Source organism: Diceros bicornis, chromosome 17 (genome assembly GCF_020826845.1).
Source record: "Diceros bicornis minor isolate mBicDic1 chromosome 17, mDicBic1.mat.cur, whole genome shotgun sequence".
NCBI classification, from domain to species: domain Eukaryota; kingdom Metazoa; phylum Chordata; class Mammalia; order Perissodactyla; family Rhinocerotidae; genus Diceros; species Diceros bicornis.
The window spans coordinates 17296572-17365495 of NC_080756.1; the positions used below are offsets into that span (position 1 = coordinate 17296572).

The 68924-nt window shown below is 52.4% G+C and overlaps 4 protein-coding genes across 4 annotated transcripts in view; all 4 read left to right on the plus strand.

Annotated features, from left to right (window-relative positions):
• Window positions 1-16604: 16604 nt before the first annotated feature.
• KRT78 (keratin 78) lies at window positions 16605-24326 on the plus strand. Its single transcript, XM_058558170.1, has 9 exons — window positions 16605-17134; window positions 17556-17770; window positions 18821-18881; window positions 19356-19451; window positions 20270-20434; window positions 20772-20897; window positions 23291-23511; window positions 23785-23819; window positions 23901-24326. Exons 1-9 carry the CDS (start codon window positions 16769-16771, stop codon window positions 24155-24157), a joined length of 1542 nt encoding a protein of 513 aa, XP_058414153.1. The 5' UTR covers window positions 16605-16768; the 3' UTR covers window positions 24158-24326.
• A 4767-nt stretch (window positions 24327-29093) lies between these two features.
• Window positions 29094-40657, plus strand: KRT79 (keratin 79). The gene is made up of 9 exons (XM_058557527.1): window positions 29094-29570; window positions 31520-31737; window positions 32786-32846; window positions 32968-33063; window positions 38089-38253; window positions 38472-38597; window positions 39252-39472; window positions 40163-40197; window positions 40452-40657. Exons 1-9 carry the CDS (start codon window positions 29094-29096, stop codon window positions 40655-40657), a joined length of 1605 nt encoding a protein of 534 aa, XP_058413510.1.
• A 10717-nt stretch (window positions 40658-51374) lies between these two features.
• On the plus strand, window positions 51375-57786 carry KRT4 (keratin 4). Its single transcript, XM_058557526.1, has 9 exons — window positions 51375-52063; window positions 53721-53935; window positions 54908-54968; window positions 55333-55428; window positions 55986-56150; window positions 56415-56540; window positions 56975-57195; window positions 57456-57490; window positions 57599-57786. The coding sequence occupies exons 1-9, from the start codon at window positions 51602-51604 to the stop codon at window positions 57784-57786; spliced, it is 1569 nt and encodes a 522-aa protein (XP_058413509.1). The 5' UTR covers window positions 51375-51601.
• An 11106-nt stretch (window positions 57787-68892) lies between these two features.
• The window catches only part of KRT3 (keratin 3), a 5702-nt gene continuing 5670 nt past the window's right edge, over window positions 68893-68924 (plus strand). The window contains exon 1 of the mRNA XM_058557528.1: window positions 68893-68924. This exon is cut by the window's right edge and continues 595 nt beyond it. Within this exon, the coding sequence (XP_058413511.1) occupies window positions 68893-68924 (32 nt within the window).

A 68924-nucleotide genomic window follows, 5' to 3' on the forward strand; every position in this document is an offset into this window, starting at 1 on the left:
GCTATAGGGGCCAGAGCTCGGGGCTCTCAGGGAAGGGGGCTCCCAACTAAGGAATCACTCCTCTCCCCACCTCCCTGCTCTCCCATTAGGGGCAGTGGTGGCCTTGCTGGTGACAGGGGAGATTGCCTCCCTCTTGCTGCACTCTGCAGGGCTCTCAGCCCCTCCTTGAAGGGGACAGACAGGCCTTGTTTTCCAGGCTAAGGGATGTGCTGGCTTCACACTGGGATTTCCTGCAAGAGTCTCTGTGGCAGAAGTTCTCCATCCGGTCAGCCACACCACACGCTCTCCTTTCTGCTTCAGAAAATATAGTCACTATTCTTGGGAGGGTCATTGTTCCTAAGGCTCTCGTGACCCAGCTACTGAGCCTGGCCTGGCCAGGGCCTGGGTCTTGACACAGACACACACGCAGATGTGCACAGACTCACCTGAGCAGGTACAGGCCATGCAGACACACAGACACACACAGACAGGCGTGCAGAAGTTATGCCTAGAATCTCCTATATATGGGAGCACACACACAGACATTTTCAGCATGAGAGACCAGTGTCCCAGCTCTGTCCTTTACTAGTTATCTGACTTTGGGTCATTTATTGAATCCCTTCGACCGTTTCCCTATCTGTAAAATGGGTATAGCCAGAATACCTTCCTTACAGGGGGGGTTGTGAGGATTAAAGGAAATAACAGCTGGAAAGTGCCTGGTCCATTGTAACGACTCAATAAATAGTAGCTAGGAGGATATGCCAGGCCCACATGGATATGTCCACACGAACACACTCATGGACACACACTGACACACACAGACACACACACCAAACTGCAGACATGAATACATAGGCAGGAACAGGTGTGTGTGCACATAGATACACAGACACAAACAGCACCCCCAAGGAAAACAGCAGCCCCCGCAGCAACTGTAAATGCGGGTTTTACTGCCCAGGGTGTGATGGGAACAGCCAGCCCAGCTGGCGGGGGGCGGAGGCCTCGGCGTCGGGCGGTGCCGCTCCCACTCAGCCCCAGGGAGAGGACGCTTTCATTCCTCCAACACACCCCTCTCTGTCCCCCGAGAGCAGTCACCCCATCCTTTCTCCACTGTCACCTGAGACCAGGCCCTACCTATCCCAACAGCCTGAGCCCCAGAGTGGGCGCCCCCCAAGGATCTGGGCCTTGTGTGGCTGGTGGGGGGCACGATGGCCTGGCTTTCTGGGGAGGGCTTGGGGGTCAGCACGGGCGGGCCGTGTCCCCACCTCTTCTCTGGGCTGGTGGATTCTAGTCTAGAGGGTAGCGGTTGTGGGGATTTTGTTGGGGCCCCGGAAGCAGCCAGAAGGGGACCACCTGCAGCTGGGGAGACCCCTCTGGGCTCAGATCCCCCTGGCTCCAGACAGTTTTCAGGCAGCTCCCCTCTACTTTCTGTCTTATTTTTATTGTGGTAAGAACACCTAATCTGAGCTCTATCCTCTTAACAACTTTTTGCGTGTGCAGTGCGTACTGTGAACTGCAGGCAGTGTCGTGCAGCAGCTTTCTAGAACTTACTCATCGGGCATGACTGAGCTGCCCTCCCCTTTGCCTTGTGCCCCTATCCCCAGCTCTTGTGTGACCCCCACATATCCCCAGAGCTGGGGACATTCGAAAATGGTTCTGCTGTCTCAGGGGAGCTAGGAGGAATCCCCGCCCCAGCTCTGGAGTGAGGCTCCTTTCCTGTGAAGCCACGGCCACAGCACCTGCCTTCCACTTGGCGCTTTCCCATTGCTCCGGAGCCCCCTCCCTGCCAGTGTATTAGGATACTGGACAGTCCTAGTACCACAGGCTGTTGGGGCTGGAAGGGACCCCCGAGGTTCCTGAGTCAAGATCAGAGATGGGGGGCCCTGTGGCTGAGGTCACACAGTGATTCTGTAGAAGCAGCTGTGGGATCAAGCCTGGGGCTCCTGCCTCCTCCTCGGAGTCCCAGAACCCCCATGCCCCACGCCCGCCGTGTCCATTTTCACAGTGAGCAGGTCTGCGCCCTCCCGTGGCCCTCTGTTCTAGGAGCTGGGGTTGGAGACTGGAGCAAGGAGGGCAGTCAGGCCCTGTCCTCTGGAACTCCAGCCTGAGGGGGCGGAGGCTGTCAGATCCAGGGAACAGAGGGCACATGCCATAGATGGGACCTGAGCACACCAGACGGGAAGGGACGCACAGACTCTGGGAGATTTATCAGGCAGCTGCCTGGGGAGGGTTTTGAGGGAGAGGAGAGGAGGCACACGGACAAGTCCAGGGGGTGGGGATCTTGGGGGAAGATGGATGAGGCTTGCTCTATCTCCTTCACAGAGTAAACTTGCTGATTGCCACCCTGGGGACTAGAGTCCAGGGGTTGGCCATGGGGGACCAAGTGACTCTTTGCTTCAAATGTTAGGTTCAACTGAAATGGCCAGAGGGAGTCCTGAATGCCTGGCCCAGGCCCGGACCTGGGTGTAATGTCCTGTAGTGTAACCTCCAGGGCTGGGATACGGTCACTTTCAGGAGCTGGTCCCTCTAGGGGAGCTGGGGGAAAGAGGATGATTCCACCAGTGCCTGGCCAACCTCCACTCTCCTGCTCCAAAACAACCCAATCCAAGCTTTCCAGAGGCCAGCCGGCCCTCGAGTGTGGCCATGTCCTGCCAATGGGTCCTCAGAGGACTGGGAAGGCTCCTCAACTGCTCAGGCCTTCAACAGACTCCTTCCTTTCCTGCTCTCAGATTTCCTGGCCCCTGCTGCCCCCAGAGCCTGGATGAGCCAGAAGGGCGGGGCTCCCAGTTGGCAAGACCCAATTTTGCTGGCTAGGAGTTTTTCAGGGTGCTAATTAAAAGGAGCCACCCAGAGAGAATGACTTCACTTGTTCACACACACACCCTCCTGCCCTGCCCTCTCCTCTGCCCCCATTCACACGCCCAGCCAAGGCAGGGGCGGCGGTGGAGGGGCCCTACGGGAAAGCAGGGGCTGTGAGCAGACCGAGTGCCAACAAGCAAACTGCAGGCTCAGAGCGTTTTCGACATTTTTTTTTCCCAAGTCAAATGTTGCAGTCGCTGCATTTCCCCTGCTGTCCCCTCCCAGCTGAACGGGATGGGCAGAACCGATCTGGATGGGAAGGGACCGAGGTGGCCCCAGGTAGCCCCATGACTGTGGGAAATCCTCCCATGGCCTGCCCTCAATCCGGCTGGCTGCAGCCCTGGGGGTGAGGCCCCAGCTGGAGAGGCCCGGGTGGGTCCACTTTCAGGACAGGTGTGAGGTCCCCTCACTTCTTCACAATCCTCTCTCTTCCCTAAATTCTTCCAAAAGTAAAACCACCATCCCTCCTGTTGTGGGGCTGCAGGAGGGGAGTGTGGTGCCTGAGGTGGGTGCTGTGCAGATCCAGGGGTGTCTGGAGGGGTGTTGCTGACAGCCCGGAGCTCCCACATACTCCTGCTCTGGTGCTTGCTACAGCCCATGTCACCACTTGGTCTTCTCAGGACCTGGAAGGGGACGGCCCCCAGACTCCGTGGTGCCCAAAGCAGCAGGCATGTGGGAGGCCAAGGGGCTGGATGGCTGGGCTCGCAGGCCCTGGGGAGGAGTCTGTGCTTGCCTGTTCCTCCCCGTCCATCCTGGGAACGCCCTGCAGGGGGCGCCCTAAGCCAGGCTTCCTGCTGGCAGCTGCCGTGCAGGCCCTCCTCAGAGGCAGGGTCCCATCTCAGACCCCCTTCCCCCAACTCCGGCTCTCCTCTCCCTCTGGGTCCTCCAGCCCTCAGGGGTCTAGGAAAGGCCACGAGGAAGGGACAGAGACGGCGTGGGGCCCAGAGGCTCTGAAGTAACAGGAGTGACAAGTGCCAGTGGCCAGACAGAGCACATGTGAATGAGCCTGGCTAGCCGCAGGGCCAGAGCCAGAGGGTGTGAGGGCCCAGGCCCCTCTTGGTAGCTCTGGGGAGCTGTCTAAGGCTGTCAGGATCTCATCTCTGTGGCTTCCTTCCTCCAAGTAACTAACTGCCAGGCACGTGCTAACTGCTTCAGACACCTCACTTAATTGTCACCATAACCCACTGGCAGGGACACGATGCTCATTTACACACGGCTCCCAGGGGGTTGGGACAACATTTCCCAGTCTCTCCCTCTTCCCCTCACAAATCGCCAGGTGGGCCACAAATTTCCCCACTTCTTCACAAGCCTCTCTCTTCCCTAAATTCTTCCAAAAGTAAAACCAGATCCCTCCTGTGGTGGGGCTGCAGGAAGGGGTGTGGACTTGAGTGGAGCGTAACAGAACCCCCACCCCGGCCTCTGGAGAGCGGGGTCCTCCGAGAGCCCCTAAGAACAGCGGCTCTTGGCTTCCCTGTGGCCCAAAAACACTCCTGGGGGTCAGGCGTGGGAGAGGACTCTGAGGAAGTCATCCTGAGCACCCCTGCCTCTGTGGGGCCGCCTCCCTGCCTGGCCCGGGTCCCCTGGACCCAGCCCCACTGCCCGTTTGCTGTCCTTTCCTCAGTGGTGTGGGTCTGACTTCGGGCCCCTGCTGCCGCACTTGCCCGTTACCCTGGTGATGGGCCAGGCTTTCTGAGGAACTTTTAAAGAAGGTTTTGATGCAGTGTCTGTAGCTCCCTCTTGCAAAAGGCCTTCCTGAAGCCTGGGGGGCCATGGGTGACACTTGTTCCTTGCAAGTAGTAGGGAGTAGAGTCCCAGAGAGAGGGGGCCTGTGGAACTGAACCTCTGCTTGCCCTGGGTTTCTGACCCCTGTTCTCCCTGGCACCTGGCTGGGCCTGGGAAGCTGGGAGGGGGCCAGGGTGGGGCCGGGTGAGGTTTGCCCTGCCTGCTCCCTCAAGTGCTCTGCCCCAGCCCTGCCCTTCGCCTCCCCCCATGGCACCCTTAATCCCAATTTCTCCCCCCACGTTCTCCTCTTTTCACGCTGCCTGGCTCTCTCTCCCACCTTCCACTCCCTCCCTGGCCCCTGCCCATCTCCTCCCTCCTGAATCGTCTGCTAGGTGTCCCCCTCACTGGGCCTGCCCCTCATTGGGTTTCTCTCCCTGATAGGCCTGGGGGCTTGAGTGCCCCTCCCTGTTGCTGGGAATGAGGCATCCCTAGGAATGAAGCCCTGGCACATTCCAGAGTCTGGAGGTGCTCGGTGCTGGCACCGGTCTCCAGCAGGGGCTATGGGGCAGATGGCACATCTCCTTGGGGTAGTGATGGCACAGAGGGACAGATATTTTGGGGGCTTGGCCCCCAGGCCTCAACTCTACTATCTCAGCTCCCCACTTTCTGCACTGCTGCGTGTGTCCACCTGCCCTGCCCAGGTGTCACAGAGGCCTGGGTCCCCCCATCCGGTCTTTCCTCCACACAACAATCTCTCCCCCTTATGTCCTGAGGCCTCTCCACGCTCCCCTCCTCTGGAAGTCCTTGCCGACTGCCCCAGCCCTCTGGCCCCTCGTTGTTCCATCTGGTCTGGGCACGTCTCTTTCTTTGGAGCCCCTGTACCCTGGTGGAGGGGAAGAACAGAGGCGCCGACGCCTCCTGAGAACAGACAGGTAGATGCAGGCACAGACCTGAGAAAGGGCCCAGGCTTTACAGACAGACCTGGGTTCAAATCTTGGCTCTGCCACCACCAGTCGTGTGATCTAGGACAAGTTATTTCACCTGACTGAGCCTCAGTTTCCCCATCTGTAAAATGGGGTTAATTAGAGGTACAATATGTAAAGCACCTGGCATGTCGTAGTTGTGTAGTAAGTGACAATTATTCTGAATACATATAATAGTATTAACAACTGAGACAACTTCCTAGAGGAGACGTCTTCTCTGGGGCCCCTAAGAGGAAGGAAGGACCCCTCTTGATGGCCAGCCGGTGCCTCTGAGTGGCCCTTCTCTCTGAGACACCCTCCCTACCCAGTCTTCTATGGTGATTTTGCCTTCTTAGGAGAGGCAGGGTGTGCAGGGTGTGGAGGGGGGTGGGAGGATGTCTGCCTCCTGGGAGGGGGTTGGTCGTGGGCTCTGAAGCTGCGCCCCCGACCAGGCCCCGGTTCCCCACTGACAAGGAGCTACCAGCTGCCCCAGGTCGGGCCTGCCCGGGCAGGTAGACAGGTGCTCTCAGATCCTGCAGGGGGCTTAAGCTTTCCCATCAGGGGCTGGGAGCTGCCCCGGGTGCCCTCACCCTCGAGGGGCTGGGGAGAGCAGGGAGAGGGTGTCGGGGGCGAGGGGTGGGTCCTGCCGCCCTGAGCAGTCCAGGCGGGTGTTGGGGTGCAGGGCTGGACGGCTGCCACTGGTTTCCTCCCGAGTTTCAATCAGTGGGGCGGGTTTAAGGCTGGGCTCTGTTGAGCTAGCAGCTTTTCTCTGGGAACCTCAAAAGCTTTGAAGAGAGAAAAACATCCAGGCTGTTCCACGTCAAGTCAGGGCACTGCCCCCTCGGCATGGGGGATTTTTGTCTCTGATGAAGGCCCCTCTCCAAGAGATGAGTGCCCGGGATGGGCTGGGGAACTTGGACATTCACACACAGCCCCACAACACATTCGCACCCCTGCACCCTCTCTCTCGCACCCACACACCCTTGCACACTGATGTACACAAGTGTCTACAATGCACATTCACAGAAGCCATGTGTTCATCCTCCCACCCTTACACATACACAGCTAGCTTACACATTCACACAAACCATACTTCCCAGTCCCTACACTTTTACTTGTACACACGTATGGGGTCTTGCATGATCATTCACACCCTTTCCCCCATATTCGTCTCAAGCTCCCTACAGTACGCGCCCCACATGTATTCACACACGTGTCCCTACTGTCTCTTTTGCCCCAGGAGGTCAGAGGGACGGCTGTCTTCAGGTGACAGTGAGAGCACGAGGAGCCCAGGAAAGTCAGCCTGGAGTAGCCAGCCCTGTTGGTGAGGGGGGCTCGGAAGAGAAGAATACTAATCAAAGCTGAGAGCTTTGCTAAGCCCTGCGCTAAGCTGTTCTGAGCACTCGACGTGTATCATCTTGTTTGACATACGTAGCAACCAAATGAAACAGGAGGTAGTATCCCCTTACTATAGTCTTGAATGCAGAGGCACAGAGAGGCTAAGTCACCTGTCTGAGGCCACAGAGCTAGATAGTAGTGGAGACAGCATCCAAACTCAGGCAGTCCCGCTCTTGACCACCACCCACAGGCCCCCTCTCCTGATCCTCAGCCTCACTCTTGTGCTCTGCCCAAGGCACCTCCAGGATCCCAGGGCCGGCTGGGACTTCTCCAAGTCTAGAGGAACTCCCAGGAACCATCAGTGCTTTAGGTCCCCATTTGGGGGCTGTTTGGGGCCTCTGGCCTTATACTCCCATCAGGCACCAGGGAGGCGGTGGCAGAGAAGGGAGTTCAGGAGCCCATGATTAGCCCCTGCTTCTGTTCCACAGACACTGCAGGCTGGCACCTGCCGGCTCCCAGGCCCCGTTCCAGTTGCAAGAGCCCCGGCCGCCTGCAGGGGGAGTCAAGAGTGGGAGATGCCGGGCTCCTGCGCCCGCCTGGAAGGGAATGCCGGGAATGACTCTGTGCCCTGGAAAATCCTGGGGAGGGATCTGGGACCAGGACTGGGTCAAACTGCGCTGCCCAGGAAGCCGCTGGCTGGCTCCCACGGGCTACAGTGTGTGCATGCGTGCGTGCGTGTGTGTGCGCACGTAAGGCGGGGCTTCCAGAGCAAGCTTCATGTCTCTCCTGGGAAAGAAATCAGATGGTGAACTTGGTGAAAAGCCTTGAGCATCCGTGCAGGGGATGCTCTGAGCCATTGGCTGTGATCTAAGGGTGTGTTTATTGACACAGATGGGGGGAAACCGGCTACCAATTCATATGGGTAACGTGGGCCCATGTCCGGGAAATACATATTTATGTGAATACATGGTGCTTCCACTACGGTGGAATATAGTGCCATCCTAGACACAGGGATCTGCACATACACACGCACGTCTACGTAATCGTGCAAGGCAAACTCCACAAGGGCAGGGCTTTTCATCTGTTTCGTTTCCTGCTTTATCCCCAGCGCTAGAACAGTCCCTGGCACATAGAAAGTGTTACGGATTGAATGAATAATGAAAGACATTTACCTGTGGAAAAGTCTGGAAGGTATGTACCACGATGTTAAGAGTTAAGAATGACCAGTATTATGCACATGTGGGGCATTTTTGCTGTCGGGTCACCTCTAGTTGTGCTTCTAGGTGGAGTATTTTGGAAGTTTTTATTTTTTCTAATTGTATTTTGTTACCCGTTGTTTTACATTGTTCAACAATGAATTGGTATTATTTGTATCATGAAAGGAAGTGCCAGAGGCTTAGGCTCCTCTTTCTCCACGTTTTAAAAGAACAGGTCTAGACTTTAAGAAGCCAGGCCGTGGGGGGATCTGCCCCCTCCACCCCCAAGCATTGTCTTCCTGACCCGTCCTCTCCTCTCTCTGCCCCCTCCCCGCCCACGGCTCTGCTGGCTCAGCTCCCAGGCTCCCATGTCGTCTCAGCTGGCACAGTCGTCGGAACAATGGCCGGGCTGACTCAGGAGCCTGGAGAGGGCCCTGGGCAGCATGGGCGCCCGCCCCACCTGCCAGGCCAGGCCAGCCAGCAGGCGCCTCCGGGCCAAGAGGAGCTGGGCTGATGTTGCAGCAGGAAGGAGGGAAGTTAGACCTGAGGACTTCCTGACCGCAATACGTGTCTGAGCAGGTCAGGAGGTCACAGACCTCACAGGTCTCTTTTCCTGGAGGGTGGCAGGTGCCTCCTTCTTATCTGGAGGCGATCACTCCTTGTATCTGAAGCACCCAGGCCAGTGCTTGGCCCTGAGAAGAGCCCAGGAAATGTGATGGGGGGATGATGGCATTCATGAGCTTGTGGTGATGGTGGGGGTGGCTGGGCGGGGTTTGGGGTGCTCTTCTGTGGGTCTCTGTCCTAGTCTCAAGGCTCTCTGTGGTACAGGATGCAATGAGTCCCGGCTTAGTGGGTTCTAGTCCCATCCTTGCTGTGTGCCCTGGCCAGGTTGCTTTCTCTCTCTGGGCCTCAGTTTCTTGTGCTGTGAAACAAGGTCTCCTGCCCTCATGTCTACAACAACTGGCCGGTGTTATGCACATGTGGGGCATTTTTGCTGTCAGGTCACCTCTACTTGTGCTTTATTGTGGTCTTCTTAACTAGAGTCTACACTCTCCAAGGGCAGGCCCCTGGTCTGACCCGGTCTGTGTGGACGGCACCCACAGGCTGGCCCACAGCAGGCCCGCCGTCAGGACCTCCTGCCTTGTCTGCACTCAGCATGCTGCTCTGTTCTCCCCAGCCCAGCTGACCTTCCCCTCCCTGGACCCAACCAGGGGTCCCTGTCCTGCTGCTGTCCGGACTCAGTGGTTACGTGGAGGAGGGGGCCACGGCTCCTCCTTTTGGAGACTGGGTAGGCTGCAGGGCAGGGCGCACATCAGTGGGTCTAGGGGTTCGATTAGATATGGGGAGAATTTTCTGACTCTCAGGATAGATGGGGAGAGGTCCTCGCTCTTCACTTCCCTTCCTGACCCTGCTTTCATGACTTCTCTCTTCTGGAAGAGCTTCCCAGACTAACCCTATGTCCCACCCCTAGTCCTGACAGCCAACGCTGCTTCTGAGTCTGGTCTTATTTCTTGGGTTTGCGTGTGTTTGGGTGTGGGACCACCTCCTCCATCAGAGGGTTTCTCAAACCTTTTTTGGACAAGGGACAATGATCCCTAGTAAGAAATTCATTTTATAGCACAGTTCTGTACACACTTACACAGACATTCACATATGGGACACAATTTCATGGTGCGATATTCCTCTTACCTGTGATGCACTCTGATCGAGACCCATTGAATTGATTTCACAACCCACGACTGGGTTGTAACTTGCAGTTTTGAAAATTCTGTTCTCTCTGACTGAAGTTCCTTGGGGATGGGGGCAGAAGAGTCAACCCCCCCCCCCACCTTATGCCGCATCCCCAGGGCACAGCTCTTCAGATGGCAGTGGGAGGATGCTGGTGGAGGGGCTGAGGGGCAGGGAGCTGCTCTGGGAAATCCTCCTGCCCCATCTCCCGGTCCAGGAGCTCCTGCTGGGGCCTTGACCTCATTTTCCCAGGTGGTAGGAATTCTGGCAGCTTTCCCCTAGAGGTTGCCCCATGGGCCTTTCACCCTCTGGGGTATGGGGAGGCTGTGCTTAGTAACGTAGCTCCTAAATATTTGCCAGATCAGGAGCAGTTGCTAGCGGCAGGGCACCCAACTGGCTGAACCTGATTGGGTCAGAGTGGCAGTGGCTGAGTGCTGAGCCCTGGATGGGCAAGTCTGGACTCTCAACTCAGGTTTTCTGGTCTGAATACTTCTCACTTCCCTCTCAGCCCAGCCCTCTTCCCTCTCCCAGTTACTATCGGTTTGCTCCCAGATGTGTGTTCTTGGCTCCCACAGTCTGGGACAGTCTCCCTTCTGCAAGAAACCTCCACTTTCCTCACTCCCTGCCAATGGTGCGCTGAAGCCAGCTGGTGCAAACTTGAACAGCTGATTATGTTCATCTCTTCCCAGTTCTGCAGTCAGTGACCTCACGCTGGTAGCTTGAAATCAGACATGGCGGGAGTGTTTACCCCCCGGAAAACTCAAACACTACAAAACAAAGATGTGTTGTCCCAATCCCACAGAGAGCTAGTTCTTACACAACGGAACACCGCTGCCCAGCCCTGAAGCCCAGTGAGTCCACCCTTGGGCTCTTCCCCGACCCCACCGCATAGAGGAAGCTTCTGGTTCTTTGTTCAATAAGAAAACACATCCATGTACATATTGTCCAAGGAGCCTCAGAGGATGCTGTGGTGTTCTGGAAAAGACTACAGGATAACTTAGAAGATCTAGGTTCTCAGTGACTTAGCTTCTTTCCATCTTTGAGATCTTGGGCAATGCTTTTGTTTCTGTGTCTGTAGAGCGAACAGCAATAATACCCACTTCTCGGGTTGTCGTGAGGATTAAAGAAGATGAAGGATCTCGAAGGCTCGGCAGTGATGGCATTCAGAGGGTCCTCAATGGAATTTTAAAAAGTGCTCTGTAAAACACGATCATGTCATACCTGTGAAAGGCTTGTTATCCCAAAGTGAGAGTTTGGCACTGTCTCTCACTGCCACCCTCCACCCGGGACTTGGAGACAGACATTTAAATTCTGAACCCCCAGGCCAAACTTTGTAAATCCTTTCTCTCCAAGGCCTCTGTCTTGGGAATGCCCTTCCTGTGTGTATGGGGGCCTCATTACCTGAATAATGGAGGGGCTGTGGATGCAGCAGCTTGGCTCACCTGGGGGGCAAGTCTTTCTTGTTAATAAGCCCGTTCTCTGGACAGGTGCCACCATCCTTCGTTGCCAGCGCAGTGAGGAGGGCAGGGGCCACCTTCCCCCAGCCCAGCAGGCAGGAGGGTGCAGGGCAGAGAATCCTGGAGCGAGTGTGCTCTGCCTGGCCTGGGACAGAGTGAGGGGCAGTCTCTTTAACTTGTTCCCTCCTCTCTCCTGCCCCGACAGGCCAAGAGAGGTGTAATTACGGGAGAGAAATTGGCCGCCTCTGAAGGGTGCCCTCCGGCCCTGCCCTCACCGGCTTTGGGGCGACTTGGAGCCTTCCAGCTTTGGTGCGGCCAGTGGGGTCGGGGTCGACCTATGTCACCTAGAGGGTGCTGTGTAAGCCCTCGGCACACGATGGACGCTTTACATTTTAATAGTTATGTTTTATTTGAATACAAATTAGAAAAATTAGAACTAGCACACGAAAGCCATGATTTCAAGGATATTATTGCTGAGGGTCAGGGTAAGAAAAAAGTGAATTGATTTAGATTTGATTTAAAGAAAATAAGTACATGATAATACCTACGCAATGACGATATGGCACAGTGGCGGAGGTGAGATGCGAATGACTGGTGTTCGGGATATTCGGAATATTCTGGGATAGAATTTGGTGTGTATTTCTCAGCTGCAAGGGCCAAACGGAGGGAAGGTTGCCTGGTGCCTGGGTCAGGGGCCGTCATCGGCTGTCCGTGGTGGGGAGGGGAGGCTGACCAAAGGCAGGTGCGGGACATTGGAGCCCTTTCTGTCCGGTTCCCTTCAAATCATGTGACAGTACCAACCCCTTCACTACCCTGGGAAAGCCGGGAAGGCCCAAATGGATGTGGGGAGCCCAGCCTCACCTCGACGCCAGGAGACGACTGTCATTTCTCCTGAACATGCCAGGAGTAAGATGGCCTGCTGCTGCTGCTTCAGGAAGACCCCATGGCCCCCACGGTGCCTTGTACACATCTACAGTGGTGCCCCGACACTTCACTGCGCTTACGGTTTTCACATCGATTTTCCGCCCCTCCTTCCCACCCCCGCCAGATTGCAAATCCCTCGAAGGCAGGGACTTTTATTAATCTTTGCTAACCTGGGCTACATGGCGTCTGACACTTGGGGGTGCTTAATTAACGCTGATAACGGATGAGGGTTGAGGAATGAGTCTCACTTTTGGATCTGCTGTGTGAGCTTGGGCAAGTCGTTCCACCTCTCTGGGCTTCAGTCGGCTAGGGTATCCTTCAACCCTGACACTCCTGGGTCTCCAAGAGGAGCACAGTGTGGCAGTTGGGTGCCAAGACTCTGCAGCCCCACTACCTGTGCTCAAATGCTGGCTCTGCTGCTTACTAACTGTGTAGCCTTGGGCAAATTATTTGTTCTTTCTGTGCCTCAGTTTCCCCTTCTGTAAGACGGTAATAATAATAGTACCTACGTCATAGGGTTGTTAGGATTAAATGCTTAATGCATGTAATGTTCTTGGAATGGGGCCTGGCAGGCAGCTCATGTGTATTGTTTTATTGTTGGGTAAAGCAGCTCACTTACAATATTATCTGGATAGTTTTGTAAATCAGACAGAGGCTATCTGGGATTCAACGAGAGATTTGACATATTTTCTGATGTCCTTGCAGACAAGATGGGAAAAATGGGGTCCGAATGAAAGTACAGCCGGGCAGATTCCCAAACAGCTGAGCACAGAACCAAAGGACATAGCCCCGGAGGATGTGAAGTGCAGAGGGAGGGTTTCTCGTGGCGTGCCACAGGCTCTGTCCTTGTTTTCCTCCAAGACCGCGCCACTGGGTCCCGGTGAAAAGAGGAATCCCCGCTAGTACACCACCATGCTGACTTTCCCCAGGGCGGTCCCTCTCAGATTAGCCCCCAGTCTGAACTCACACGTGTATCCTCCACGGAACTGTATATGCTGTCAGAGTGGGGACGGTCCTTATCCATCTTGTGTCTCCTGTATCGTTTAGCTCAGTGCTCAGGCCACAGCAGGAACTCAATTACACACACACACACACACACACACACACACACACGCACACTAACAAGACCTTGTTTCTCAAATGTATGCCTGCTCCCAACCTTGGGTTGGGGGGTGGGGAGTGACTAACGCTTTGGAGAACAGAATTATGAGTTACAAGGATCTCCAGAGCTTGGAAGATGGAAGGAAATAAACACGGTGAAATGGAATGGGGATTCATTCATTTAAGAAATATTTATTGAGCACCTACCGTCTGCCAGGCTCCATTCTATGAGCAGAGGATACAGAAATGAGGAAAGAGAAAAAGCCCTGCCCTCATGGAGCTCATGTTCTAGTACAGGGAGACTGACAAACAAAAGGAGGAAGGAAAACACCTGGCATGTTAGGAAGTGGCAGTTGCAAAGTGGAAAGAAATAAAGCAGGGCAGGGGATGGGAAGGGTCTGAGGAGGGATGGCCTCAGTGTTGCAGTTTAGTTTAGGGTGCCAGGGGAGGTGAGCTATGTGGGGATCTGGGGAGCAGCTTTCCAGGGAAGGGGAACAGCAAGTGCAAAGGCCCTGGGGTGGGAGTGTTCCTGGCATAATTGAGAACAAATTAGAGGGTAAACCACATTAGGCCTCTTCCATGCTCTATACTTTTTTCTCCTTATGAGAATTGCAATTAAATACTTGTCTAATGACCTGTTTAGTGTCAGTTTCTCTACTAGACTCTAAGTTTTCTTGGTGCAGAGGCTGGGCCTTGGTCTTTGCTAAATTCCTAACTCTCTGCCCTGGCACATAGTAAGGGCTCCATCATATTTTGTTGAGTAAATGAATAAATGTGAATAAATGGCATTTGGATCAAAAAATCAACTGCACAAGCAGAACAGGCTTGCGAGCAATTCGGAAGAAAGAGGCTGAGGAACCATAGCTGTGCCAGGGGGGATCTTAGAGTGGGGCAGTGAGAGAGGGGCCACGGGGAGCTACAAGAAGCTTCGTGGCTAGGGGCATTCCCGAGGGAGGGACGCGGTGGGCAGGGGCTGCAGAGCATGAGTGTGGTTGAGGACTGTTAACCCGGAGCAGGGGGTCTAACCGGTTAGACGTAACCTATCAGAGCCTTCATTGCCGGGCTTGATGTGAAGTCCATGATTCCAGCCATTTGTACCTTTGCTGCTGCGTGAACTGGGATGCCTTTGTTCCCTTCCTGTGCAGGGGCAAATCACTCAGCCGGTGAGGGATCTATCAAATCTCCAAACCATTTCATCATTCTCTCCATCACTGCATGATTTTTTTTTTTACTAGGGGAAAACATATCTTACAGCAACGTTTGAGAGCCTGGGGCCTTAAGAACGTCCCTGGGTGTCACTGTCATGAATAAGAATTAATCTCTTAAAACAAGTACTTATTGATTAGTTATGCCAGACCTTGAGCTGGGTGGAGTGGTGGACAAGACAGATATTGTGAGTTGTTATGATGGAGGGTTTAGGGGGCTGCTCTATGGGGCTGTGGTCGTGGGGTGGGGTCCTGGATCCAGCCTGATCAGCTGCGTGGGTGGCCTTGAGCGAGTCCCTCAGACCACAGAGTGAGGGGTCAAGACGGGCTCAGAGGTCACCTGGTGCAATCTCTTAGGTTACTCACTGGTGCAGTCTCTACACCCCGCCCTACACCCTATGGGGCCTCGGAGTCCTGAAGTGTAAGATGAAGGCATTGGACCAGATGATCCTGAAGCTCACTCTGGCTCTAATATTCTGTCATATTACAAATATGGGGAAGTTTGGTGGCGAGGTGGGGGTGGATTTGGCCCGATCCCAAGTGTGAGCTCTGCCCTCCATCCTTGATTCTGGAGTGGGGGAGGGGTGGTAGAGCCCAGTGCGTGGAGGTCTTTCTCCAGCACATTTGTGGAGCGCACAAGGAAGGCACCTGGCCCTCCTTGCCTCTGCAAAGTGGCCCCCAGAGGGTAGGGTTTGGAGGTGGGTCCTCAGTAGGATTCAACCCATTTCCCAGATTCTCTTTCTAGACTCCAGGGCTGCTCCACGCTGCCTCCCCTCTCCTTGGTGCACCCGAACCTCTGCTTGGATCTGTTCTCTCCTCTTCTCTTCCTCTCCTGGTCCCGCAGTCCTTTGATCTCATTTTCTCCCCACCAAAGGCCTGGCCTCTTCTTCCCCTTGAGGTCATCTGTCGTTCAGTTTCATTCAGGGTGCTGCCGGATGGAGCTGAGGGAAGGAGGAAGGGGCTCCTAATCCTTTGGGGGAGGGGAGACTGGCTCGCCCCGTTGCCTGGCCTGGGGTGGAGTGTCGGGTGGTTTGCATTGCTTGGCCTGACTTCCTCATAGCATATCTCTTGAGTGTTTATTATGATGAGTCTCTGTTGATCCTTGTTTGAATTGCATTATCAAAGGCCCCAGTATCTTAATTTCACGATGCACCAGGCTTTAGGAAAGGGTGGGAGAGGGGAGGAGAAATAGCCCTCCCACCATGTAAAGAAACTTTAGAAATTTCTAATAATCAGAGCTGCTCAATCCTGCTCGCCAGCAGTGGAGGAGTTTCAGTGGAATCGCCTGGATGCCGCCTACCAAGGGGCTTGCACTGGGAGAGAGTCTTACTGAATACCAGACAGACCCTGGGTTGCTCCACTCAGCAGACTCCTAGGGCAGAGACAAACCCCAAACCTGTTTCTTGCTCCCAGTTTCCCAAGGGAGTGCGTTTCTAAATGCATGTTTTATTTCAGAGCCTGAGTGCCTCTGACGTGTAACCTGACGAATGCAGCGCTTGACCTGGGTGGATGGGCCTGGTGCTGTGTTTGTGAAATTAGCAGGGATGCAGGCTGGGCTCAGAAACCCTGTCTGCTGCGGTCCTGGATGGAGATGCCTGGTTTAAAAGGGGTGGCGCCTCCTGGTTGATTGCTGGGTTGGGCAAGAGGAGGGACTTGGACACCCTGTGTTTCTGTTTCATTTCGAAATCCTGGGGTGTCTTTTAGCCAATGGTGTCTTTTAGCCAACACCTCTATTAACCTCCTGGCTTCTCCTAGCACTGCAAAGTGTCTTCCTTCTCCAACTCTTGGCGGTAGACTCTCCCTTGAGAAGCTTCCTTCTCCGCTGTCCAGCGTCTCCAGGGCACTCAGATGCTCCATCTGAACCCCCTCCACCTTCTTCTTCCCTCGAGCATCCCTTCTTTCTTCCCCATCTCCTTCTCCAGGAAGGCTTCCTTGAATGACACTCAGTGACTTTGCTCAGGCCATCCCTCCCCATCCCCCAGCACTGAAGGCCAGGGCTCTGGCTGCTTCCTTGTCTTCGGGAGGAGCCCATCTCTCCCGCCAGCCTGGGAGCTCCGAGGGCAGGGTCTGGTGTCCTTCTCCCTTGGGCTCTGCATGTGTCAGGCGCCTATTCTCCAGGTGTGTCGGAATAAGTCAGCTAGAGCCAGTGACAGACACAGTCAGGCCAAGAGCATCTTGCTCTCCAAGGCCCAGCCCAGGCACGGGAGGGGATAAAAGTCCCGTGCCGGGGCCCCGGGGCAGGAGCTCGCACACTTTGACGATCCTCTGTCTGCAGCTGTGTGACTGCCGTCCTTGCCATGTCTCTCTCCCCATGCCGGGCCCAGAGAGGCTTCAGTGCTCGCTCAGCCTGTTCTGCTCGCTCGGGGGGCCGTGGCAGAGGCGGCTTCAGCAGCAGGAGCCTCAGTTCCTTTGTGGGGTGCCGAGAAGGCTCTCGTGGGAGGGCCTGGGGGTCAGGGGGAAGGCTGGGGGCGTGGTTTGGGGAGGGGAGTGGTGGGCCTGGGCTTTTCCTGTGCCCTCCAGGGGGCATCCGGGAAGTGACCATCAACCAGAGTCTGCTAACCCCATTGAAGATTGAGATCGACCCCCAGTTCCAGGTGGTGCGGACTCAGGAGACACAAGAGATCAGAACCCTCAACAACCAGTTTGCTTCCTTCATTGACAAGGTCAGGGTCAACTCAGCAGAGCCCCTCTCTCTGAGCCTCCCTTGGAGGAACTGCTCTCAGCGACTTGGCAAAGGGGAAGTCTGGGCTCCTACCGCTTTTCTAATTACTTCTGCCTCAAGGAAGTCCCTCCTGTGGTCTAACTGGAGTCTCTCTGGTTATGCTGAGGCCCTGCTGCTCCATGATTGGGGCTCGGAGGCAGAGAACAGCGGCCAGCAGTGGGAAGACCCTTCCCCGTTAGTCCTTCTGACTGTTTTGATGTGCTCAGAGTGTCATGGATGGGCATGAGGCTGCCCCTGCCTGGGCTCGGTTGGGGGGCAGGGGAAAGGTGGGCTGACTGGAGGGTCCCTGAGGCTTTACTTTCCAGAAGAAAGTGCCCAGGGAGCCCCCCAGGAGCCTCAGGGACCCTCTGCTTGTGCTGCAGGTGCGGTTCCTGGAGCAGCAGAACAAGGTCCTGGAGACCAAGTGGCACCTGCTGCAGCAGCAGGGGGTGAGTGACAGCCCGCAGGGCCTGGACTCTTTCTTTGAGGCCTACCTGGCCCAGCTCAGGAAGCGGCTGGAGCAGCTCCAGAGAGAGCGAGGGGTCCTGGACGCCGAGCTGAAGTCCTGCCAGGACCAGGAGGAGGAGTATAAGGCCAAGTAGGCAAACCGCAGTCCCCCGTGGGGCCTGGGTGGGGTCTGGGAGAGCTCGGGGCTGTCAGCCAGAGGGTCCCACATGCCAAGCTCCCAGAGACACATGACACTGGGTCCCCCTTCATGCCCTCTGCATCCCCATTCCCTCTGACTGTCTGCCCATCAGAGTGCCCCGCCTGCGGCAGGTGAGGAGGCCCCGCAGCCCTGATGCCCAGGTCTGGAGAGCCCGGAATCCAACCAGCCTCAGCTCTGAGGCCCCTGTTTCTGGTCAGGGCTGGGAGGGGCTATTTAAAACAATGCCTCAGTGGAGTTTTTCTTGACAAATTCCTGTTGAGCAGTCTGTGGGCTAAAGTGACTCAGACGTTCTCTGGTCTCAGAGGTGGAAGGGAATCCATTCAGCCGGACTGTCCCCAGGCCGCAGCCTGATTCACAGCGGGCTGCGGTTCTGGGCTCCCCACCGAGGTTGCCTGGCGGTGTACAGAGAGCCTGGACTAGCAGGAACCTTGGGTCTGGTGACTGAGCAAGGGGGAGCTGCGTGGCCTTGGGCAAGGCGCTTCACCTCTCCCAGCCTCAGTTTCCACATCTGTAAACTGGGAAAATGTCACCTGCCCTTCTGACCTCCCAGAGCCATTGGGAGGATGGGACGTGAGGTGGAGTGGCCCTGGAGGAAGCCCAGGAGGGGGCCAGGAGACCTGGGTTTCAGGTCTACTTGGCTACCTAACCATGTCTGACTTGGGCAAGTCATACACTCTCTCTGATCTGAATCTGCCTGCTCCAGCTGGTCATTAGTAAGTGAGAAAAGGGGTTTGTGCCTTACAAATGTGAAGTCAAGTGGCCTTATGTCATTAAGGGGACATGGGCTGGAAGAGTGGAGAGGGATAGAGCTGGGACAGACGAAAATTTCCTGATAGGAAGGTAGAGGAGCAGACCAGTCACATGTCCTGCTTTGGAGCATCTAAAGGCAAGAGTGGCCTTTCCAGGAAGGTAGTGCGTGGAGGAGGGGCACGGGCTCTGATGTCGGCATCTTGGGCACTGTTTGTCTGATTTATTTGGCAGATATGAGCAGGAGGCCCACAAGCGCGCCACGGTCGAGAATGACTTTGTGGTCCTTAAAAAGGTGAGGGCAGGGTCAGCTGCTCCATTTGGATCCTGAGCACCCATGATGCGCAGAGCCCAGTCCTGGGCTGGGAGGGCAGGGGGTGGGAGATCCTAATGGGGGGTAAGCTATCATGCTTCCTGCCAGGCACCCCCCTCCCTGAGAAATAGGACATCTACTAGACACAGGGACCCAGGGCAAGATCTGATTGAGGGACCATGTGATGAGCTCTGGGTGTCACTGTGGGAGAGGGTGGGGAGGGAGTGGAAGGAGCAGAACTGGTTGGGATGAATCGGGGAAGGCTTCCTGAAGGCGGTGTAGGTCAGTGTCAGGCAAAAGAGAGAGCAGGGCAGGGCGGGGCTGGAGGAGGAAGGAACAGGTCTCTGGAGATGGCGGGGGGTGGGTGTTGGGCAGTGTGTGAACAGAACCCCTGAGCGAGAGTGGGGCCCACAGAGAGAAAGTGGGAGATACATGTTTCTGTCTCCTTGTCCCCAGGATGTGGATGGGGTTTTCCTGAGCAAGATGGAGTTGAAAGGCAAGCTGGAGGCTCTGAGAGAGTACATCTGCTTCTTGAGGCATCTGTATGAAGAAGTGAGGATCTGCCAAGGGCAGGCGGGAGTGAGGGAGGGGACAGGGCGGTCAGGCTCCCTCTGGCTACAGTGGGAGTGGTCAGGGGTGAAGCCTTGTCAAGGTGACTTAGATCCTGGTCATTCAGTCATCTGACAAACAATTACTGAGAATTTTCTATGTAATGCCTAGGAACTGGGGTGACATCAGTGAATAACCAGACAAAAATCACGAAGCTTGCTTTCTTGGGAGACACACAAAAAACCACAGACCTTATTAATAAGCAAGTGATACAGTACGTTGGAAGGAGATAAACGCTATGGAAAAAGGAAAGTCAGAGCAAGGAGAGGAGGATTGGGAGGGAGGGCAGGGGGCACTTGCAAATAGGGTGGTCAGGGGGCTTTATTTAGAAGACAAAATTTGAGCAAAGATTTGGAGGAGGTGAGGAGGTGAGGAAGTTAGCCACGCAGGTGGGCATCGGGGAGTCCAGGTCGAGGGAGGGCCCAGCCAGGGTGTGCTGGTCTTTGAGGAGATGCAAGGAGGCTGCTGTGGCTGGAGGGCGACGAGAGGTCAGAGGAGGGATGGGGCCAGTGATTTCCGGCCTTATAGGGCACATTCCTTTAATGTCAAAGCTGCAAGAGTCGTTGGAGACTGCCTCCTACAACCCCCATTTTCAGACGAGGAGACAGTCCCACAGAGGGCGCTCAGTGCCACCCAGCGTGAAAGAGGGCTGCCCCCGATGGAGCTGGGCAGGAAGTCAGGCATCCTGTCTCCCATCCGGGCCTCCAGGGGACGGGGCGCCGGGCGGGGGGCAGTGGACACTGAGCCAGGCTTGCTCGCAGGAGCTGGGCCAGTTCCAGACCCAGGCCGGCGACACGTCCGTGGTGCTGTCCATGGACAACAACCGCTGCCTGGACTTCAGTGACATCATCGCCGAGGTCCGCGCCCGCTACGAGGACATCGCCCGGACCAGCAAAGCCGAGGCCGAGGCCGTGTACCAGACCAAGGTGTCGGGGCCGGGGGGCAGCACCAGGCTGGGAAAGGCTGAGTCCCCACGTCCGCGCCCCAGGTGGTCATCCACCTCGGTCCCGTCGGGGCAGTACTGATGACCTCCCGGAAGCTCCAGGGCTGCGTGGGCACGACCGTCTCCCCTCTCCAGGAGGGGGGCACTGCAGGAAAACTGTGGGGATGAGCCAGGACTTCTGCAGGCGCACCTCACCATGTCCTGGTCTCAGCATTTCACCCTCATTCCAGATGAGGGTGTCAGGAGGCAGAGAACCGGGGACATGGTCTTGGGGTCAAAGGGTGCTCTCAACTAATGGTGTCACCTCTGTCCCCCCTCAGTACCAGGAGCTTCAGGCATCTGCCCAGCTTCACGGGGACAGCATGAAGGAAACCAAAGTCCAGATCTCTCAGCTGCAGCAAGAGATTCAGAGGCTGCAGAGTCAGATTGAGAACTTCAAGAAGCAGGTAAGGGTCCCAGAGCCCCCCAAACCCTCCCTCTCACTGCCTTTGTGCCGAGGTCACCGCCAGGTTTGCATGAAACCTTGATAACTGGCTGCAGCTTTGGATCATTTGGGGTGGAGAGAACCTCAAGCCCCATTTAAGCGGAGTTCAGCCTTCCGCCTATGACTTCTCGCCGGCACGGGCTCTGCACTGAACAACTCCAGGGGGCACTGCTCACACTGCATTCCACATTCAGATGTACATCTTGCTTTCGGTTCCTTGGGGAGAGGGTTAATTCCTCTCTTTTCTTATCTCTTCTTTTGACTCTTACTCCTCAAGCCCGGCAGGGACTCTAACGCCATGCACTGAATTTCCTGGTCCCCTGTTGGGGAGGGCAAGAGCCAGGACCTCAGGGAGCAGGCGGGATGGGCAGCAGAGTGGGGGGCTGAGCCCTCCTTAGGCAGATGCTTTGCCAGGATCAGAGGTGATGCTATTGGCGCCTGGCTTGGGAGGGAGTAGGCAGAGGTGGAGGGAGAGGATGGCCCAGGCATGGAGGGGTTTCCTGCTCCTCTTGAGACTTCACTTCTATGTGTGAAGGATTACAAATGCTTAAGTTTTCAAATGTCTTTGCACTCACTTTCCCCAAACCCAAAGAGTGGGTTTTGGAATCAATAGAGAGTTGGGAGCTGAGACCACAGAGCCAGGCCGTTTCCTTGAGCACTTCAGCCTGACTCTCGCGTCACACGTGGCCCGTCCACTCCCACGCAGGGCCCTTCTGGAAAGTTCTTGGAGCACAGATCACTCAAAGCCCAGCTCAGTCTCCAGCCACCCTTCCCGCTTTCTTTTGGAGTGTGATGCAGGGCCTGAGACGATGGTGACCAGGCCCTGTAACTCAATTTGTGGCCACGGTGTTTCGCCCATACATTTGGAAACTTGCTTTGGAATTCCCAGTGTCTGTTAAGATGCAGATTCCTGGGCATCCTGCCAGACTGAGGGAATCAGAGTCTCTAAGGGTGGGGCCCAGAAACCTGCTTTCAGACTAAGTTCCCCCGGGTGACTGTGAACATGTGGAACATCACAGCCCAGTGGATGGCACTTAAGAGTGTTACTATGGCTCCACTACTGGGAACCACAGTCCTCCCACATGGCAAGGTGCCTTTCCCATGAGAATCCCTCTTGGGGATACAGCCCCCCGTTACTCTTCCCATCATGCACAAGCATGTTGAACTGGGCTCCCCATGCCTGGCCAGGGGCTACAGTAACTTGGTGGACTGGATGTCAGCGGTCCTGGATTAGGGTCCCAGCTCTGCCACTCACCACCTTTCTGAGCCTCAGTTTCTTCATCTGTAGAATGCAGGTGATGTTCGCCATCCACAGGGCCTTTGTGCGGGGATAGAATAATGAGAGCTTTTAGGCATTGCCTCCTTTCCTGAACCAAACACGAGGGTGAATCAACTGGCTGGTCCGTTAGACAGGGACGTTGTCCTTCCTCTATGAGGTTTCTATGGGATTGGAGAGGTAAGTACAGAGAGTGTATTTTTCAAACCAAAAATTGAGTATCTGGTTTGATATACTCTGACAACAGGACAAAGTACTTGAAATGGGGCTGTTCTAAAGAAATCAAGGACTGGGGTGGCCCTCAAGATGAGACTTGTAAATAATGACCCTGACAGGATAGGAAGAGATTTAAGTACCCTGGGAGAGAAAAGAACCTCAGGTGAGGGGCTAAGGGTTGGGGTGGGAAGAAATAGGGGCAGATCCCTGAGGAGGAGGCAAGGGAGGCAGATTGGTTTCCATGGCTGCTGTAACAAAGTACCATGAGGCTAGAGGCTTGAAACAACAGAGGTTTGTTCTCTCAGTTCTGGAGGCTAGAAGTCTGAAATCAGGCGTCGCCGGGCCGCGCTCCCTCTGAAGGAGCTAGAGGGGAATCCTGCCCCGCCTCTTCCCTCTGGAGGCTCCGGGAATTCCTTGGCATTACTTGTCTTGTCCCTGCCCCACTCCAGTCTCTGCCTCCATCTTCACGTGGCGTCGTCTCTCTGTGTCTGTCTCTGCGTCCTCTCATCTTTTTCTACAAACACCAGTCATTGAATTTAGGGTTCACCCTAAATATAATATGATATCATCTTGAGATCCTTAACTACATTTGCAAAGACACTATTTCCAAATAAGATCACGTTCTGAAGTTCTAGGTGGACATGACATTTTGGGGGACACTATTCAACCCACTATGGGAGTTAAGGAAGCAGGAGAGGGAATACTTTCCCCTAGAGTGAGAGGAGCCGGGGGCGGCCATGGAAAAGTCTGATCTCGTGAGATTATGGTCCACCCCAGCCTTGAAGTTATAGCCACAGTAGGTGCTTTGGGAGGCTGTGTTGGGCGTACGGCGACTTTCTCCCTCGTTTCTACATCCGTCCCAGAATGCCAACCTGCAGGCCGCCATTGCTGATGCCGAGCATCGTGGGGAGCTGGCCCTCAAGGATGCTCAGACCAAGCTGGACGAGCTGGAGGCTGCTCTGAGAACAGCCAAGCAGAACATGGCCCGGCTTCTGCGTGACTACCAGGAGCTGATGAGCACAAAGCTGGCCCTGGACGTGGAGATCGCCACCTACCGCAGGCTGCTGGAGGGCGAGGAGAGCCGGTGGGGACCTGGGAATATGCAGCTGAGGTTGAGGTGGGAGAGGAGAATGGAAGCCAACACAGTATCTCCCTGCTGAGGGGGATTCTGAGAGGTTTCCTGACATGCTGAACCACCGAGGGTAATCCATTCTGCTGGGAGGGATTTTCAATAGGGGACTGTGGACTTTATCTGCTGAGAGGGTAGGTGAGCTGCTCCAAGTGGCTTAAAAATGGCTGAGGACGCATTCTTTGCAGCCTTTCTTAGAGTTTCCTTCTCTCATCCTCTCTCCCCCAGGATGTCAGGGGAATGCACCAGCCAGGTCACTATCTGTGAGTATCAGGGGACTTTGGGGGAGCGGTCTCCATGGGGAGCTGAGGATCCTGTTGTGACCCTGGTGCCTTTCTTGGCAGCTATGGGAGGAGGCAGCGCTGTGTCTGGAGGAGCTGGTGGAGGCCTGGTGGGCACTTGTGGACTCGGAGGCGAGAAAGGCAGCTTTGGGTCCAGCTGCTCCAGCGTTGTAACCGGAGGCTCCAGCGTCGTCCGGGGCTCTGGGCAGGGTCCTGTTTTGAGTTCCGGCTCTGTGTCTGGCTCCAGCTCCAGCTCTAGCTCCCGCACCATCCTGAAGAAGACGGTCGAGTCAAGTCTGAAGATGTCTGTCACCTACTGAGTGACCAGGCAGACACTTGCCACCCCCGCCTTCCTGAGCCCTCTCAGCCCTGCTCCCACCCCAACACCCCCACCCCTGCAGAGCCAGTTCTGTGTCCACTGTCCACAGCCCAGGCTAGCTCACAGGGGACTCTGCAAAAGTCAATAAAGTCAAGCTTGCCTGCTCTTGTGGATGCTCACCCAGTCTGGCCTTGCTCTGCGTACTGATTTGCGTCTCATTTGTCTGCTGTCTGCCCCAAGCCAAGGTGCACTGTGCCCCGTCCTCCAGCCAACCAGCCTCATCCTCTCCTCTCTCCACAGCCTTCAGGCCGAGCTGGGAAAACTCCTGGTTGGGTGTGGCCAGACTGCATCTCCATCCAGAGGAGTATCCTTTGTGGGGGAGGGGAGAGGCCTGAGGCCCACTGACCAGAGCCTGGAGGCTGGAACCAAGGGGTGCCACCCTTCTCATCTTTACCTCCTCTGGGCCTCCATTTCTCTAGCTCCCCTGTGAAGTGAAGCAGCACCCAGTTCTCCCTGGGATGGGTCTTCCGTCCTCTCTCTCCCCCTCCCCCACCCCTCCCACCCACAAATTTCACTGGGTGCAAACCATACTTGAGGCACCGTGCGGGGACCGAGGCTACTTTGGGAAGCAATGTGAAACCCACCCTGCCCTTCTAATGGGTTCAGTCTCTCCCACCCTCTCTGCTTCTGGTGTCTCCGGCGTAACCCTCCCACCCACAGGAGCCAGATCTTTCTTCTCAGAGCCCTTTGCCTCCGGGGGCAGAGGCTGCCCTCCTGTGGCTAATTCAGACTCCCTGGGTTGGGAAATGGGGATTTGTGGTGAGGTCATTTTGTGTCATCTCCCTTCTTCTAGTTCCCTCCCAGTGATGCCCCGCTCCAGCTCTATCCAGGGGAGCAAGCCTGGGTCAGGTCGCCTCACCCCCACCCCTCATCTCTGAGCTTTAACCTGGCCCTTCTCCTGGACAGGGGTGGCCCAGGCAGGTTAGTGATTCAGCACTGATGCTGAGCCCTAAATTTGTGTTCAAAGGGCATTTACAGGAGAGGCTGAAGGGCAGAAATGAAGGTTCCCTGTGGCAATGTGCAGCTTCTCTGCCACTCCCTCCAGCAATTCAGCTCGGCCCCCAGGCTTGCACACCTCACTCAGGGTAACAAAAACTGTGCAGCTGCCTGGCCCACTCTCCTCAGAAGGCAGTCTGTGGAATGTCTATGGTAGGTCAGGTACGTCCTGCTGCCAGCTCACTCCTCATCCCAGTCAGCTTGTCGAGGGATTCCACCCAGCCTCCAGCGTGCTCCCTGGGATGCCCTCCATCTCTTCCATCACCAATGGTGTTTTAGTATCTCTTGCTGCTTGTTCCCTCGATAACTGCCCACAATAGGCTCTATTCCTGACCTGGGATGGCCCCTTCATCCCTGCTCCTCCTTCTTCCCAAGTCTACACCAGATCTTCCTCCTCCTGGAAACCTGCCCTAACTGCCCATGTCTGAACGCCCAGACCCTTGCCGTCCTGGCACAGCCTGGCTGTGCCTGTTGCTGTCCTGGGCTTGTTTCTGTCTGGTTCTGGTCCGGGACCCAGCTTCTCTATTAGCCTGGGAATTCTGGGCAGGTTCTTCTCCTGCAGAATGGGGATCAGCAGCTCGGCTTGTTCCTGGGCTCTGATGGGGACTTGAGACCAGAGCTATGCCCCAACCCCCTTACCCCTTGGCTCTCGTCCCATCACTGGGCCTGTCTGAACATGAGGCTGGAAACATCTCCTCCTTCCCTCTTCTGCAGGAAGCTCTGCAGGAAGCCAGGAGTGTGGGCGTCAGGCCAGGCTCTGGAGGATGAGCAGGGTCTCTCCCCCCAGGCCCCCCAGCAGCCACCTCAGCTCCTGCACTGCTCCTTCCTCTTCTCCCCCTCCATCTGGGCCAACTCCAGACTCCACGCTCGGGCCACAGGAGATCACACCATCCCCCCCAGTTTTAGGGGAGGTCAGTCCTTTTCTCAGATCCATGGATCTCTCTATCAAAAGTATCCAAGGAGGCTTTCCAGTCCTCTGTGAGGAGACATGAGTGGGTGAGCACTTGGCCCTGGGGCCAGAATTGCTGGGTTTGAGTTCCAGCGCTGCTATTTGCTAGTGGTGTGACTTTGACCAAGTTACTTGACCTCTCTGTGCTTCAGTTTCCTCGTCTGTGAAAAGACAATAATAATGTCTACCTCACAGGATCACGTGGGGATGGTACCATTCAGGATCCCAGAAGGAAACAAATTCACCCAAGATAGTTCAACTAAATGGACTTTAATGAAAGGATTGCTTACAGCGGTGGATGTGGTTAGGGAAGAGACAGGATGGAGAGGGCAGAGACTGGAAGCTGTGGGAAACCATTCCCACCTTCCCATCATCCCCAGAGCTAGGGGGCCGATCTCTAGTTTGTCCAAGGCCGAGGGGTTTTCTGGGGTGTGGGGCTTTCAGCGCTAAACCGGGACAGTCCTGGGGAATGAGGATGAGGTGGTCACCCCGTGTCAAGCTGAAGAGACGGGAAGAACACACGGAGTGTCAGAGACGATAGAGTTGTGGGAACTGTGGAGGGTGGGGATCACCTCGAAGAAGCTGTGACCACAGAGGAAGGCACCACTGCTGAAGCAGGGAGGGAGCGGAGAAGCAACACCCGTCCTCCCTCGCTCCCTTTTCTCCTGCTGGTGCCTCCCCTTGGAAGCCAGAGAGCAAGAGAGCAGCCTACAGGGGTCAGGGAGGTTGGTGAACGGATCTGGGGTGGGAAGGAGGCAAAGGGAGCATGCACAGAGTGGAGAATAAACTCTTTATTGCCTGGACAGTGTCTGCCATACAGTGCGTGCTCAGTAAATGCGACTATAACAATCACGACTCTTAGGGTAGAAAGCCCCACCCTGTACGTGGGCTCCTGTTCTCTTCACCCCTGTGTCTTTCCCACTGCTCAGTACCCACCCGGTCCACGTTGGGTGCTCAGTTGGCGCCGTCAGTTGTCTCGCCTCTGAGCCGTTCCATCCCCTCTGCTCTTGTGTCCTGCCCCAGGGAGGGACCGTGGAGGCCTTGGACTGAGCAGTGGTGGGCGGAGGAAACTGCTCCTCCTCAGCCCCAGAAAGAAGATCTGAGTTGCGGTGTCCTGTGTGAAAGCAGAGTGGAGGGTCAGGGCTGGAGGAGGCACAGCGGCTCCCACGTTCAGTCTGGGCTGGGCCTGGTAAGCATCCTGCCTGGGGAGGAGGGAGGCTGGCTCTGAGCAGTAACTGTGAGGGCAGGCCTGGGCTGCCTGTGCTCTGTACCAGCTCTCAGCACAAAGCCTGGCACAGAGCACTGGGTAGATATGTGTGGATGTCTGCCTCCGGGGAGGGGTGGAATGTGTGTTTATAGCCGACTCTACTCCCATCGCCCAGCCGGGCCACGCGCCTGACTCAGAGGGCTGACATCACTCGGGCCCACTCGCGATCAACCATCTCCCCCTCCCACGCCCCCATGGGGAGAGATAAGGGAGGCTGAGATAGCGATTGCAGCCTCGGGGACAAGAGACAGAGGTCAGTGGGAAGTGACGGCAGCTCGGTCCTGGAATCGCAGGCCAGTGCTTTTCGAAAGGACTTCCATGGTGGACCCTGCTTATAGGCGGAGGCAAGGTGGCCCAGAGAGGTCGAGAGCTGCCCAAGGACACACAGCTCAGTGGGAATTCATCTCCTAGCTGGCTCTCCCAAATGCCTGGTATCCTAGCAGGGAGGACCATCTCCTCTTGGGCATTGAGGGACTAGTTCTGTGAGTGCTCCTCCTGGGAGCTAGGTTCAACTTGTTCATGCAGCTGGGAGCCACTTACAGTCTCCCAGTGGCCCTGGGGAGAACATCCCCCAGCCTCATCTGGGCCTGGAGTAGGCCTGCTCTCCGCCTGACTTCCTTGGGCTATGGGAGTGGTCCTATGTCCTTTCTGAATCAAGCGTCGGGCTCCTCGTGGGCTGGGAAGACGGGAATGTTGTAACATACACATAATTCTTGGATCGGTACCTATGTCCAGCCAGGACGGGATGTATCCTCCACCCACCTCCAGCTCTCTCCAAAGTGGCCGGGCCCTTCTGGGGAGGCTCTGCTGGGGGGCAGAAGGTCAGGGGTCTCAGACAATGGTTGAAGACCCCTATCTCTCTTCAGCCCCCGGAAGAGTGTGCTTGGCCCCGTCACCTCCCTGGCTTCGGGGCACTGCCTGAGGAGCCGAGGCCTCCTCTGTCCTCATCCTGTGCCCAGGCCCCATGGTTGGGCAGGGACCCTCTTTCTGTCCTTGTTTCCACTGTGCCCAGCACAGGGTCTCCACCCAGCAGACAGTCTGCCAGTGTGTGACAGAAGAGGAGCCCGCCCCCACCCCACTCTCTCACCTGGGCCCCCCACCCTGGACCTGTGCGAGGCAGTGAGGCCGTGGGCTGGGAGGGTGGGACTGGAGCAGGCCTGGGCACTCTCTCCACAGCCCATTGCCCAACGCGCCCTCCCTCACCACCTTCACAGCCTGGGCCCTGGGGCCTTGGCTTACAACAGACAAGGGCCGGGGACAAACTCCGCAGAACAGAGCCCCATTGATAGTGGCCACAGGGCTGGGTGAGAGGAGAGCAAGCTGGCACCTGGGTGGTGGGGGTGGCGTGGGACCCCGTATCATCCTGTTCCAAGTCAGGAGAGCCCCGGGGAGAGAAAGTGGCATCCTGCCCCAGACGGTCCCCGCTCAGCTCCAGCTCTGGAGCACAGGCGACAACTGGGAGCAGCCCCTCCCTCTTGCTGGCGGAGAGGGGACTTCCCTGGCCCACAGGGCCCCTCCCTCTCCTCCTGGGGCAATGGGGCAGGAGTGTCTGTGGAGCCCAGGAGCCAGCCCAGTTGGGAAAAGATAAAAAGCCCATCAGTGGGCCAGCAGCTCACTGCGTTCCCTCTAGCTCTCTCGGCCAGTGCTGTAGCCCCTCTGACAGCCATGAAATCCTCTGTGTCTCGGCAGATGTTCTCCACCAAAGGGGGCTTCAGCACCAACTCTGCCAGTGGAGGGGGCGGGTCCCGGGCCCGCACCAGCTTCAGCTCGGTGACGGTGTCCCGGAGCAGTGGCAGTGGTGGGGGGGCCCATTGTGGCCCCAGCATGGGCAACTTTGGCAGCCGGAGCCTCCATAACTTGGGGGGCAGCAAGAGCATCTCGGTCAGCGTGGCTGGTGGGGCCTCGTCAGGGCAGGCCCTGGGAGGCTTCGTCTTTGGCAGCAGGGCCTACACAGGCCTGGGGGCTGGCAGGCAGACGTTCGGGCCCGTCTGTCCTCCTGGAGGCATCCAGGAAGTCACTGTCAACCAGAGCCTGCTGACCCCCCTCAACGTGGAGATAGACCCTGAGATCCAGCGGGTGCGCACCCAGGAGCGGGAGCAAATCAAGACCCTCAACAATAAGTTCGCCTCCTTCATCGACAAGGTGGGCTGAGGTGGAAGGAGGCAGGAAGGCGCCCTCGTGCTAGAAGCAGGGGCCTAAGAGAGGGTGGGCTGGGCGGAGGCTATTGTAGCCCATGTGCACTGGGGGTGGGGGTGGAGGGGGAGGGGGTGAGGGGAGGTGAGGGGTTGATGGAATGACTTTTGGAGCTCTTCTGGCCTGAACCTGGGACACCCAGAGTGGATGACTGGAGACAGTCTTCTGGGTCTTTCCTGTAATTGCTTGGGTGAATCTCAAGTCTACTCATGAGGCCTGTTGGCCAAGCCCCCCTGACGGTGTTGCAGCCTTTCCTACAGTCATCATTAATATGTTACACAGCAGCCTCACTGCACAATTAAGATTGTCCTCAGTGCTCCTCTTAGCACTAGGGGTGGCCCTATTGCCTCTTGTCATTTTACAGCTGGAGAAACTGGCTCAGGTGTCAAACAAGTTACTCAAGGAGCCCTGTCTGTCCCCTGTTCCGAGTGTTGGGGGAGGCCTAAGGACAAAGATGTGATCAGGACGCAATGGGGGGAGTCTTAGGGGAAGTCCCCTTTTTGCTTCTCCAATTCCTCCTGGCTGTTCCAGCCAAGAAGCTCAGTCTGTGTAGACAATGGGGACAGTGGTCACCAGGTCACCACGACCTGGGGCTTGGAGTTTGGTCTCTCCCAGATGGGGAGCGCTCTGACTCCTTCCCTGGCCTCCAGGCTGACCAGGCAGCTCTGGTACTGTTCTCAGGCATTTCCAGGTCCATTTTGCTGCATTGTCTACCTCCACCCTGAGACCCCAGGCAGTGGGACCATGATGGGGAAAATCCTGGTGGATGACCATCCCTTGGTTCAGTGATTTGTGGGTTCCCAAAGGACATTCACATCCTCTGTCTCATGTGATACTCACAGTGTCCCGTGAGGAATCAGAATAGGTGATATTGTGCCCATTTTTAAGAAGAAAAAACCAAAGCCTAGACAGGTCAAGTGATTTGTCCAGGTTCATACAGGTACTTGGAGGTAGAGGTGGGCTTGGGACTCAGGTTCGTGGGCACCATGGTCCTTGGCACTAAGACGTCTCCTCACTGCTCACGGCAGGTGCACCTTCTGCATGGTGCCCCAGGCCGCGTGACTGCGGGCCCGGGCTGCTGTGCAGGTGGGACCTGGAGAAACTGGCAGAGGGTGAAGCAAGCCGTTCCACCCACCTCCTCACCTTCTCCCCTAGTGACTTTTGGTTCTTCTGTGGGACTGTCCCAGAGGTCACACCAGCAAAAACCTTTCTCAGGCTCTCAGAATCATGGCCTGGTTGCTGGGGGCCTGCGAGGTTGTCTGTGTCAGGTGTCTCAGAACCCTGGCTGGGCAGAGAGCTCCTTGGGTTAAACCCACGCCATGGGCCACCTTCTCAGTCTAAAGAGATAGGGCTGGGCACCCATATTAAAAATTTTCTTAAAAAAATAAAATGTCAAATTTACAGAAAAGTTGTAAGAATAGTACAACATATTCCTATATATTCTGTCACCCAGATTCACCAATTTTTAACATTTTGTCACATTTTCTTTCTTTCTCTGTATGTGTGTGTATACATATGTATTTGTATATATATGCATGAACTTGCATTTTTAACAGTTGATTTTGCTGCAGAATTAGGGTTCAGAAACATTGATCTGGGCCAGTTTACCTAGGACAAGTGAGAAAGGGAGACCCAGAGAGAAGTGACTTGACTGTCACCAACTCGTAAATGACTGAGCCGGGGCTTTCATGTTTATTAACTCTTTAGAGTCCTTGTCATAGGATTGGACTGTTTCCAGCAAGGATTGTTCCCTCAGGAACTCGTCCCCTCAGCAAGGCATAGGTCTGCACTGCCCCTGTGATGTCTTGGTCGGGGATGGATGGTGACGATGGGCCCCGTCCTCGGTCCCTCAGGGGGCCGGGGGCTGGCGCCAGCCCACCCTTTTTGTTGTGGCTCAGGTGAGGTTCCTGGAGCAGCAGAATAAGGTGCTGGAGACCAAGTGGGCCCTGCTGCAGGAGCAGGGCCAGAACTCAGGCGTCACCAGGAACCTGGAACCCCTCTTTGAGAACTACCTGGGCAACCTGCGGAGGCAGCTGGACAACCTCCAGAGCGAGCGGGGGAGGCTGGACTTGGAGCTGAGGAACGTGCAGGATCAGGTGGAGGACTTCAGGAACAAGTGAGGAGGGCGAGGGGCTAGGGCCATGGCTAGAGGGGAGGGGGCAGGGTGGGAAATCTCCCAGGAGAGGGTCACCCCATTCCCAGGGTCCTGGGACCCACCTGGGGGAGCACACAGACAATGCTGCTTCCCCTGGGTGCTCAGGCTCTGGACCCATTGCCTCCTAGAGAATTGTCTCACTGTTTGTGTATTGTTGTTCATAATTTAAAAACTCTTTATTATAAGGTAGGGAGAATAGTGAAATGAACCTCGATGTTCTCATTATCCAGCTTTCCTAACTATCAGCTCACAGCCGGTCTTGCGTCATCCATATCGCTACTCACTTCCCCTCCTCCCTCACTGTCTTGAGGCAAATCCCAGCCATCACATTGTTTCATTCACACAGATTTCACTGGATATATTCACATAGTTCGTCTACATAACTTGCCTTAGTAAAATATAAACACAATGCCATAATCACACCCAAAACTTTTAAAACAGTAATTCCTCAATATTGTCAAATATCCAGTCAGTTTTGAGTTTCCAGTCATCCCATAAATTTTAAAAATACAGTTTGTTTAAATAAAGATCCAAATAAGGTTCACATATTATGATTGGTTGATATGTATATTTATGATTTTCATAACTTTTCCAATAACTTGACCCTAGCAATTTCTAAACCTTAAAGTGTCAGCAAAAGCAGTTGGAGAGAGTTAGTTGTTTTAAATGACATCCTGTTGTTGAAAGTGAGTGCAGAGGTTAACCGTTGTCGACATATCTTCACCTGTCCCTATAAAGCCTCCTAAGGGCTCTGATCCAGAGATGGCTGCTCTTGATTGCCATATTATTGCACAAATTCTGGGCCCATTTCCTCAAAAGGGGGCTGGGCGGAATATTTAGAGACTGTACCCCAAGTTTCTTTACTGGTTAGCTGCATGACAGAACTGCTCCCCAAAGGTGCTACTGGCCAATATGGGACCCATCAGGGCTTCCTAAAAGCCAGGAGGGTCCAGTGCCCTTAAAAGGCAGAACTCGACTGAGCCCGGCCTGAGTCTTCCCTGTGTAACAGGTACGAGGATGAAATCAACAAGCGCACGGCCGCGGAGAATGAGTTCGTGGTGCTCAAGAAGGTGAGCGGGGCGGTGGAGAGTGGGAGCAGGTGGTGTTTTGGCTGCCAGGGGGCTGGGCTGACTCAGAGAGGTGAGAGCCCTGGGGGCTGAGCCTCTGCTCTGCTCTCTCCCTTGCCCCCAGGATGTGGATGCCGCGTACATGGGCCGGATGGACCTACATGGCAAAGTGGGCACCTTGAGCGAGGAGCTCGACTTCCTGAATCATCTCTATGACATGGTGAGATGGCCAATGGACAGGATAATTACATACATCATTGCAGATTCCCCTGGAGGGCTGATCTGAATTCACCAGTGCAATTTAATTGGTAGAAGATGGAACCTGGACCTTTAATTAATACAAGCTTCTGTGTATTAAGTGCTTAATGATGGGCCAGGCAGTGGGCTAAGCTTTTTACATAATCCTCTCAACAACTCCGTAATATAGGTCCTGTTGTTGTCTCCATTTATAGTTAGGGACACTGCAGTTCAGAGTAACCTGCCCATTGTCACGTAGCTAGTAGGAGGCAGTGCTGGAATTAAAACCTGGTTCTTGGACTTCAAAGTCTTGTCCTGTTTCCCTTCTCATCCAGTTCGTATTGGAGCAAGGGATGGGGGAGCAGAGATGGGTGGGGGTGGGGTGGTGACTGAGATTCCAGGTTGAAGCAGGAGGTGAAGTGTGGCTAGTGGGTAGATCACAGAATCTAGAGGAAATAAGGGGGCTTTGAAGATGAGGGTGAGAGGGTTGAAATTAGCACAAGTGGATCATAGAATCATAGACTCTTAGACTCGATAGGGACCTCAAGGCCAGCCTTCCACTTGGTACAAGAGCCTTTCCTCGAATATCCCTGACGGGGGATCATGTAGCCTCTACTCGAATACCTCTAGCGGCAGGGAGCACACTGTGTTTTAGGGCAGGCATTTCCATTGTTGAGCAACTTTATTAGAAAGCTGACTTGAGTCTTCTTCCCATGACTTCTGCTCTTGACTGGCCCTGATTCTGCCCTTTGGCTTGCACATATCCAACTATCTTCCATGTGACATATGTCTTCCATATGACAACCCTTTAGAGGTCAAGACGATTGGGGCTGACATCTGTGGCATGTGAGGAAGTTCAGGAAACAGGGTTCTTGGTCCAGAACTCAGAAAACAGAGGGGCGGGGCGGGAGGTTACTGATCCAGACTTCTATTCTTGCAGCCTAATACTGCATTTGTTATGTGTTATTTTTGGAAACCATTTCACAATGTTTGCTCCTTAAAACCCCCCTGGGTTTTTTCACATGAATGCTTTCAAATGAGACATGCATCCACTCTCCTCCAACCTCCCGTACTTGGGCGGTTGAATTTTTGAAACCGAATGTAAGAGTTAATGATCCCCTTTTTTCCTATGAAATTTTTTGTGGTTTTATTCCGTCATTTTAGGTCATTGTGGGCACTTGGAAACTTGATTCTCCTGTCCAGGTATTGGAAATGTTCAACTGGATAATTAGATAGATCAGTGATGCCCCAGCTTAGGGTTATCTGCAGACCTGATAAACTTTCACTTCAGATATTTAATAAATTTCAGTGTAAATCATTGGTAAGTGTGTTAAGGCACACAGGGACAAGAACAGAGCCCTAATCCAAGAACTAGGTCTTCAATGGTGCCTTCCCACCAGGCTGACCTCACTCCACTCATCAATAATTTATGGGTCAAGTGGCTCAGCTACTTTAAAATCCAATTAACTATACCATCATCTGGCCCTCATTTTTCTATCTTACATTCAAGAATGCTGTGAAAGTCTTGCTCAGAAACAATGGCAGTCCTTAGTGGTTGGGTAATATAACCATGGAAGAAAATGAAGTCCATTTGGTTTGACTTTTCCTTGGGGAATTCTTGCTGACTCCATGCCTCTCATACATTTTATAATTCATTCTAGAAGTTCATAGGAGATTGATATTAAGTTTAACTTGGAGAAGTCTAAATCTCATCTCTTTAAAAAAGAGGACATTTGCATTTGCTGTGTCTAGGGTTCTAGAACCTCTTCTACCCTCCCTGTTTCTCAAGGATCACCTGGGGTGTTCATGTCCTTCACAATTCCCATGGCCTCCCAGAATACTCTCCTCTGACCTGGACCCCTTAGGTCCCCAAAAAAGCCAAGGCATCTCATACTCTCTATGTCTGTCTTGGTTTAGATGACTGTTCTCCTTGTTGGAAAATAGGCAAATGACATAGCAGTTGAGTTGTTGGCTTTTCCTGGGCCTTCTACAGGGTTAGCCCAATGCTGCCTCCCTTCTTCTCGCCTTGAGCTTATCTAACAGCTCCTGTCCACTGGCCTTAGCATTTCCCTGGCTCATTCTTGGCTGTGTCACTCTCCTTCCGACATCTCTATGTGCCCCGTCAGGATGGAGCTTGTTGGGGAGTATTCTGTGCCATCACGCTGATTCCTTAGCTGCCTCCCCAGTTTCTTCTTTACTGGGATCCTTGATGGTCATTCATTGTTTGGGGCTTCCTCATTCTTCTCTCTTACGTTCTTCTTTCTTTTAGACCAGGTCAAGTGTGCCTAGCCCCCTCTTCTCTGAATGGGTAGGCATTGGCTTTCCTACCATCTCAGGCACATGTCTGGCATACCCAGCATTCCTTTCCTTTGCTTTTCCTTGTTCATTTAACACATATTACTGAGTACCTTTCACATGGCAACAGAACGACAAGTACCTGTCTTTGGGGGGTCTGCAGTCTTGCGCTGAGTTACCATGTGAGGAGAGCCATGTTGGGACAGGGACAAGGAGCATGGAGTAGGCTGTGGCTGACCCTTCCTGGGAAGGCTAGGGGAGCTTCAAAGGAGATGGCATTAGAGTTGGATTTTGAAGGAAGGGTGGGACTTCTAATGCAGGAGCAGGAAGATCCTGCCAGCTGAGACCCCAGCTGGCGCAGTGAAGGAGGCATCAGAGCCCGGTGTGCTTGGGGAGGGCATCAGCATGTGGGAGAATTAGGTGAAGAGGTGGACAAGAAATGCGAGCTAGGAACCCAGCCGGGGTCACTTCCTGTCAGAGTTCCTCATCGCCTTTCTGTGCCTCCTTAGGGGTAAGAATGAAGGCCAGAGCAGTCATTCCTGTTTGCGTATCAACCGTAATTGCCAATACGGCACTCGGTAATCGACTTCATGGTCTGGTTTTGGTCCAGCCAGATCTCGAGGAAATCTGGAGGGCCAGCCAGCAATCCCTGGCATCTTATAGGGCAGGAAAGCAGCCTTGAGGCCTCCCCCTGGCCTGCGAGGTCCCTGCGGGATCCAGCCCTTGCTCCAGTGACATCACCGGCCTCTCCGGCTCCCCCACGCCCAGGTGCTCTCCACTATCTCTTCCCCTCGGGGTCCCCGGTGTCTAAAGAGACACACCCCTTTTAATCCACAGAGCTCTTCCCTCTCCACTCGCATCTGTTTTGTTTCTTTGGAAAGCCTGAACTTTTTATCTTCTTGTTCTAGCAAGATCACCCTTATCCATTCTTGGTGGTACCCAGTAGATAGTTTTGCCTCCTTGTCTTAAAAATTCCAAGTTGATTTTCCTCAGGACCATGCTCTGGCATGGGATTGTAGAGGGACCCTGAGCTGGAGAGGGTAAGGGGGTGATGCTGCAAGACGATGCTGGGAGTGCTGTCATGGTGGGGAAGAAGATAATGCCTGGCTGTGACAAAACGATGTTATCTGTAGCAAATATTCCTTATGGTCTTGACTGACCTTCAGAGAAGTCTGGGCAAACAATGCCTTTTACTGAGCACCCACCATGGGCCATGATGGATCTGAGTCCTCCCATCAACTGCATGGGGAAGGTATTATCACCGCCATTTTACAGAAGAGGGGACTGGGTATCGTGAGTCTTAGTGACTACCTGTCCCACAGCTGGTGAATGTCAGGCTGGGGACTTGAACGTAGCTTTGTCTGTCTCCAGAACTCATGTCTTTTCACTAAACTGCAAATGTTTCAGTGATTGGATTTCTGTCCCTACCCGCCAACCCATTACACCTTTTAAAAGACAATGTAATTTAATAATCTAAATCCGTGTCAGTATGGACATTGGTTTGCCTTTGGTAGTTCTCTCTCTCTTTATTTCTGTCTATCTTACGTCAGTCTATGTCATCTCAGATTCTGGTCTCAGACTCCTCAGGTTTGAGACTTATTAGTTGTGTTTTGGGCCCGTTAGTCTTTGTGCTGTTGGAAAAGGGCATGTAATGAGTTTGTGTCTGTCAAGTGGCTAACACAGTGCCTGACCACAGGGAACGCTCAGTGAGTGAGGATTGTTGTTGTTACTCCATCTCTGTCTACTATAATCCTACTGGCTGCAGTGAAGGGCCAATGTGTGAGAAAAGCTGGAGGCAGGACCAGAATTTGTTGGAAGGTATTGACTTTTAGAGGGAAGTTTCTCTCCCCTTTGGGAGCCGCTGAGGGGCGCTGAGTGGATGAGTTCTTTGATCGGAGCTGGGGTTTGGGCCAGAAGATCCATGGGAGACAGAGGCAGAGCCCATTGGGAGCCATGGCAGTGATGGAACTGGTCTCAAAGCCAGAACACAGAACCAAATCTGCTGTTCATGGCATCTTTATGTGCCTGTTTATATGTGAAAGCTGACAGTCCTAGAAACACAGGGAGGGTCTGAGAACATCACCATGTCTGTAAATATCAGTGTATTCTAGAGGAACCCACAGGGGATTTGTCCTTCAACTGACTGGTTCCCGTCACTCAGACTGGATGACCTTGGATCTGGTGACCTTGGATGTGTCACTTCTCTTTTCCGAGCCTCTTTCCTCTCTTGCCTATGTCAGGATCGCCATGAACGGTGGTGCAGGTTGTTGACTGGCTGAGTGGAGAGTGTGGTTCGAATAAGGCCCATGCCCAGCTCCCTGGGCACTGGGATGGGCTGCCTCTGCCCAGAGCAAAGCCTTTTCCCAATTTGCACAAAGGCACCCTGTGGGCCGCTGTGGCCCTGCCTGCCTCACAGGTTGCTCTGAGGATTAAAGAGACTAGCAAAGGTGCTGGTTCAGGGCCTGGGGCCAGCCTGAGTGCTCCTTGTTAATCTCTTGGAAGCCTGCAAATCCACAAAAAGAAATGAAGTCTATAAAAATGGCAGCCCATTTCACAGGTAGGCAGACGGAGGCCTTTCCTTGCACTTGTAGCTTCCTTCTAGGGTGGAGCAAAGGCCTCCTGAAGCCACCTGGGGACCCTGTCCTTCACCCCTCAGCTGCCTCCCGGGGGCCTGGGGCAGGGACGCTGGTGGCAGCTATTTCTGTTTCTGCAGGAGCTGAGCCAAGTGCAGACCCACGTGTCTGACACCAATGTCATCCTCTCCATGGACAACAACCGCGACCTTGACCTGGACAGCATCATCGCCGAGGTCAAGGCCCAGTACGAGCTGATTGCCCAGAGGAGCAGGGCTGAGGCCGAGGCCTGGTACCAGACCCAGGTGAGAAGAGTGGCTGACTCAGGTATGTGGGCTGGGACTGGACACAGACTGTCCCCCATTGTGAGAGGCCTGGGCCACTGGGCTCCTTGGGGGCCAAGGACCGGACACATCCAGCCTGTGCAGGGGCCTCCAGCTATGAGAGTGGGTCCGGGGGGCAGTGGTCACCCATGTGGGCCTGGCACTATCTGACAGCTCACTGCCACTTCTTTGGCCTCCAGTACGAGGAGCTGCAGGTGACCGCCGGGAAGCATGGGGACAGCCTGCGGGACACCAAGAACGAGATTGCTGAGCTCACCCGCACCGTCCAGAGGCTGCAGGGTGAGGTGGATGCCGCCAAGAAGCAGGTGGGCGTCTGGTGGGGGCCTGAGGGTGAGGCCTGGTTGTTGGCGCGGGTGTGGGGCCTTCTCCTTGTTGTGCTGACGGGTGAGACCTGCTCTTCTCCCTATGGTCACTACACACTCGGATGCTGGACCATCGAGATCTCCTTTTACAGGAGAGGAAATTGAGGCCCAGAGAAGGGAAGGGACTTGTCCAAGGTTACACAGCACATTAGTGGTAGAGCAGGTGGTGCGACCTGCTCCAAGGAGATTGAACCCATCTCCAGGAGCTCAGAGCAGGCAGCTGAGGGTTCAAGGGTCCAGGTCACGGCTGCTGACTCCATTTACGGCATGGCTAAAAAGCGTGGGCTCTTCCCCAGATCAGATTGAAGCATTTGGTTAATGGTGAGGTTGTATTATTTATTTTCTCTCTTTTGAGGCACTGGGCTGAGCTGCAACAGGAGGGACTAAGATTAGACTCAATAAGAACTTTCCCAGTGGTGCTCATGATCCTGCTGGTGTAATAGCATCTCCTCTCTCAGATGAATATTTCTGCTTTCTTTCTTTCCCAGTTGGTTGGGGTTGGGGATGGGGCTGGGGATGGTGATGCTTGGCTTAAGGGCAGAGACATGCATGTGATGACCTGGAGAGTGTTCCCAACACCTCTCCTCCTCGGGGCAGTGCCAGCAGCTGCAGACTGCTATCGTGGAAGCTGAGAAGCGTGGGGATCTGGCATTGAAGGATGCTCAGAAGAAGCTTGGGGACCTGGACGCAGCCCTGCACCAGGCCAAGGAGGACCTGGCCCGGCTGCTGCGCGAGTACCAGGCCCTCATGAACGTCAAGCTGGCCCTGGACGTGGAGATCGCCACCTACCGCAAGCTGCTGGAGGGCGAGGAGAGCAGGTGGTAGCCCCTTCTGCCCTGATTCAGAGGGCTCTCCAGCCCTGCCCTATGGGAGAGCCCATGTGGTTGGCTCTGGTGCTGGGGCCATAGGGATGAGAGAGGAACCAGGGAGCTGGGCTCCTAACTCATCCCCGAGAGAGACTCTCCACTTGTATTCACTGCTCTGTTGACATTTCCTCGGTTGGCACAGCCGTTGGTAATCCTTACGGTGGCTGGCAGTCCAACAGGAGTGAGGGTTCCTTTTCTAACACCAGATTCCACCACCAGTGGAAGCTTTGAAAGAAGTTCATCATCTCTGTTTCTATGAGATGTAGAGAAAGGTGCCTTAGCTAGAAACTGGGCAGCTCTGTTTTGGCACGAGCTTTGTTTCTCATCCCATTGGAGCAGGGATGTTGTCCATGGTCTGCATGCGGAGGGCGGGGAGGGCACGGGGAGGGTGCGGTGGCACAGCCTGCTGTAGCTCTGCTTTCTCTGCTGCACTGGCTTTAGGACCTGCTGGAAGGGCCACCAGGCCCATCGTGGCCACATGCACGTGCTTCTCATGTCTCCTGGTCTTGTCACGCGGGCCCTGGTCCTCCAGAGTTGACCCACTGAGTTGATCCACCATAAAGACAGAGAGAGGGAGGGAGAGGGTTTTTGCTTGGGCTCCTGCGACCACTACCCCTTCTCCTGGCCTTTCTGTTTCCCCAGGATGTCTGGAGAATGTCCCAGTGCAGTCAGCATCTGTGAGTATTTTGCTGCCCCGCCCCTGGCCCTGCCCCAGTCCTCTGCTCAGTCCACTCAGTCTGTCCTTGGCCTCAGGCTAACATTCTCTGCATTTGAGCCCCTGGACACGGAGATTGAGCTTCCTGCCCCAGCTTCTCTCTCCACTTCCCATGGCTCTGCTGCCTGGTTTCGTTCCCATCCGTCACTGATTTCTGGAATCCCCGTCCTCTCCCAGCACGGCTGCCCTGCCTCACCCAGACCCTTTGCCTTGCAGCGGTGACCGGCAATGCCACCACTGTGTGCAGAGGCGGCGCGGCTGGCTTTGGAAGTGGCATCTCCTTGGGAGGGTGTGGGGGGGCCAGCAAGGGTCGCTTCAGCACCAATGTGGGCTACAGCACTGTCAAAGGAGGGCCCGTCTCTGGGGGCACCTCCATCCTGCGGAAGACCCCCACAGTCAATACGTCCAGCAGGAAGTATTAGCTGTGAGCCTTGCCAGACAGGGCCCCTGAAATCTTCTCCCCGCTCCCCTCACCCCGCCCCTGCTGCCCTCCCCACCTGCCTCCTTAGGAGTGGGAACAGCTCCAGGACCACAGATCCAGTGCGTTTGCGTGCCACACTCTCATATAACGTGGGATCTGCATTTTGGGAAGGGCTCAAATCTCCCCAGGTTTTCTCCTTGATTCTGCACTGGGATGGGAGGGGAGGTTAAGGCCACCAGCTTGAGCGACGTGTTTGGGTGAGATGAGGGTGACCTTTGACCACTGAGAGGAGGCTGGATTTCCCAGGCCATCTAGACCTTCCTCAGTTCCTCTGCTCTGAGCTCAGGGCAGGCTAGGGGAAGAGGGGGGAAGTCGGGCGTGGTCCCCAAAGGCCCTTCAACCTCCCCAGTCTCCCACCAGACCCACCCCCTCCCTGAATCTACTCACACCCCGCTCCTCTGTCTCTGCTTGTGATGTGTCTCAATAAATGGCAACTGCAGCTAGCTGTCTGTGGCTCTGGTCTGTCCTGCCTGGGGAACTGAAGTTGTCAACTGATTAACCCCCTGATGGTGGAGGCAGCAGCAACCACATGCTCACTATGCTCCAATCACCATGCTAAAACCACATTAGCCTAATACCATCACCGCTCTAGCCCTCGGCTCTTACTCGCTCCCTTGCAGAGTTCACAGAAGGCTCGAGGGAATAGGTAAGTTGTTCAAGGCAGGTCCCAGCTACTGAGCAGCTGCCTAATACCCAGCCCATCCCCTGATGCTATTGAGTCCTCTAACTCTGTGGGGCAGGCAGCATGATTTTTCAGTGGGGAGATCTTGGGCTTCAGAACTAGGCAGACTTGGGTTTAAATCCCAGCTCTGCCAATTACTAGCTGTGTGACCTTGGGCAAGTTATGTTACCTCTCTGAGCCCCAGTTTCCTCTTTATAAAAGCAAGGTGTGATGAGAACATGTGTAAAGCGTCTGGCTTATGAGGGTCTTGACAAGAATCAGTTCCCTTTGCTTTCCTTCCCCCTGGCTTCTGGTTTCCCAGCTCATCATCTAGGAGTCAGATGATTTTTCTCTCAGCCCTCACATCCAATCATCAATAAAAATCCACATTTTTCCAACAACGGTAGAACACATATTTTTCTCAAGTGCATACGGAACATTTTCTGGGATAGATCATATGTTAGGACACAGACAAGTCTTAGCAAATTCAAGAAGATTGAAATCATACCAGGTATCTTCTCTAACCACAGTGGTATGAAACTAGAAATCAATAACAGGAGGAAAAGTGGAAAATTCATGAATACATGGAAATTAAACAACACTCTCCTGAATAACCAATAAATCAAAGAAAAAATTAAGAGGGAAAGAAAAAAGTATCTTGAGACAAATGAAAATGGAAAAATAACATACCAAAACTTATGGGCTGCCACAAAAGCTGTTCTAAGAGAGAAGTTTACAGCTATAAATGCATACATCAAGAAAATAGAAAGATCTCAAATAGACAACTTAACTTTACTCCTCAAAGACCTAGAAAAAGAGGAACAAACTAAGCCCAAATTTAGCAGAAGGAAGGAAATAATAAAGATTAGAGCAGAAATAAGTGAAATAGAGAAGAGGAAGACAATAGAAAAGTTTAAAAAGACTAAGAGTTTGGTTCTTTGAAAAGATAAACAAAATTGACAAAGCTTTAGCTAGACCCACCAAGAAAAAAGAGAGAAGACCCAAATTAACAAAATTATAAATGAAAGAGGACATGTTACAACTGATACCACAGAAATACAAAATATCATAAGAGGCTACTATGAACAACTATACACCAACAAACTGGACAACCTAGAAGAAACGGGTAAATTCCTAGAAGCATACAACCTACCAAGACTGAACCAGACAGAAATAGAAAATCTGAACAGACCAATTACTAGTAAGGAGATGGAATCAGCAATCAAGAAATCTTCCAGTGAAGAAAAGCCCAGGACCAGATGGCTTCAGGGGTGAATTCTACCACACATTTAAAGAATTAACGCCAATCTTTCTCAAACTCTTCCAAAAAATTGGATAGAAGGGAACAATCCTAAACTCATTTTACAAGGCCAGGATACCTGACACCAAAGCCAGATAAGGACACCACAAGAAAAGAAAACTACAGGCCAATATCCCTGATGAAAATAGATGCAAAAATTCTCAGCAAAATTCCAGCAAACTGGGGGGCGGGTCAGGTGGTGTACTGGTTAAGTTCACTTGTTCTGCTTCGGCAGCCCGGGGTTCACAGGTTTTGATCCTGGGCGCAGACCTACTCACCACTGATCAAGCCATGCTGAGGCAGCGTCCCACATAGAAGAACTAGAAGGACCTACAACTACGATATACAACTATGTACTGGGGCTTTGGGGAGAAAAAAGAGGAAGATTGGCAACAGATGTTAGCTCAGGGCCAGTCTTCCTCAAAAAAAAAAATTCTAGCAAACTGAATTAAACAGCACATTAAAAGGATTATACACCATGATCAAGTGGGATTCATCCTTGGGTTGCAAGGATGGTTTAACACACATAAATCAGTAAATGTGATCCATCACATTAATAGGGTGAAAGATAAAAATCATATGATCATCTTAATAGATGCAGAAAAAGTGTTCGACAAAATTCAACACCTATTCATGATAAAAACTATCAACAAACTAGGCCATGTATGACAAGCCCACAGCTAACATTGTGAAAGGTTGAAAGCTTTTCTTCTAAGATCAGGAATAAGACAAAGATGCCCACTCTCACCACTCCTATTCAGTATAGTGCTAGAAGTATTAGCCAGAGCAATCTGGCAAGAACAAGAAATAAAAGCTGTCAGAATTGGAAAGGCAGAAGTAAAATTTTCTCTGTTTGCAGATGACATGATTTTATATATATAAAATCCTAAAGACTCCACCAAATAACTGTTAGATCTAATCAATGAATTCAGTAAAGTGGTAGGATACAAAATCAACATACAAAAGTCAGTAGCATTTCTATACACTAACAAACAAATTACCTGAAAGAGAAATAAAGAAAATGACCTCATTTACAATAGCCTCAAAAAGAATAAAATACTTAGCAATAAATTTAACCAAGGAGGTGAAAGATCTTGAGACTGAAAACTATAAGACATTGATGAAAGAAATTGAAGAAGATACAAATAAATGGAAAGATATCCCATGTTCATGGATTTGAAGAAGAATTAATATTACCCAAAGTAATATTAATTAAACCAAAAGTAGTAATATTAGTTAAAATTAATTAGTAATATTAATTAAAAGAATTAATATTACCCATACTACTCAAAGCCAGTTATAGATTTAATGCAATGTTTATCAAGATTCTAATAGCATTTTTTACAAAAGTAGAAAAAAAATCCTAAAATTCCTGTGAAACCACAAAAGACCCCAAACAGCCAAAGAAATCCCGAGAAAGAAGAACAAAGCTGGAGGAAACACACACCTCCTGATTTCAAACTATATTACAAAGCTGTATTAATCAAAACAGTACTGGCATAAAAAGAGACACACAGATCAGCAAAACAGAATCAAGAGCCCAGAAATAAACCCATGCATATACAACCAACTAATATTTGACAAAGGAGCCAAGAATACTCAATGGAGAAAAGACAGTCTCTTCAATAAATGGTGCTGGGAAAATTGGATATCCACATGTAAAAGAATGAAAATATCTTACACCACTCACAAAAATTAATTCTTTAATGGATTAAAGACTTAAACGTAAGAACTGAAACCATAAAACCGATAGAAGGAAACAGGGACAAAGCTTCTTGACATGGGCCTTGGCAATGATATTTTGGATATGACACCTAAGGCGTAAGCAACATAATAAAAAATAAGCAAGTGGGACTACATCAAACCAAAAATCTTCTGCACAGCAAAAGAAATGATCAATAAAATGAAAAGGCAACATATGGAATGGGAGAAAATATTTGCAAACTGTATATTTGATAAGGGGTTAACATCCAAAATATATAAATAACTCATACAACTCAAAAGCAAAAAAACCAAATAATGCAATTAAAAAATGGACAAAAGACCTGAATAGACATTTTCCCAAAGAAGATATTCAAATGGCCATCAGGTACATGAAAAGGTGCTCAACATCACTAATCATCAGGGAAATGCAAATCAATTCCACAATGAGATATCACCTCACACCTGTTAGAATGGTTATTATCAAAAAGACAAGAGATAACAAGTTTTGGTGAGGAAGTGGAGAAAAGTTTTTGTGTGTTGTTGGTGGGAATGTAAATTTGTGCAGCCACTATGGAAAACAGTATGGAGGCTCCTCAAAAAATTAAAAATAGAACTACCATACGATCCAGCAATTCCACTTCTGGGTATATACCTGAAGGAAAAAAAATCACTATGTCGAGGAAATATTTGTACCTCCATCTTCATTACAGCATTATTCACAATAGTTGAGACATGGAAACAACCTAAGTGTCCATCAATGGATGAAGGGATAAAGAAGATGTGGGATATATATACAACGGAATATTATTCAGCCACAAAAAATAAGGAAATCTTGTGGCTTGCACCGACGTGGATGGACCTTGAGGGCATTATGCTAAGTGAAATAAGTCAGATGGAGAAAGACAGATACCATATGATTTCACTCACATGTGGAATCTAAAAAAACCTCATAGAAAAAGAGATCAGGTTTGTGGTTACCAGAGGCAGGGGAAAGATGTCAAAAGATGGAAACTTCCAGTTATAAGATAAATACATTTTGGGGATGTAAAGTACAACACGATGATTATAGTTAACAGTGCTGTATGGTATATTTGAAAGTTGCTAAGAGAGTAAGTCCTAAAAGTTCTCATCACAAAGAAAAAAATTTTTTTTGTAACTATATGAGGTGATGGCATTAACTAAACTTATTTTTTTATTTTTATTTTTTGGTGAGGAAGATTAGCCCTGAGCTAACTTCTGTTGCCAATCCTCCTCTTTTTGCTGAGGAAGATTAGCCCTGGGCTAACATCCATGCCCATCTTCCTCTACTTTATATGTGGGACACCGCCACAGCATGGCTTGATAAGCGGTGCATAGGTCGGTGCCCAAGATCCGAACCCACGAACCCTGGGCTGCCAAAGCGGAGTGCACGAACTTAACCGCTATGCCACTGGGCCGGCCCCTAAACTTATTATGGTAATCATTTTGCAATATATACATATGTCAAGTCATCATGCTGTACACCTTAAACTTATACAATGTTGTATGTCACTTATAGCTCAATAAAACTGGAAAAAAATCCACATTTTAATTGGATTTTGTGGTTCACAAATACATTACTTTGCCCGTGACCCTCACAGCAGCCCCAAAATTCAGTGTGGGGCACGCAATACCCCATTTTACAGGTGAGGCAATTAAGACTCAGAAGCTAACTTTCACACTTGCAGCTGTGGAACTGGTCAGTGGTGTCCAGGGCTGCTGATTTCAGGCCCAAGTCCTTTCTCCACAGAAGCCACCTCTGTCCCCCACCGCTTCCATCGCTCTCCGAATCTTATTGATCCTTTCTCCACTGCGTCTCTCGGAGTCACTCCTTTCCCCCTTCATCTCCATAGCTCCCTACTCTGAGCCTGGACCCTACTCCTTAAACTACACCCAAGTAATTTCCAACTGGCTGACCTCCCGGCCCTGCGCCCCCCACACCCCAGAATCCTGCTGCCAAATCCATGGGCCAGAGCCGAGGCTATCATGGCGCCCCTCCCCTCCTTGGGATCCTTAGAGCTCCTGGTGGAATGAACTCTTCTTGATTTCCCCCCCTCCACTCTGAACCTGGTCACTCAGTCCTCCTCGAAAGAGCCCAGACATGTCCTGTGGAAGCTCCCACCTGGGTTATGGAAATGCCAGCTGAGGGATTTGAGCCACATCCTAAGCCACAGCTTAGGAACACAAGGGCCTGGCACTTGGCAAATTCAGCTCTACCCCACCAACCTGGGTGGTCACCAGAGACAGTCACACTTTCAGAGTGAGGCTCCTCTTCTCAGGGGCATGGAGTGTAGACCCTCCCCTTATAGGAAGAATAGCTAATGTTTACCCAGTGCTTACTGTGTGCCCGCACTGCTGCCAACCCTCCAACTGTTCACTCTTCACAACAGCCTAGGCGAGAAGTACAGGTACCATCCCCATCTTGCAGATGAGGCAATTGAGGCACAGAGAGGTCAAGTGACTTGTCTAAGTTCACACAGCTAGTAAGCAGCAGAGCTGGGCGTGGAATCCAAGCGGTCTGGTTCCAGAGCCCCAGTGCCTAACAACTGGATTATGCTGCTTTTATAGAAAAAGGGATAGAGAAGCAGCGGGCACTGGAGCTGCAGGGACTTCGGATGCAATCTAGTCCAAACCTTTCATTTTGTAGGTGAGAAAGCTGGGGCTGAGAGAGGGGAAGAACTTGCTAATGGCAGAGTAAAACGAACAAACACTTTTATTGAAATTATATTTAGGGCTTAAAAACTAAACAGAGACAGTTTTAATTATCATGGAATAAAACTCAGAGATAATATCACGGGCCAGGAAGATCCACTAACAACACCGCGTTACTTAGAAATACTCGTTGAAGGCAGGGAGAGGTCCGGACACAGGGGTTTCCACACTGAGTTCCCCAGGGGCTGCTATCAGGGGGCAGGGGGAGGCCAGCAGATGAGAAGGCTCATGGTCCCCTGCTCTGCACCCATCAGAGCATCTCTCTTTTTATCTGTTTTACAAATGGGCCCCACCCTCCCACTGCCCTCGCCGGCCCCTTCCTGAAATGCTGACTGGTCCTTTTCTGCAGAGTCTCTGATCCCCACCTTGGCTTTGGCTCCCCAAACAGTGACTCAGGCCCAGTGGGGCGGCCGAAGCTGGGTGACCGAACGGCCTGGGAGGGTGGGGTGCTTTCCCACACCACACACCAGGCTGGGGGCTGAGAGAGAAAGCAGCCCTCGGGATCCCCATAATCCCAGGGTTGAACGCGAGGGCTTGCCTCCCTCGCCCAGAAAGCCCTAAGCAAACACTCCCTCCTGCCCCTGCTCCACACCCCTGTCAGCTGCTGAGCCCTCTTTGACAGGATCGGGAACAGCTGCCAGATGAGGAAGGTCATGGAGGACAATAGCGGAAGCTGTGGGGCTGGGGTGGGGACCAGCTTTGAGCTCTTGCTGCCAGGTCGAGTCACCTGGTCCAATCCCCTGCCTCTGGCCCAGGTAGGCAGGTGGCACCTTTCCATTGTCGGGGGGAGAGACTCTCCTCTGCCCCTCTCACTTGAGCTCTCTTGCATAAGAAGTTCTTCTTTATGTCTCCCTTCAGTTCCTCATGCTACTCTTTGAGGATTTGGTAAGCTTCTGGCAATTCTGACTTAATAATAAGGCCACAGGATATAGCTCTAGTCTAGAACTTTCTTCCTGTCTGGTTTGGGTTTATTAGAGGGTTTGTAATTAAGGTAATTTGCATTTAGTTAATTGGAGGACTCAGAATTGGCCCCTCAGGACAATGTCACACCTTACTGGGTACTTTTAGGGACAGGGCCACATAACAACCAATCACGTGATGAAGGCAAGGATAGAAGGAGCTGAGACACCTCTGCAGACCATGCGGCGTGCTGGCCAGGACCCTGCTGCTGCTCTGCTGGACCGCAAGCTACGGGTCTGTACAAGTTGTGGTGTATTTGTTTCTGCAGGTGTTGTGTGAGCAGAGTTGCTGATACAAAGCATTGTGGTCTAGAGGTTAAGGTCCCAGTCTTTGAAGACAGGCAGATAGGACTGCCTCCCACCTCTACCAATCATCCTAGCTGGGTGACCTCAAGCACGTTACTTAACCTCTCTGAGCCTCAATGTCTGCAGCTCTAAACTGAGCATTACAACACCTCTTTTGCAGGGTAGCTGTGAGGAATGGACCTGTTATAAGGAAATCACCCAGTGTCCCGCACATAACGGCAGCTCTAAATGAGAGTCCCTTCTACCTGAAAAGCACTACGGCCTTTCCCTCATCTTTCTTGTTGTCTCAGAGATGGAGTATGCCTCAATTTAGAGTTAACTTTGCGAGAAGTACCGCAGCCGTGGCTCCACAGTTTGGGTGCCCCATAGGCACAAAGTAGGATTGACTGTATGTTAAATAGCATTTCCCCCCAAATCCCTTCCACCTCCGCTTGCCTTTTGTTTGGAGCACTGGACACAAGTGGACATGACTTTAGGTACAACACACCATGTCATTTTCTCCTGGTCCTGGAGTGTCACAGCCACAGACCACAAGACACAATGACATGTCATGGGCCACCTTGGGGCTCTGAGGATGCAGTTCCTCCTCCCAGCCCACGAAGTCCTCGGCAAACCCCAGGGGAGCCGGGAGAATGGAGCGTGAGTAGGAGGTGAAGGTGAGGCAGCCAGGGGTCTGAGCTCTGGGCCCTCACTCAGGCTGCCATCCTGGCGACAGCCCTACCTCCTCTCGTGGTAGGAAACCAGACATTCAGACCTCAGCTCCCCCAGGGGGTGGCCCCAGGTCTCTGCTCCTGCACCTGCAGCCCAGAGACCTGGAGTAGCTCCACCTTCCTGCCCAGCCGGGCCCACCTGGGGTCAGGGTGGACATCAGTAGTGCCTGGGATGCTGCTGCCCTCAGAGCCCCCTTGACCTGAACAGTCGGTTCAATCAGGTTTGCTCAGGTGCCTAATTCTGGACTGACTGCTGCACAAATTAGGCAAACCAACTTCCTACTTCTCTGGAGAGGCCAGAGTGCAGAGGCTTTGGGACCAGACTGATGTGGGTTCCAGACCTGGCCCCACCACATGCTACTGTGTGATCCCGGGGGCTACTTCACCTCCCCAAGCTACCAAGTCATCATTTGTGAGCATGGCTGTGATGCCGACTCAAGGAACTTTTAGGAAGAGGAAATGCTAATGTGTATATAAAGCATCCAGCACGGGGTCTGCACAGTTGGCCCTCAATAAAGACACTGAAAGGGTGAGTGAAGGTCAACCTTGTCCCTGTAGGAGATGGTCCTCGCTCTAGAAGGCTCCCTTACTACAGGTGGACAGACCATCCCTCGGGCTTTCTCCCACGCACCTTTGATGGAGCCCGGGGCCTCCTGTCCTCACTGCCACGGCTCCTCCACCCCCTCTCCATCTACTCAGAGGCCACCTGGGCAGGGGCGGGCGCAGGGAGAGCTCAGCAGATGCCGAGGTGGACGGGACAGAGAGTGAGGTGTAGATTAGGGGAGAGGTCAGAGGGGGGGCAGAGACGGAGGATGAGGGTGGAGGTGGGGAGAGAGGAGGAGCTGGCGGAGGAGAGAGAGCTCCCAGCCAGCCCAGCCTTCCCTGCAGCCCTGCCCCCCACGCCTGAACCCTCACCACCCTCTTCTCACCTGGCGGGCCCCGCCCTCTCTCTCTGCATGGAGGGAGCGTTCATTTTTGCCGTGGTCAGCTTTCATTCGGTCAGGGGCAGCTCAGGCCTGTGAGAATTACCCAGGCCCCGATCGCTGCTGTTTCCTGGATTTGGAATATCAGTCTCGTGAGGGGTTGAGAAGGGTTGGGGGATGCAGATTCATGTCATTTCTCCTAGAGAGTGGCAATGGCAAACCCAGGCAGGAAAAGAATGAATGCCCGCTGACCTACTATGTGCCAGGCACTGTAGGCCTGTCGTCTCATTACCTATGAGGCAGGTGTCCCACTTTATAGATGAAAGGAGGGGTTGAATGGGTTCAGAGAGGTTAAGTGACCTGCCCAAGACCACACAGCTGGTTAGTGGCAACAGGTGGGATCTGAACACAGATCTGTTGCACTCAATGGGGAAGAATTTAAGGTAGGGCTTAAAACTAGGATCTTGTATTTGAAAACATTGCTCTGAGAAGGGGCTCATGGGTTTCACCATTCTGCCAAAAAAGAGGTCCCCAGCACCAAAAAAGTTACAAACTCCTGCCCCGAATGCTGGGATTATGGGAAAACAGAACACGCTCTGTCCTGCGGACCCGAGCAAACAGCTGGCCAGCAAACGGAGCAGCAGGATGCACACAGTGAGGACCCCGCCCGGAGAACACTGATCTAGAAGCCTGCAAACCCAGAGCTGAATGGAGGCCGGAGAAGGAACGTGAGTTCTGTGGCCAGAGGCAGAGGGTCAGGGTTTTATTAGGGCGGGTTTTTTCTCCTCCCACCTCTGTCTACTCCATCCCTAGCTCCACGCCGGGCACACGGTAGGTTCCCAGTGACTGTGTGTCAAGTCGAAGTGCGTCTTGCTCTGGGTTTGGGAGGCTATATGGCTGTAACCTGGACAACCCCTTTCGTATGTGTGCGTGGGGCAAGCACATGGAAGAACAGTGATGATGATAACACAAATGCACGTGCAGCCTCTGACAGTTTACAAAGCACTCCGTTAATCATGATCTCACCGCGTCCTGACAGGAGGCAAAGGTAAATATTTGTATTATTTCCAACTTACAGGTGAAGCAACAGAATCTCAGAGAGCGACCGGCTCCAGGTCTGCAGAGCTGGTCAGGGAAAGGCCGTGCACTTGAACCCAGGCTCTCAGGTTCCAAATTCTGTGCAGCGAGAGGTTGTCTTGTCTGGAGCGGGGAGGCCACGGGGAGGCCGGTGAGATGGAAGGCAGGGGGCGGGGGCCTGGAGGGCTGGGCCCAGGCAGGGGCCCTTGATCCAGGCGGCCCTGGGGCACCGGTTCAGGTTCTCCTGGAGCGGAGTATGCTGGGATCCCAGTGACTTGTGCCCTCCGAATGACTTCTGTAGGTGTGTTTGGTGACACGCTCAGCAAGTGCGAGAAGGATGGGCTGGTGCCAAAGGCCAAGCCCAGAGATGTTTCAGATTTTTCCCTTTATGCCCCTGCAACCAAGCCCTGCTGCTCCAGCGCATATAAAGGACCCAGGCTAGGGCTGCGGCATTCACGGCCTGGCCTCTCTCGTGTCTCTCTGACAACTCCGAGCTCCCTCTCCGCTCTCCAGTCATGATCGCCAGACAGCAGCGTGTTCTAGGCGGGTCCCGGGGCTTTAGCTGTGGCTCGGCCATCGTAGGCGGGGGCAAGAGGGCAGCTTTCAGCTCGCTCTCCGTGTCTGGGGGCGCGGGCCGCTGCTCCTCTGGGGGCTTCGGCAGCAGGAGCCTCTACAACCTCGGGGGGAACAAGAGCATCTCCATCAGCGTGGCCGGGGCCCGTCAAGGTGCCGGATTTGGGGCTGTGGGAGGTTTCAGTGCCGGCAGCTTTGGCGGTGGATTTGGGAGCTCCTTCAGTGGACGGGGTGGTGCTGGCTTCGCCGTCTGCCCTGCTGGGGGGATTCAGGAAGTCACCATCAACCAGAGTCTGCTGACCCCCCTCCATGTGGAGATTGACCCTGAGATCCAGAAGGTCCGGACTGAGGAGCGGGAGCAGATCAAGACCCTCAACAACAAGTTCGCCTCCTTCATCGACAAGGTGAGCTGTCCACTTGGCCAGACAATGTGGTAGAAGCCAGGGTTCCTGCATCCTGGGATCTCAGACCTGTGACTGCCACTGGCATTGGGAAAACCACTGAACTTCTCTGGGCCTCCGTTTATCCAGATGTTACAGGGAGTCATTACTCTGAGCCTTTTTCTTTCATTCCATAGCTGGTGGGCGGGTAGCGCAAAGCCGTCACTATTTGGGCTTCCTAGATGTGCTGTGTGTTCCTGGGCAAATCATCCAACTTTTCTGGTCCAGTCACCTCAGCTATAAAGTGGGTTCATTCTTTCCCTGCTTCTTCTCAGATTTTAGTTTCGAAAATAACATGGTTAATAATTTAATAATTAACTAATGATTAATTATAGTTAATATAATAATTTAACTATTGGCACATCTGTTGTTGGAGCAGAAGAAAACCAGGCTTGTTTCCCAAAAAGGGACTGACCCCAATGGCGGATTCTAGGTCCCAACAGGATCTTAAAACGTCCTCGCTTTCATCCTCCTGACTCTGGGCAAAATTGCTCATTTTTCTGGGTCTGTTTGAGGAGAGGAGGGGATGGGTCTCTCCTTTTCTTTTGTAGTCCGACTTCCTCTTCCACGTGGTCTGGAGAGTCATCCTTTAAGCTCAGTTATAGTCAGGGATGATGGATGGTGGCAAGCAGGTCAGCCCCAGAGAGCTGAGGCAGCAGCAGATTCGTGACTGGATGGGTGGGAGAAGCACATTTGGCCAAGGACGCCCTGGTTCTCCGGGCAGTGAGGTCCCAGTGGTCTCAGATGTATGGGGCCAGAATAAACAGTCTTGGAGCAGAGCAAGTGGGAATATTTGCTCTTCTCGCTAGTTTCAATAAACCCATAGGAGCTTAAGGAGGCTTTATTGTGACTGTAGGACATACAGCTGTAACAGCAGGACTAAAGATTTGGTGCTTCTTTGTCTCATCTCTCCTTTTGGGTTTACACTGTGATCAGTCACCCTTGCCTGCTTTCCTTTCGATTCTGAAGCACGTGAAGTGGAAATGTCACACTACACTGCTGCCTGGGTTCATCTGGCTCGATCTTTTCCTGGAGACAGGGAAAGTTCAGGGAAGTCCCCCTGCGTGACTGAGTCTAGCTGAGGCTCTGAATCTGTCTAGGGCCTTGATCTGAAATAGCGACACTCAGCTGTGCACAGGTTCACAGGGACATGCCAGGTCCCTTTATAAGTAAGCTTATTTAGAAAGTCTTCAGTGAATTTATATTCCTTTTCCTTGGGTCAGGATCACTTTGAATGCAAGCCCTTAGACTGTGGTTGTATTTTCTAATTTTATTTTATTTTATTGTTTCGTAGAAGTTCAATGTTCATCTCAGCAACTCACCCCAGGGCCTCTGGATCCCTGTGGGGGAAGCGTTCTTGCTGCACGGTCAGGCCCCGCTGCTCTGGCTGAGCTCTGTTCTCCACAGCCCGCACGGCCCATTTGCTGCCATGCGCTCACGAGCGGGGCCACCATGTTGATTCCAGGGGATGGTGCCTGGAGTTGTGACATGGTGGCCCTGCTTGGGTGGCTCTTGGGCCACCTGGTTGGCTTGGATTGACTGGGCTGCTGTTGGCCTTGGCCAGCCCTCCCGCCAAAGCTTCAGTCCCTCATCAGTTGGTCGGCGCCTTTTCAAAACACAGGTGCGGTTCTTAGAACAACAGAACAAGGTCCTGGAGACCAAGTGGAAACTCCTCCAGCAGCAGACAACCACTACATCCAGCAAAAACCTAGAGCCCTTCTTTGAGGCCTACCTCAGTGCCCTGAGGAAGCAGGTGGATACCTTGGCCAATGACAAAGTACGTCTGCAGTCTGAGCTGAAGACCATGCAGGACAGCGTGGAGGACTTCAAGACCAAGTACGTGGGGGGGTAGGAGAGGACACCACCCTACAAATCTGCCCAGCCGTGCCCCAGGCTCCCTGGGCTCCTCTCCATTCATTCAGAATCCCAGGCTCTGAAGATATCCCAAAGCGGTCAGGAAGGTCCTCTAGTCTGTTCCCCTGCTTCTGCATGGTCACATTTTAATGGGGTGAGGTCTAGTAATCCTAAATTGCCCCAAACATAAAATGAGTGATACATTCAGGGAGCTGGGCTTGCCATCTACATACAAGATTAGAAACCAAACAGATAAAAGTAGTACAGCATAGTCAGAAGAATGCAGGTTGTAGAGCCAGGTGGACCTGGTTTGAACACTGATTCCTCCACTTACTAGCTATGTGATCTTGGGTTCATTGCTTGACCTCTCTGAATCTCAGTTTTCTTCATCTTTAAAATGGGGATAATAGTCCCATCTTATAGGTTGTGAGAATTAAATGAAATTGAAAAAGGTAGAGAAGGCACGTAGCATAGGGCTGGGTGTATAAGGAACATTCAATCCACAGTAGCTCTTATTATGCTCACTATGGGATGGAGCTGAGAAAATACCAACCCTGTCTCAATTCACTCCCACGTGAAACAAAGGGAATTGGAGTGTGGGCAACATTCCTGAGAATTTAATCCACCAAATGGCCCAAAGGACAGCCCTTCTGTGGAAATAAAATCAACCAGATCATTGCTGGTTCCCCTCCTCACATCTTATCTCTTGAAAACAGTCTTTTAAAGGTTTGGTTTCCACTTCTCTGAATAAATCAGGGTCTAGACTGGTACCTCATACATGGTAATTATTCAATAAATGCAGGTTGAATGAGTGTCTGTATGAACATGGGGAAATGTAGCCAAAAGTAGCTGGATATTTCCAAATGGTTCGATGTCTGAAAACCAGCAGGAGAGAGCCGAGAAATACTACTCGTTTTGGGGCTTTTGTCTTTTCCTTCCCGTTCCCAACCCCAGGTATGAAGATGAGATCAACAAGCGCACAGCTGCTGAGAATGACTTTGTGGTCCTTAAGAAGGTGAGAGAGAAAGGAGGATGGGGGTGCTGTGAGGGACTCCTGCCCTCAGGGTGGTCTTTGACTTGAATCATGAGTTTGTCCACCTCTGTCTCATCTTCACCTGACTCGGTACCATCCAGATCTAACTGAACCAGGTCCTAAGGAATTAAGGTTGGGAAAAAAGCCCATTTGGATAATTAACCTTCACGTCCGCAGGGGGCTTTTGGGGCAGAATATGTCAAATGATCAGTCCCTCCCCACCTCACCTGGTGCTGAGAAGCCTTTCCCAGATGCTGCTGAGAATACCTGTATGTGTTGCTTAGCAACGCCTGCCCCCTATTGTAGCTCCTGCCCCTTGTCTCCTATCCCCCCTCCTCCTCTGCAGGACGTGGACGCCGCCTACATGAACAAAGTGGAGTTGGATGCCAAGGTGGAAGCCCTGAATGACGAGATCAACTTCCTGAGGGCCCTCTATGCTGCGGTGAGGACTCCATCCTTCCTCCATTCAGGGAAGGGAATCCTCCATCTGTTAGGCTGCTGGTTAGAGTTCACAGTTCTTTGAAAGGACTCTAGCTCCCTTACTTCAGGGCAGTAGGCTCTCAGCAAGGTCAGGGAGAGAAAGGGTCGAAGTGAGAGATTCAACCGAGAGGTTCGCAAAAGATGTTGCCTTAGAAGAGGTGATTAGATCTAAAGATTGCATGAGATGGAATTTATTGCCAACTAGTATTTCTCTAGTGAAATGGATCCATTCCATTTCCTTCCACCCAACATACTGAGCGCCCACTGGCATGGAGTGGCATATAGTTCCTAGGGAGCAGTAAAGACCACAAGCATTGCTTTTCTGTCTTGAAATGTCACCAACCGCTTGATTTCGACATAGAAACTTACCTCTTCCTCTTCTCTCTACACATTGGGAATGCCAACTCTGCTTCCGTCTGAGCCTGTGGCATGGCCATTTCCACGATGATAGGAGATTTCTGGTGTCAGAGATTAGGGAAGGCTCTCTAGGAGGCCTGATGTGAGACATTTTCCCCGCAGGAGCTGTCCCAAATGCAGAGCCATGTCAGTGACACATCCGTGGTCCTGTCCATGGACAACAACCGAGACCTGGACCTGGACAGCATCATTGCCGAGGTCCGTGCCCAGTACGAGGAGATCGCCCAGAGGAGCAAGGCCGAGGCTGAGGCGCTGTACCAGACCAAGGTGGGTGTTGGGGATCTCTCAGGAGTTGGGAGTGGCTTCTGGGGCTCTGCTTTTCATGTCTGCGAGCAGGAGATTATCAGCTCGAGCCCAAGAGAGGTCGGAGATGAACTGATTCTTCCAGGCATCACTGATCCTAGTCTGATTTGAGATTATGTGACATTTTGTATTATCCCTGCCACGTGGCTATTTTTGCTGAGTTCACTTGAAAATAGACCCTACCCAAACACGCCTGACCCCTGGTTCCCTGTGTCTCCTGGGAATCAGGTCCAGCAGCTCCAGACCTCAGTTGACCTACATGGTGACAACCTGAAGAACACCAAGAATGAGATTTCAGAGCTCAACAGGTTGATTCAGAGGCTGCGGGCCGAGATTGAGAATGTCAAGAAGCAGGTAGGTGTCCCCGCCTTCCAGCTGCAGTCCAGGGCCGGGGGCCTAAGGCAGATGTTTCCATAGTAGGCAGGCAGATAAGGCGTCAGGCTAGAAGATCCCGAGCTTGTTTGCAGGGGATTTGTAGCTCTTTGTATAAGCCGTACCTAGATCTTTCCAGCAATATCCTAGTTAATATGACTATGACACCCCAGTAGTTAAGGTTTCTTGGCTCTTTTTCATTGGTTTTTGCTTATCTTCATCTAAACAGTTGGGTGGGGGCATTGGTGGACCCTGGCTGGAGTGAATGAAGTGCATAAGAGTCAGGGAAGGTGGGTAGAAGGACAAACAGAATCCTGACATCTTAACTGAAGCAAAGCTGCTACAGGAGAGGAGAGAGACGTAGATGTCTTGACAGCAGGACACTGATGTTGCCGGTCCCATGCCCTTGTCCACAGTGCGAGACTCTGCAGGCATCTGTGGCTGATGCAGAGCAGCGTGGGGAGCTGGCCCTAAAAGATGCTTACAGCAAGCGCACAGAGCTGGAGGCTGCCCTGCAGAAGGCCAAGGAGGAGCTGGCCCGGATGCTGCGCGAGTACCAGGAGCTCTTGAGCGTGAAGCTGGCCCTGGACATCGAGATTGCCACCTACCGCAAGCTGCTGGAGGGCGAGGAGAGCCGGTGAGGGGGGGAAGGCAGGGTGGGAGCAAGAGGAATGGAGAGGTCTAGAGCCATGGCAGGTCCAGGGCACCTCTGCTGGGCCACTTGCTTCAGTGCTGCGCTGGTGCATTACAAACCAGGACAGTGTTGAATAACAGGTTCACGTGCAGGCCTTAAATCTTAAAGGCTCCTTAAAGATGGGAAAGGTGTTGACACTTGCTTATTGAACAAAGCGTGGCTCTGGGCTTGCTGTGGCTCACTGCTCTTTCTGGCCCCCACAGGATGTCTGGAGAATGCCAGAGTGCCGTGAGCATCTGTAAGTACCTTCTGCCCCTGCTGTGGCCGTTTGTTCATCCTGGTTTGGGCTGAGACTCCCGGTGCCGGCACTATTGGAATAACCATGTCCTTTGCCTCTCTCCCACAGCCATGGTCAGTGGTGCTGCCAGTGCAGGAGGCATCGGCGGAGGATTAGGAAGTGGCTCCGGGTTTGGCCTGGGTGGTGGTTTTGGCTCTGGCTCCGGAAGTGGCTTTGGGTATGGTGTTGGTGTTGGTGGCAGTTCTGGCAGTAAGACCATCTCTACCACCACCTTGACCAAGAGATCCTACCGATAGAGAAGATGAGGTTCCTGCAGCCCCCTGAGCCCAGCCGGGCCCAGCCCTGGTGTCTCTGTGCTTCCCTCACCCTGCCTCCACTCTTCCCCTCTGGGGCTTGTCTTACGAGTGTCACCTCAGTGCCAGGGCACAGACTCTGCCCTCTTGGAGTTTGGTAGCTTCTTCTTGATTTGGGTTTGGTGACTCACCTGGAATGGGAGGGGTGTCAGCTGACTCTTCACCTCCATGGACAGAGGAGAATACAACCAGGAGCTTCATCTCCAGAATTATCAGGGCCACATATGTCCCCTCCCAGCCCAATGTTGTCTCCCACTAGATCCCGGATATCCCTCTAAATCAGGACCAAACTCCTTCCCAATCACTTGGCAGCAACTAGCTCTGCAAGATCAGGACAAGAACCACTCAGAGTCCCACCAACTCTTCTCCTTCCCTCTGTCCATTTTTGGGTGAATCTTCAATAAAATGCTTTTGTCATTCTATCTGAGCAATTGTACTTGTTCCCTGGGGAGAAGTCTCCAGAATTCAGGTGAAAGTGAAGGAGGCTGGGGCCTGAGGGATCTGTCTGTACAGATCAAGGTCATTGGCTAATTTCTCAAGTCTCTACTTCTAAGTTGCCCAGATTATTGAGGGAGAAGTGCACTGTGTGGAGCCTGAAGGCTGCCTACAGAACAGATGCACAGGTTCAAAACACCCAACAGTTATACGAAGACGGCCCATCACAGGCAACCAGGGCCGGCCATCTCAGTGCTGAGCCTGCATGAACCTGGAGAGAATGGGGCCAAGTTGGGAGGTGTGGGGTGTAGGGCAGGTGTGAGGACAGGTGGTCAAGGGCGAGAGTGGGGAAGGTGAGGCAGGTCTTCTGGAGCAGTAGTGGGTGAAGTTGCCTGATTGGGGCCAGCCCTGGAGATTCTGGTTGGTGAAATGCAGAATGAGAGTGAGGACAGTCAGAGGTGGGGGTCTGGGTATAGCCTTTGTGGACATCCTGTTTCTATACTGGACCGATTCCACGATACCTGGAGCAGCATAGTCTTCCCTTCTCCGGAGAGAGACTGCACAACTCCTTGTGTGCAGTCTAACCTAAATCTCTCCTACTGCAGGGCAGAATACGCTCATTCCCTTGGCCACCCAGTTGGTGCCTCCCACCCATGACTGCCAGAGAGTTCATTCAAACTCTGATCCCTCCAACGCAGTGCCCGTGGGGCCCTTACTGTGTGTAGACAGAAGGGCACATCATTTGCCCAAGGCAGTCCCTGCCCACAGGGCCTTTACACTGACCCTGAGGCAGGCTCAGGGTAGCAGGGGCAGAGCAGCCAAGGGTTAATCTCAGGAGTTTGTGCTCCCTGAGCAGGGGCCTTTTACCAGGAGCAGCCGCTCCCTGGGCTGGATGGCTCTGTCCTTCACGAGAGCTCCTCTCGAGAGAGCTCCAGGTAATCTCCCCATTGTCTCGGGGCTTACCCCCTGTGTCAGAACAGGAAGTCTTTGACTTCTTCCCATTGCCGCACCCTTCCCCCGGGGAAAATGCTGAATTGGCTCTTTTCTGAGTTTCTGGGGTGGGGAGGAGGAGCCAAGGGTTGGAAGCAGAGGAGGGACTTCTCAAGTTCACCCACCCAGAAGTTGCAGGTTGTGAGGGGCCCCACTGAGAAGCCAGGGGCAGGAAAATGAATTTCTCCCGCCCTCTGAGCAAGCGAAGGGTGGCAGTAGCCAGCCTGAGTGGTGCTGCTGGGTCTCTCAGGGCCTCTTCAGTTGAATTTAACGATTTACACACAAAGTCAGGTCGTAGGTTATACATGTGCATGTGATCTTAGAATAAACATGTTTGTATTTATAGGCAAGTGGCTATGTGAGTGTGTTTGTTGTCTATTTGTATAAGAAGACTCCTGTTTTACATAAAAGAGGAAAAACATTCATGTTGGCATCTGTTTCCAGAACAGTCCAGGGGAGTGGAGGATCCTGGCCATGATCATAAGTTTGGAGCTGGCTGACTAGTCAAAGGGGATTATCTGGGGGGAAAATCCACTTCTGAGATAACAGGTGCCACCCTTCTCCTAGATCTTTTGAATTGGATTCTGGTCAGCTCTTTGTGTTCAGGGGAATACGGAGACACAGGTTGCATTACATGCCCCTCGAGAGCCCCAGGACCTAGCATCCCCCCGACCCCCCAAATGCTTTACCTTGAGGCTTACTGAAATCGCTTCTCACATCGTAATGGCCCAACTGTGGGTTGGCAAATCTTTAACTCAATTTATTTGGTTCATCTGTCCTGACCCGCACTCTCCAAGCTCTGGACTTCGAGCCTTGGCTGCAACCTCACCCTTGATTTGGCTCAGGCTCCTGGCTTCCAAGCAATGCCCATATTTGCATAGGTCCCTCTCCCTTTACCAAGACCCTCTGCTCTGGGTCCAGCCTTCTCAGTTTCAAAAATTCTCGCCACCACTTCTGAGGTCTCCCTCCCTCATTGCTAGTACAAACAGAAGGACATAGCAAAGAGGGGTTTATTTAGTGTCCCATTGTGGGATTTTGGTTTAGCTTACTTTGGACTCTAAGACCAGAGGACCTCAGAATAAAGTACGTCCAGTACCATGTCTTGGGTGGATGGTCAGGGTTTAGTGAGACAACTAGCTGGGGAAATAATTGAGGGACTGTGCCCTCTTTGTGACCCCTCAGGACATGGTAATAGTGGGCAGCCCAGGATAAAGGGAAGGGGCAGGGTGAGGGAAGAAGCTGTTTTAGCACCTGGTCCAGCTTTTTGCTGTGTTGAAAGCAGGGACTGAGCAGTCACCTCTTTATCCCTTGGGGAATAGGCTGAGAGTATAGGGCTGTGGCCATGAGGGTCTTGGTCGTGGCGGGAGCCCCAGAACTCAGGGTCATTGCTGCCCATGGTTTCCTGGCTGACTTGGGGTCTAGTAAAATTGCTCTGCATCTGCAGTTTTTTCACTTGAAGTGTTGTGGATTTGATTTCAAGAATTCAAAGGAGAAACTAGATGAGCTAGGAAGAGATTTTCTGGAGGAAGGGTTTTGATTGCCATTTGCCATTCACCTATCCATCTTCAACCATACTTCCATCCACCATCCACCAATCCACCATCCATCCATCCTCCATCATCCATCCATCCACCACCCACCACCCATCCATCCACCATCAATCCATCCATCCACTATCCACCATCCATCCACCCACCATCCATCCATCCACTATCCACCATCCATCCATCCACCGGTGACCACCCATCCACCCATCCACCCACCATCCATCCATCCATCACCCACCACCCATCCATCCACCATCTATCCATCCATCCACCATCCATCCATCCACTATCTACCACCCATCCACCCACCATCCATCCATCCATCCACCCATCCATTAGCCTTTGAATTCTTTAAGGGCAGGAACAATGCATTATTCATCCTGATATTTCAGGGCCACTGTGCTTGCCACACAGTAGACGTTTAACAAATGCTGGGTAAATGAATGAACAAATGTTTATTGAGTGCCCAGTCTGTTCTAGGACATGTTTTAGTAAGAATAGACTCTGCTTTCAAGGAGTTTTCAATCTAGATGATAATGTCTAGATAAAAACATGTACATAAATAACTTGGTAAACCAGACAGACAGAAGAATCCTCTTGGGAGTTACAGGCAAAGCGAGGGGCGTCCAGAGGAGGGTGAAATTACTTCTAGTTTTGGGTGAGGGGGTTGGCAATCACAGAAGGCTTCATGCAGGAGGTGGCATTTAAGTGGGGTCTGGAAGGACAGGCAGGCCTGGGTGCTGGAGATGGGGGTGGGGGGGGCAGTGATCTGACATGGTGGGACTCTAATCGCCAAGAGCCAGTCTCCTCTTCTAGGAAGTCTCGCCGGAGCCATTCCTCCCGTTGGCTCACCCTGTTGCTCTGTCTCCCTTAGGCCTCCTCAGGCCTCATTCTGATCACACTTCCATCCCTGTGCAGTGTCCTGAGGGGCTGCAGCGTTTCCCTCATCAGACGGAGAGCACCTCTGTCTGCAAATCTGCTAAGAGCCTCAGCTCGACAAGCATTACAGCAGGGTCCTCGCCGTTGGGGAGGATGTAGTTCAACGTGAATATGTGCGCGCACGTACGGGGATTGTTGGCAAGGCAGGCATGTTAAATATGGATTTTCCATACTTTCAGGAGAGTGTTAAGAGCAATGGTAGATGTGAACACCAAGGCTCTGGAAGCACAGGGGAGAAGCACTTACTTTTGCTGAAGGATTCAAGGAAGGCTCCCTGGAGGAGGTGACATCTGAGATAAATCTTGAAGCCTGAGATGGAGTCAGCCAGGTGAAAGGGGTGTGGACCTGGAGTGCGTGGGAGAAGGGTGCTCTGGGCAGCAAGAACACCAGAGTAAAGGTAAGGACGTGTGGGGCAGTGCAGTGTGCATATAGACCCTGAGCAGCTTCGCATCACTCAAGATTGAGGGCGGGGAGTGGTGGGGGGAGGCTGGAGAGGCAAACGGAGGCCAGGCTGTGGAGGAGCATGGCTTGGCCCATTGTCCAACTAGTTTGGGGCCTGGGCTTCATGTTCTAAATTAGACAAGTTCAGAAGGGGGTGTGTCTAAGAGAAATTGCTCTGAAGGAGATGAGGAGGGAACTCTGGGCCACCTGCTCTCAGGTGTGGCCTTCAGGCCCATGATGTACTCTGGACCCATGTCTGGAGATTGCCATGTCTGCACCTCACTCCCCTCCCCGTAGCTATAACGCCAAGCCTTGCAACTGCTCCGCCTCCTTTCCTGCTCTTGTTTACTGTGAGGAAATGTCCAGGGACTATGGTTGTTGTCATTCCTTTGTCTCCTGGCAGAATCGTCTTCCCCACATCATATTCATTCCTTCATTATTTGTTGTGTACCTCCCATATGCCAGGGGCTGTGAACTGCTGTGTCCAAATGTTCTTAGATTACTTACACCCTTAACTCAGATGTCTGCATGCTTTGCTCCTTCACTGCATTCAGATATCTGCTCAGGTCCACCTAGACCACTCTCTATGAAATAGCCCCCCTTGTCATGTCTACCCTCTTTTTCCTGCTGCATTTATTTCATAGCATCTTCCACCACCTGACATAACATGTATTTATTTCTTTAATGTCTGTTCCCCACTGGCAGGTGAGCTCTAGAAGGGCAGGGACTTTGTCTATTTTGTCCACAACTGCATTCCTGGTGACTAGAACGGTGCTTGGTAAACAGTAAGTGCTCAATAAGTGTTCATCGCATGAACAGAGAGAGCCAGGGCAGGCTTCTCAGGGCTGTGGAAGCAGAAGGACATTAAGTCAAAAATATGATGGAGAAAGTAGGATGCTTGGGTGGTCACAGGAGCAATTAGTTCATTGAATTAAACTGTGATTTTTCTAGAGCAACAAAAGAGGCCCCATTCTCACATTAGGACAGAAGCACATCCCAAAGTGACAACAAATGACAAATACAAAATAATAGCTAACGTTTCCTGAGTCCCAACTATTTCCAGGTACCTTTCTTAGTGTTTGTTGTACGTTATTTAATTCAATTCTCACAACAGCTATGGGAGATTAATCTGCTATTATTTTCATTTTACAGATGAGGAAACTTCGGATTGAGGAGGTGTAGTAACTTGTCCAAGATCACACACGCAGGTAAGCAAGAGGTGGATCCAGGATTCAAACCCAGGACAGCCTGACGCACATGGGTAAAGTCCAGGTCTTACCCCTGGGCAGGATTGATATGAGCCACCAGTTAAAGAAGGGGATACAATCTTAACCTGCATTGAAAGAAGCATGGTGTCCACATCACAGACAGTAAGGGTCCTCCTAGTAGTTTTGGTGCACATGACACCACCTCCGAATATTATATCTTAGTTAAGCACTGTGATTTTGAGAGGTACATTAACAGAATGGAGTGAAGAGTCCTGGAAACCATGTGGACTAAAGACTGGGAGAAGCAACTGGGTATATGTAACCTGGAGAACAGTTTCTGGAAATTCAACAGTATTTCCTAGTACTGGAAGAGTTGTCATATAGAAGCCAGGGAAGGTTGTGTGAATTACGCTAGAAGGCCAGATGAGAGCAAACTCTTTTCAGTTCCGGTCACATCCATTGAAGGCCTGCCAGGACCGGATGCTGATGGACACAAAAGCAAGGAAGACTGGCAGTGACAGCACTCAGAGGGTTATAGTCCAGTGGCGAATCTCAGCTGGGGACAGTGGGCCCTGTCTAAGGGTCAGAGCTGTCCCACAGTGGAAGAGGCTGGTTGGCAGGAGTTCGAGACCTGAGGCTCAAAGCCCTCAGTTAGGGTGGTGGTGTGTTACTGCAAGGGATCCAAGGATCCAAACGTGTACAAATGTCTGTAGATTGAATAAATTGTATGTGTTTCACATACATGGATTGCCTTTTCCAAATGTGCATGATTATAAAATGTAATTCTATTTAAAGTATTACTGAATTCATAGTAAAAATATATGTTCTCAAAGGATACTGAAAGAATAAGTTCTGACATATGTGAAGGTCAATATAATTTTTTGATGTTAAAAGGGGCCTTCAGATCCAGAGAGGGGTGGGCGCCATGGTGATGGTGGACAGGCCGGGGAGGCCCCTGCCAACCCCAGCTTCACTGATCCCGTGATAAGGAGTCAGCCTCCCACTGGAGCAGGAGGCTTTAAAGCCAGATCCAAGAAGACCTTCCTCGAGTCAGGGTGGTGCCTTGCTGGTCTGGGCAAGGCAGAAGATTTGCCCAATCGCCTTCCATGGGGATCCTGAAGAGTAGCAGAGCCCGGGGGTGGGGGTACAGCCTTGCTGGAGAGGAGTGGACTGGCTAGCCTCCTGGATGCAGCACGCTGTGAGGCTCTGGTTTGATACATTGCAACACAGTGACTCACTCTTTTCTCCAGGGAGAAAGTACTTAGGACACTTAGTTAAGCTTCACGTAATCCAGGTGTTGGGGTTGAGTGTAAGCCAACTCTGTTTTCTCCCAATAGTTGTTGGGTCCCTCAAGTCCAGAGGGCTGGGCGGGGCCGTCGAGAATTTCAACTTACTGATTGCTTCCTCCTCTTCCATTATTTGCATCACTCACGACTCTCCAATCAGAATTGGCATTCAAGTTCTGCTAATGTACTCGCAAACCTTGTTTTGCTTCCTGTCCCCTCATGGGCAAAGTCCTTTCTGCAATCCTGGCTGAAGAATAAGAATAGATAAGCCCTTCTTTCCACTCCTTTCACCACCTGCTGGGGAGAATCCAGATCTAGGACTCCCTGATGACAATGGTGGTTGTGACTTTGCTTCTCAAAGATTCATCTCCAAGTTAATTCCCTCTAAAGGAATGACAAGTATGGCTCAGAATCAGTGGGCTCTGGCAGTGGCTAGTATGTGCCCCAGTGGGGGCAGTAAGGTACACCGATTCACTCTGGGTTCAAGAATTCCTAGAGACTCATTGCCCTGGACTTCAGGCCCCACACCTGGCCATGCAGCAGCCTCATTCTGTCTAACGCAAAAGGCAGGCTCTCCATCCTGTTCTCGTCCACTTCCCCCACGTCTTCTCCTACAATCCCTTTCTGCTCTACCCAGGCTTATCTCATCACTGTATTGATCGGGGCTCATACTTGCAAACACGAACATCCATTCTGTCTAATGTAAGCTGAAAATAATTTATTAAAGGACATTGTTGCTCATGCATCTCTGGGAGCTCTGTGCCTGGAACCATGCCAGCCACACCTGCAGCCGCTCTGGTGAAAACATGGTGACCACTGCTGCTGGCCCGTGATGCTTGGGGCGAAATGACAAATCTCCACCTCTGCTCGTGGAGGTCCATTTGTCTCCATCATTGTGCTCTCCAGAAAGATCAATTGCTCTCTCCATGGCCATCTCCTTACACTGTCTACATCAGAATCCAAGTCTCAAGAGGGTCTATCTCATAGGAAGGTTCTAGGCCACGGGCCTGGCCTCTAGCTGCAAAGGAGTCTGGGAATGTATTTTCTGGATTTTACCCTAGGAAGGGAGGGATCACAATGTGGGAAATGACCAAAACATAGGAAATGTGTTCAAAGATGTTTTGTAGCCACAAATGACAAAAGTCCGCCACGGTCTCCACTTCCTTAATCCAGCCGTGCTTGTTTTCAACGGTGAGTCTGGGCTCATGATCCCCTGGGCTGGAATGACTTTCCTGCCCTCCATCGAAGTTTTGGCTCACCTCTCTTCATGAAGCCTTCCCATGCGATCTCACTTTCTCATTGCTTTTCTGATTCTCCATGCTCTCCCAGCGCCTATGACACAGCACTTAGTTTCACACACTCTTTATTGTTGGCTTGTCTAGATTGTGAGCTCTCTGAAAACCATTCTCTCTACCACAGGTGACCGAGAGTCGCTGCTTAGCGAACATTCCTCATATTTATCTGCTGATTTCTCTCTGTTGCGCAGGAAGCTGAGGCTAGCTTCCTTTCATCCCGAGTCGTGAAGTGGATATGGTTTCCATCTGTCTAGCCACGAGCTGTGCTCACATTCCCTGGGGGGCCTCAATGGATAATTTGCAAATGGAGTCACCATTTTATTGGATTGATTCTTTCGACAGCTACAAAAGCTGAAATTCTCCATGTGACTTGCAAACAAAAATAGTTAGAAATAATAGTGCACACTGAACACTTACAGGGTGCTAGGTAATTTCTAGGAAGACAATGACCCAATGAGAGAGGTATCATTAATAACTTAATTTTATAGATGAGGAAACTGAGGCACAGAGTGGTTAAAGAACTTGCTCATGGCTATACAGTGCCAAAGCTGAAATGTAAACACTGGGTCTGTTTGGCTCCAAAGTGCATACTCTTAAATATTATAGGAAAAAAATATGGCCTAGTTTTTGTGATATGTTTCTTGAGACCCTTGACAGAGATTTCATTCATCCAGCTATATTCCTGTGAGATCCAGAGGGGCAGAGATGATTGACCATCTTTATTGGCTAAGATGCTGAAACACAGGGAATTGAAATAGCCTCGGTCATGGTTAGTCACAGGGAGGGGCTGGTCCACCTCTGGGTTTGTTTTCTCCAAGAGAGCAAAGATGAAGAGGGTGTCTGTGTGTGGCATCTCTGGGCCCTGAGCTAATTTCTCGTGCCAGGAAGCCTGGGCAGCAGCTGTGGAAGATCAGGGGTAGGAGTCAGACATGCTGGAGAGAGAGCCCCAGGACTGGGTGGGGAGATTATGCGACCTCAAGTGCCCAGTCAGCTCCAAGTTGGTTCTGTGATTGATTGATTCTTGACCCTGTTTTTCTACATTTTTTCCACTGGGGAGGAGCTGATATACTCTGTATGTCCATTTTCTTAATTCTGAACAGGAAATGTGAGAGGTCTGGATTCCTCATGTTAAGATAATCTCAGTTAACTTGGGCTACCTCATTAATGCGATTTGAGCTAGCTTTTGATCAGTTTTATTTGGGTGTAATCCGGTATAAATGCTTAATTCATTCATTAATTCATCACTCGATTGATTCATTCATTCATTCAACCAACCAACCTTTATGAGCATCTATTATTGGCGAAGCACTGTGCTGAGAAACAAGGGGTCCAGTATATGAACAAAACTGTAAACTCCTGGAGAGTTTCTGGCTTCATTCTGAGGAAGGGGCCAGGATGTCACATAGTCTGGGGGTAACAGGCAGCGGAGGGAAGGACGAAATGGGAGAACCAGGTCCCTGAGGAAAGTGTCACTTCCTCTGCTCTCGGGCCATCCCCAACCCTGACCAGTGAGCCACAACGAATCCCCTGTCCTTTCCTCCTTTCCCCCCATTCTGAGGAGGCCCCTGCCAAGGCCGCACAGGCCACGCCCTGGGCAGGGCTAGCGTGCAGCAGACAGAAGGCAGAAAGGCCTGTCCTGGAGAGATAAGAGGCTTAGCTGGCAGGCTCCGGGGCTGCGCAGAAAGTCTTTTGTCTTGGATGAGCCAAGCCCAGTCCCTAAGCCTCTGAAAACCACCAGGCTGGCAGATTCTCAGGCTTTTGGAGTCAGACACGTATGGCAGTGCTGCCGGCTCTGCCAGGTTTGGCCTCCTGAGGCTGGGGTGGGTGACATATGGATACCGAGGACATGACCTCACAGAGGTCCTCAACCAGAGAAGGCTCCCACAGGGGCCCCGCGTCTCTTGTTCCCGACCAAGTCTCCACTGGCTTGCACAGCGCCTGGCACGAGTTAGGCTAGCTGTAACTATCTGCTGAATTGGAGGTAGAATTGATGTTTGAATTTCCAGTTCCCTGGGACTCAGGCTGAATCCAGAGAAGCACCAAAAATGCAGAGAGCAAGAAAGGAAGCCTTAGAGATGCCCCAAGATGTGGAATCGTGTGTAGTTTCTCTGGAACGTTTTCAAAACAAACACATACTTGGCATGTTGAATTTTACTAATGTCTCATCAAAGCACAAAGGCGGTAACTGCCCGTTTTCTCAGAAGACAGTCACGAACCCAAATGGCGCTGCACCCTGAACTGCAGCGTGGGGTAGAAGGGGAACCCAAGGTGGATTCGTGATAGTTCTGGGCACTGTTTCCAAGAAGGGAGGAGGAGAGGTCATCACTTCAACCCCAAACCCAGAACGGAGCTGGATTGACTGTGGAGTGAATCGTACCAGCCCTTCTCTTGAGATACTTCCCTGAGACCTTGGGTGGGCTTCACTGTCTCTACTACCCAGACAACCAGAACCTCCCCAACCCACCTTCCACTCCATCCTTTCCAGAGCCGAGCCCAGCTCTGCAGGGCCAGGGGCAGCTGACAGGCAGACAGATGGCCGCTGAGAACCTGACACGGATGAGCGTGCCTCCTGGGTCCTGCCAGGTGCAGCTAGAAGGTGGCCATGCCCAAGTCTGGGGCAATGCCAAGCACCACCCCTGCCAGGTAAGCCTGCCACCTTAGCACTTTTACCATTTCAGATTATTTTCAAGGTGCGTTTAGTAGCCTGGAACAAACTTATTGCCTTGGAGGCAAACCCAACCCATGACTATTTGGGATTAATTATCTCTCCTTCGTTGGAGCCCAGCAAACTCCTAGATGTATATAAAGGGATTTATTCTGCACAGGTCTTCAGTTCCCTTCCCTCTTCCTCTGACTCTCAGTGTCTCTGCTCAACTCTCGCACTTTTCCTTTACTGAGTTTTCTCACCATGAGCAGACAAGTCTCCAAGACATCTGGTGG

What these genes read in the sequence shown, in the direction of transcription:
- KRT78 (XM_058558170.1), top strand. Translation starts at nt 16,769, where the DNA reads ATGTCTCTCTCCCCATGCCGGGCCCAGAGAGGCTTCAGTGCTCGCTCA. An exon ending in ACTTTGTGGTCCTTAAAAAG is followed by an intron (nt 18,882 to 19,355) that starts GTGAGGGCAGGG and finishes CCTTGTCCCCAG; the next exon opens with GATGTGGATGGGGTTTTCCT. An exon ending in TTGAGAACTTCAAGAAGCAG is followed by an intron (nt 20,898 to 23,290) that starts GTAAGGGTCCCA and finishes CATCCGTCCCAG; the next exon opens with AATGCCAACCTGCAGGCCGC.
- KRT79 (XM_058557527.1), top strand. Translation starts at nt 29,094, where the DNA reads ATGAAATCCTCTGTGTCTCGGCAGATGTTCTCCACCAAAGGGGGCTTC. An exon ending in GTGGAGGACTTCAGGAACAA is followed by an intron (nt 31,738 to 32,785) that starts GTGAGGAGGGCG and finishes CCTGTGTAACAG; the next exon opens with GTACGAGGATGAAATCAACA. An exon ending in TGAATCATCTCTATGACATG is followed by an intron (nt 33,064 to 38,088) that starts GTGAGATGGCCA and finishes CTGTTTCTGCAG; the next exon opens with GAGCTGAGCCAAGTGCAGAC.
- KRT4 (XM_058557526.1), top strand. Translation starts at nt 51,602, where the DNA reads ATGATCGCCAGACAGCAGCGTGTTCTAGGCGGGTCCCGGGGCTTTAGC. An exon ending in TGAGGGCCCTCTATGCTGCG is followed by an intron (nt 55,429 to 55,985) that starts GTGAGGACTCCA and finishes TTTTCCCCGCAG; the next exon opens with GAGCTGTCCCAAATGCAGAG. An exon ending in CTGGAGGGCGAGGAGAGCCG is followed by an intron (nt 57,196 to 57,455) that starts GTGAGGGGGGGA and finishes TGGCCCCCACAG; the next exon opens with GATGTCTGGAGAATGCCAGA.